Below are 60,038 nucleotides of genomic sequence, written 5' to 3'. Positions count from 1 at the left end.
GCCAAGTACTGGCCGCTTGTGGGTGGAATTCTGGTTTCCCTCCACCAACCAATCCTTAAATGGTCCTAGCTGTTTTTATGACGTAAAACAACACAAAGCTTAATTAAATTAAAGACTTTATTATAGAGTTGGTTTCAGATATAATCAAGGAAACGTCACGCGATTTCTCAGTTGACAAAAACATATATTCTTTATCAACTTAAAAATGTATTCTGTACAGTTAACGTGAAATACACATACGCAATAATATTGAAAGAAAGAAACAGTGTTATTTTTTTCAGCTGAATATTCCAAAAATGTCGGTTTTGTTTTTGTTTTAAAAAAATCGACAAAAATGGTAATGCAATGGAAAGGTAAGTAACAGTGGTTTTAATGGTGAAATACTCGGTACGGTAAATAGTATTATATATCATTTTGCGTCACATTTCATTACAAATTTAAAAAAACAACAACAACAAAACAAAACTGGAATGAAGTTGGAAGTCCTTTTCTCTTTTCCTTACCTTGCTATATCCCCCGCTCCTTATTTCGCTTTTATACTAACAAATAATTATCTTTTCCCTGTTTCATATAATTTTATTTTTCTCACATGACATTACTAAGATGCAAAACGTACGCATGACTTTATTTCTGTTTAGTCTGAGCACAGCTGATGATTGTTAATGCATTAAAGTATCATTTTTAGTACGATCAATTAAATGCTGACGTTATATTTACTGAATATGTGTATCTCTGTTATCTTGTGCAACCAATCTCTAGAAACCATTATTTGCTCTCACGTTTCCATGACTACAGTGTAGGTGCCTTACAACACCTCTCACCGCCATGTTTCTAGCCGGGTATTTCATGACGTCGAGTATAAAAACACTATGTTACACATTGGATTTATATCTTCTGTGCTTTAATTGGTTTTAGTCACGCATTATATTTTTGTGCATTAACCAACAAATGGAGGCTCGCAATATTGACACCAATTAATATCTTATTGGTTAAAACGACAGCGTGTTTTCTTTGATCACGTGCAACACGTATTTAATGAACTGATAAAATCCATTTCGTCTCGATCAGCACTTTTAATCCTTTATGTTCTATTTACACAAGCTCCTATCCTATCATTCGTAATGGATTTTTCCTGAAAAGCAGTCAGGAAACAACATCTGTTAATAACAATCGTTTCGCGGCCAGCGACGTCTCTTTTCTATTTACCTATGTATCATTGATTCATTTCCTACCCGACTGTTGTACAATTTAGACAATATTTAAGACATCAAATTATTGTTTCAAAATCAAAGGATAGTGTTGTTACCAAGCTCGTGCGTATACGTTATTATAAGATATATAGTTCTACACTTCATTCATGTTTATTTGATCAGTTTGTTTCCTACATTTGACGACTTCCAAATTATAAGAAAAAAGTTTCGTGTCATTTCAGCTGACTCTACAATGATAATCACAGCAAATCAGGGACAGCTAATATATCTCTGCGTTTCCATTCTCAGAACATCGAAATATCATTACTGACGTCATTTCCGTTTCTGTATGCCTGGTCCCTCGACATAAAATGGTCAATAGACAATCAGGTTGTTTAGAGTTCATGGAGCGTGTGCCAAACGGGGAAGTTGTCGATAAATCAGGGTTCTGAATGAAAACCAATTATTTACCAAAAACACAAAAAATGCTGTAATAAATAAAAGGGAAACACTATAGATCCAGCATGGTGTAACGTTTGATGAAATACATAGATACACTGTAGATATTGTCACCTTATCAAAGAAATACTAAAAAAGTATACCAAATTCTAAAATCATGGGATATTTCTTCACGTGCCATTGTAGTATTCTCGTTTTGAATATGATTCTTATTCGTAGAAACGAACCCACTGTATGCGGAACGTTTCGTCTGTTGTGACGGCTAAAGTTTGAAAAATATATCTAGCAAAACCTTATTGGTGGGAAAGGTTATAATTTACATAATCGTGTCAAATGAATGGCTGCATTTTTTAAGTTTATGCAAACCGGAAATGCAGGTAAAACTTAAAGTTTTATGTACATCAAATAGTAGGGCGTCCATTACTGTGTCTACAATTTTGAAAACAACGTTGAAAGTTTTTCGACTTCTCAGTTACAGCATATATCCAGTACAATAGAAGGTACAGGTTACACATGCAGATGATATATAGACAGTATATTTGTATATTTTAATAGCAGTTACAAGGACAGGAGTGATTTATCAGTAATGTTGCGGGAAAACTCGTTCAATCCTTGTGTTATATTCATGTTATGACAGAAAACCACATTTAACTTATCTACATTATGACGTAAAAGTGAACAGCGGGACTGACATGTACATTAAGAAATACTGATGATCTGCTTTCGTCAACCAGGGGTGGGGTATCTAAAGAAAAAGCCAGCACTCCCACATCAAAATCTGTGATCGTCATACGTCAAAGCTTAACAAATACTTACATATTGGCATCAACAAAATACCGCTATCGACAGTTCAGAAACATTATTTTTAAGTTTAAAAAATTAAATAAAGAAAAAAGAAAAGAAAAAAAGCACATGGGTGTTAGTGTTGCAATAAAGACTACGTATTTGTAACTTTTATATCACAAAGCAACGGGTATATATACTATATCTGTTTGTGTGTACCAACGTTGAACCAGGTATCGTGAAAGTATTGAAAAAAAGTATTTCAGAAACGGCATTTACTGCTACTTTTCAGTCTGTGCTATTTTCTTTTCAATTTCCCTTTTAATCAGCATTTAAATCCATTAAAATTAAGCTTGTACTCAGTAAAGTCCGGATTTAAAGGGTACTCGAAAATTCACAAACGAAAAAAAAGTAATTGGTTTTTTGCAACAGAAAATCTGATTGCCCAATCTCTGACTCCATAGGTTTGGTTTTCACGCTGTTTGGTATATCCAAGGTATCACAGTATTGCCGCAATATGTGCACATACGCCAACTACTTGGGACATTTACAATACCGTGCCTCAATATTGGATATTTTGTAACGAATCCAAAGAAGACGTGTCTTGGCTGCAACTTGCCGACTTAAGATCTTCACACGGAGAAGATTGCCCTCATCTTCGTGGAGGAGAATTTCACTATCACCATCTATGTGTTCTTGTATAAAACTCGTACTCAATTTCAAGTGATATGTACCGCATGTTAAGTTCCTCGTCGTGACGCAGTATTTTCCGTTGTCGTTTGCCATTTTGCAGGACTCTTGTACAACTTGTTGTCCTCGACATATTCTTTCAATTGATTCACTGCTTTGAAAAATATAACATCTTGGATCCCATACATATGTCCTCCTCGGCATTATTTGTTGAGTTTAAAGCTGACGAGAACCTGTTCGAGATGGCACACACAATCCCGACAAAGTCGCTAATGTGTGGTACTTGTTCGCAAAACATGGTTAAGATATATCAAGCGTTTTATGGGAGCGTTATCTGATTCCATGACCCAACGGACCTAGATAAAACAAATCATATTTTAAATGAAAAACAATGAACATTTATATCACGCTGTGTTGTATTGTTGTTAAGAGTATGTAGTGGCACAAGATGTGTATTTTATTGTTCAAACAACACAATTCGCCGAATCACAGTCCTCACCGGATGTGAAAACGTGTAATAGGTTAAGATGTAGGTTATAGTGACCTACTTTTGATACATGACCTCTCACCAAGGTGAACACATCTCCCAAGATTTAACATCTCGTGATTAGAAATGTATAAGGTAAGGCCTGCACAAGATAGCTGAAACATAAAACTATACTCTCCTCCTGTTCCTGGTGTGTGTTTGGGGGGTTGGGGGTTAATAAAGCAATTGCCTGCATATATCTTTCATTGAGGTTAATCGTTAAAAATTAATCATCTTTAACATTTAGTAAGGGCTACAACTCCGCCTTAAAATTTGACTATATAATAGAAGTATTGGTGTGACGCTACCAAATATATGTCACTACATACCTTGGTAACATGTCTGTCTGTGTTAGCAACATCTCTATCGAATTGCTTTTCTCCCTTGTGCAGAAACGACGGTATTTCGGCTTTTATTCCAAGATCCATAAGGGAACAGAATCTCTGAAACTTCGGTCAACAATAAAAATGTCGTCCTCGTGAACCCAGTTCTGGATGTCTTAAACATTTGATTTAACATATGGTTCAGAATAGAAGCATCGTTGTTCTTTTCATCTGTTAGGTATGAGCCAACAATTGTTATAAAGTAGCCACTTGTGGTGACAACAACCAATGGTTTAATCAACGGCCGCCGGTGTGCATACAATCTTGTATTCGCTGGAAATGGAGATTCCCTCTTTTCTATATATATATTAATCGCCGTCCTACATACATATTGGGATAGTTTTTTCTTTGTCCGCTATAAAGGGCCTTCGGTGTCCATCGGCCGAAGGGATTGTCGAGGCACCTAAATTTAAAATTTAAAACTTTGTATTTGTTTATGTTCCATGTATGTGATGTTATTTATGTACTATTTGTGTCTTGATAAAGGGACAGGTTGCCTCGAAAATTTGACAATTAGCTTGTCCGTACTGTTGCTATTACTTCATTGATCATATAAATAAATATACATGCGTACCATCCAAGACGAGGATAACCTGACTACCATATCACCAAATAAGGTCTGTGGTAACGGACACACGTGATTCTGTATGACATTTTCCCGCGTAATATGCTGCACTCACTCCTAAATTGGCAGGAACTTGGTATCGCACTTCGTAAAGACTTCGACAAGTTAAACAAAGTTGACATTATTTTGTTTGACATTCTGAATTTCATTTTAAGTAATGGAGCTGTGAAGTTTCGTACATAACATTTTACAGAATCGCATAGCACAGAAAAGCATTGCTTCGTTAGGCCAGTTAAGTTCGTACAATCCGAGTCTAACATGAATCTGAAATGATCAAAGTCGATTCTGGTATCTGTACACTTCCTGGCATAGTCCCTCAGTTGCTTTACAAGGTCTACAATAGTTGTCTGTAGACATAGGAACTGTCTGTGGGTAACCGATTACCCATTTCAGTGGGATTAATCTTTCCAGGTCATTTTTCAGGAATATGAAAAATCCATATTTTTGATTTCGTAAACCCTTTGTAACATATGGAAGTCTTTGTTATGTTTATTTCAAAGAAATATGCGATTAGTTAACTGCCACATACAGGGAATCAGTCAAATGTGAATGAATTTAGGAGGATTTATGTTTTTTTTTCTTTTTCTTATTTTCGTTTACCTCTGTTAACAGACCCGAATGTCAACGCATTTCTTACATTTTCTCCTTGCGGTTATCAGTGAAATAAAAAGCGACCATGGATAGCGGGCCGACGATGTAATTTTTATTTTTGAAGTGAATTAAATGTTTGTACAGGGATTAGTAAAATGTCAAAGTCAGCTTACATGAATTTATAAATAGACAGTAGAGTTGAAAAATCACAATATTTTACCCTTGATACTCTATTGACTCATTCAAAGAAAAACTATATAATTTATACAGTAGTGCATCACGTCGGAAACGAAAAAAAATTGTATATTACAAAAGTTCATAATTTGAAGTGGCCACGTGCTTTGATCAAAATAGTTTTAACGGCATTGAATTATGTCTGAACAATATTTGTCTTTTTATAAAATAGGGGCCGGTCGAAGCATGTGACCAGAAATGCCCCAAATTCACTATATGGGCCTATCTTCATGTGATTACTGGTCCAGCTGGGCACTTTCTATTGATTTTCTTTAATAAAATAAAATCGAAAAATAAAATTCAGCATGTTTTATAGTGATACATTTAAAATGTCTTGATTTTTAATTAGACCTATACAATAGGGCCAATTACCACCTCTCGTGAACCTACTCCAATTTATTTTGGTCGTTTACCTGTCTATAATTCAAATCTTTAAATTTACGAATGTTATAGATTAATAATGTTTATATTCAGCTTCTGTATCATAACATTGGCTTCGATTGATTTTGAATATCAATGTTATGTCTGGGTTATTTCGTTTTACGCTTTCGACCTCCAGCATTAGAAGAAACTCCTGAAGGAGAAAACATATTCTACTCTTTCCGGTCCATCGACAATTGATAGAATTTGCTTTCAAAGAACGCTACAAAGAAAAATAACAGTATGAAGCACTCACCATATACTTTCTTACGAGTGAATGAATAGTAATGTAAAAGATTGTACTAGTACCATTAAATGTCTATTTTACTATGTGGAGAAATGAGAATCCGCAATCGTACAAATCCTTACCGCTTTAACTGCGAAACCAGTCATACTCATAAAACCCCGCCCAGTGTGTTACATGTTTTCTCAATTGTTGATCTATATAGCAGGGGTCCTACATAAGTCTCATACACACGCAACAGAACATATTGTGAGGGAGCTGTTCATGGCCAACTACTTTCAAACTGGTTTTATTCGCATTCGTTCCGTTATTGACGTTTTTGTTTTCTGTAGGATGCTTCCATAAAAGGAAAATTTTAGGTTCAGATTTTAGATTTTTGACTGGTTTTATGAAAGTCCTTTTATTTTCTTGTCTTTTTATTGCTTTTTATTTCAATTAATATTAAGACCTTACCCAACATTTATAGAAAATAATACAATTTTTATTCAAATATTATTTATGAAAAACAACGAAATATGTACTGATATGTCAACAAAAGCTTAACTGAAACTCAATTCAATAAAATTGGGGCAAAATATGAACTAGAGAAATAGCTACACCGAAACTCCTGAAAAAGAACAAGTGCCAGGTATATTTAAAGGGTAAGTGTCGTCGGCTTATCCAACGAAAAAATCGGGTGGAATTTTTATGAATATGTTAGCTAATGGAACAAATATAACTTTGATTCTTTCGCAACATTTGTATAAATATTATCTTATTAGACTGACAAAAACCTAACTTGGTGATGTTGTCACTACATGTCTCTTCTTTGGTGACAACGGCATTTAGGACAACCACAGCTCCAGCGGGCGATATTGCACGCGTGTTACAACAAACATTAATGTGGTTATTACACCATTTACATGATTGTAGTTTGTTGATATTGGTTGATATTGAAATACCCGGAATCATAAAACAAAGTTTAAGACAGAAATTTGGATAGAAGACTTTTTTTTTCATGATCTCTTATACGAGACTGTTTTAAGACACAAACAAGAAAACTTGAAGCAAAGTCCATACCAGAGATGTGTTATATACGTCTCTGTCCATACTAAGACTTAAATCTGTTTCCTGATCCTGGGCCCTGGATATTCAAATGAAACTCATGAGTTTCCTTTTTATATATATATAACTAAATATTTCTCTTGTTAGCTATCAAAAACAGTTTCACCTCTATTGTTTTATCGGCAAGCACTGTCTACGATCCGAAGAAAGAGAGGTAGCCACTACTTGCATACATTATCTATTGCCAGAGCCTGATTCACTGATTGGACGAGTAAAGGTATAGGGTCTCCAAGTTGGTTTCCCTTAGATACCGTGGTGTTATTCCAGACAAGACCACGAGATGTTTACGCATGTTTTGCATGTTTCTGAAGTTGAAATATAATTGATGAATATTTTAAAGACGATGATTATGATTTGTAAAATAGATAAGAGACCAGTATCCAAAAGACTGTATAAGTAGCACAGAGCATAACTGATATACATGTCTACATACGGAAAGTTATCCCAGACTGATGGTGTCTCCCTCATCCACTTCGTCAGATGTACTGAAACACCTGTCAAGACTGTACACTATAACGTGCGCACGCAATAGAAGAAATATGTCACTACTTTATGACGTGCACATGCAATAGAAAACAACATTGAACTTCTTTTATTTCCTAAGTACATAGCAGACAAAGACATGTTATATTTGTGCGCTCTTTATTGAGGATACAAAAATAGAGGCAGAATTTTACATTGCATTGAGGCTTAGCCATTTCAGTTCATTTTCTATCTATTTATTTATTTCAAAACATTCCCCTTCTTTCATATTGATTTTTGGTCTGGTTTAAACATTCATTTGGACGATGAGATATGGTGCAATTATGTTATTGAACTTGGCAGATAAAAAATATATTGTTTAACTCTTCTCCTGCAAAATTGAATAGCTAAATTACTGATATCTGTGGTCAGTCAATCTTTTAACACCTGATCCAAGGGAGATAACAAGAATAATGCTCAGGCTGGAAAGCTACATATATTTGTCTGATTTGCTTTTGTCGTTTTGATTAAAAAGATTTGCATTTTACTTTGATCGGAGGTCATGGAATGTGCTATTTACGTTATTGGTTTGATTTACAAGTATGTTAGGGTGGTTCCTCCATTATCGACATGAATGCCAGATACCCCCCCGCCCCCCTCGGAATACCTTTACAGTAGGGGATACAACATTACCCTTTACAGTAGGAGGTAAGACATTGCCTTTTACAGTAGGGTGTAAGACATTACCATTTACAGTAGGAGATAAGCCATAACCCTTTACAGTAGGGAGGTAAGACATTACCCTTTACAGTAGGGAGATAAGACATTACCCTTTACAGTAGGGGGTACAACATTACCCTTTACAGTAGGGAGGTAAGACATTACCCTTTACAGTAGGGAGGTAAGACATTACCCTTTACAGTAGGGAGGTAAGATATTACCCTTTACAGTAGGGTGGTAAGACATTACCCTTTACAGTAGGGAGGTACGACATTACCCTTTACAGTAGGGAGGTAAGACATTGCCCTTTACAGTAGGGAGATAAGACATTACCCTTTACAGTAGGGGGTACAACATTACCCTTTACAGTAGGGAGGTAAGACATTACCTTTTACAGTAGGAGGTACAACATTACCCTTCACAGTAGGATGTACGACATTAACATTTACAGTAGGGAGGTAATACATTACCCTTTACAGTAGGGAGGTAAGACATTGCCCTTTACAGTAGGGAGATAAGACATTACCCTATACAGTAGGGAGGTAAGACATTGCCCTTAACAGTACGGAGATAAGACATTACCCTTTACAGTAGGGGGTACAACATTACCCTTTACAGTAGGGAGGTAAGACATTACCCTTTACAGTAGGGAAATAAGACACTACCCTTTACAGTATTGAGGTAAGACATTACCCTTTACAGTAGGGAGGTAAGACATTACCTTTAAAGTAGGGAGGTACGACATTGCCTTTTACAGTAGGGAGTACAGCATTACCCTTTACAGTAAGGAGGTAAGACATTACCCTTTACAGTAGGGAGATAAGACATTACCCTTTACAGTGGGGAGATAAGACATTACCCTTTACAGTAGGAGGTACGACACTAACCTTTACAGTAGGAAGGTAAGACATTACCCTTTACAGTAGGAGATAAGACATTACCCTTTACAGTAGGAGATAAGACATTACCCTTTACAGTAGGAGATAAGACATTACCCTTTACAATAGGAGGTAAGACATTACCCTTTACAGTAGGGTGGTAAGACATTACCCTTTACAGTAGGGAGGGAAGACAATACCCTTTACAGTAGTGAGGTAAGACATTACCCTTAAAAGTAGGGAGGTAAGACATTACCCTTTACAGTAGGAGGTACGACACTAACCTTTACAGTAGGAAGGTAAGACATTACCCTTTACAGTAGGAGATAAGACATTACCCTTTACAATAGGAGGTAAGACATTACCCTTTACAGTAGGAGGTACGACACTAACCTTTACAGTAGGAAGGTAAGACATTACCCTTTACAGTAGGAGATAAGACATTACCCTTTACAATAGGAGGTAAGACATTACCCTTTACAGTAGGGTGGTAAGACAATACCCTTTGCAGTAGGGAGGGAAGACAATACCCTTTACAGTAGTGAGGTAAGACATTACCCTTAAAAGTAGGGAGGTAAGACATTACCCTTTACAGTAGGGAGGTAAGACATTACTCTTTACAGAAGGGAGGTAAGACATTACCCTTTACAGTAGGGTGGTAGGACATTACCCTTTACAGTAGGATGTACGACATTACCATTTACAGTAGTGAGGTAAAACAATACCCTTTACAGTAGGGTGGTAAGACATTACCCTTTACAGTAGGATGTACGACATTACCATTTACAGTAGGGAGGTAATACATTACCCTTTACAGTAGGGAGGTAAGACATTGCCCTTTACAGTAGGGAGATAAGACATTACCCTTTACAGTAGGGAGGTAAGACATTGCCCTTAACAGTAGGGAGATAAGACATTACCCTTTACAGTAGGGGGTACAGCATTACCCTTTACAGTAGGGAGGTAAGACATTACCCTTTACAGTAGGGAAATAAGACACTACCCTTTACAGTATTGAGGTAAGACATTACCCTTTACAGTAGGGAGATAAGACATTACCATTTACAGTAGGATGTACGACATTACCATTTACAGTAGGGAGGTAATACATTACCCTTTACAGTAGGGAGGTAAGACATTGCCCTTTACAGTAGGGAGATAAGACATTACCCTTTACAGTAGGGAGGTAAGACATTGCCCTTAACAGTAGGGAGATAAGACATTACCCTTTACAGTAGGGGGTACAACATTACCCTTTACAGTAGGGAGGTAAGACATTACCCTTTACAGTAGGGAAATAAGACACTACCCTTTACAGTATTGAGGTAAGACATTACCCTTTACAGTAGGGAGATAAGACATTACCCTTTACAGTAGGGAGGTAAGACATTACCTTTAAAGTAGGGAGGTACGACATTGCCTTTTACAGTAGGAGGTACGACACTAACCTTTACAGTAGGAAGGTAAGACATTACCCTTTACAGTAGGAGATAAGACATTACCCTTTACAATAGGAGGTAAGACATTGCCCTTTACAGTAGGGTGGTAAGACATTACCCTTTACAGTAGGGAGGGAAGACAATACCCTTTACAGTAGTGAGGTAAGACATTACCCTTAAAAGTAGGGAGGTAAGACATTACCCTTTACAGTAGGGAGGTAAGACATTACTCTTTACAGAAGGGAGGTAAGACATTACCATTTACAGTAGGGGGTACGACATTGCCCTTTACAGTAGGGAGGTAAGACATTACTCTTTAAAGAAGGGAGGTAAGACATTACCCTTTACAGTAGGGGGTACGACATTGCCCTTTACAGTAGGGAGGTAAGACATTACCATTTACAGTAGGGTGGTAAGACATTACCCTTTACAGTAGGGAGGTAAGACATTACCCTATACAGTAGGGAAATAAGACATTACCCTTTACAGTAGGATGGTAAGACATTACCCTTTACAGTAGGGAGGTTCGGCACTACCCTTTACAGTAGGGAGGTAAGACATTACCCTTTACAGTAAGGAGATAAGACACTACCCTTTAAAGAAGAGAGGTAAGATATTACCCTTTACAGTAGGGAGGTACGCCATTACCCTTTACAGTAGGGAGGTAAGACATTATCCTTTATAGTAGGGTGTAAGACAATACCCTTTACAGTAGGGAGGTACGACATTACCCTTTACAATAGGGAGGTACGACATTACCCTTTACAGTAGGGTGTAAGACAATACCCTTTACAGTAGGGTGTAAGACAATACCCTTTACAGTAGGAAGGTACGACATTACCCTTTACAGTAGGGAGGTAAGACAATACCCTTTACAGTAGGGAGGTAAGACATTACTCTTTACAGAAGGGAGGTAAGACATTACCCTTTACAGTAGTGAGGTAAGACATTACTCTTTACAGAAGGGAGGTAAGACATTACCCTTTACAGTAGGAAGGTACGACATTACCCTTTACAGTAGGGAGGTAAGACAATACCCTTTACAGTAGGGAGGTAAGACATTACTCTTGACAGAAGGGAGGTAAGACATTACCCTTTACAGTAGGGAGGTAAGACATTACCCTTTATAGTAGGGTGTAAGACAATACCCTTTACTGTAGGAAGGTACGACATTACCCTTTACAATAGGGAGGTACGACATTACCCTTTACAGTAGGGTGTAAGACAATACCCTTTACAGTAGGGAGATAAGATATTGCCCTTTACAGTAGGGAGGTAAGACATTACCCTTTACAGTAGGGAGGTAAGACATTACCCTTTACAGTAGGGAGTACGACATTACCCTTTACAGTAGGGAGGTAAGACATTACCCTTTACAGTAGGGAGTACGACATTACCCTTTACAGTAGGGAGGTAAGACATTACCCTTTACAGTAGGGAGTAAGACATTACCCTTTACAGTAGGGAGGTAAGACATTACCCTTTACAGTAGGGAGTAGGACATTACCCTTTACAGTAGGGAGGTAAGACATTACCCTTTACAGTAGGGAGTACGACATTACCCTTTACAGTAGGGTGTAAGACATTACCCTTGACAGTAGGGAGTACGTCATTACCCTTTACAATAGGGCGCTTGGCATTAGAATGTGGAACGGAATATCATAGAGAAATTCGAGAAATTCAATAATTCCCTACAGGAGCAATGTTTTTAGCAGTCCTCTATATAAAGGAATGGATCCTGATGAAAACCTTGCATTCTTATCAACCTTTTTTGCAAACTCACTTTATGGTAATATATGAGTACTATGTTAAATATTTAATGCCCCTAACAATATAGTACACATGTGGCGCCTCGGTAGATCGCTAGATATATCTTTTTCAATGTAAATCAAAGCAATTTGCATTACTTTTGACGTTTGAAACTAATATATAGCTGTGGTTGATTCATAGCTAGAAAGATCCCAATCCCTTGTTCCTTTATTAATTATAGAGATGTGATTTCACATCAATGGACGTAATATCAGTAATGTATCCATGTATTCACCTGGACTTGTATCTAGCCTTCTGAATTGTTTGTGTTTCTGAGGTATCTACTACCTCTATCGTTTTTTACTAATAATTATAATTATTACTTCACATTTCTAAAACCTTACCAAAACCAACGATATTTGCTGACGGTTTATAAAAGACCGTTTTAAAGTGCTATCAAACAGAAATGAAATACTCAAAAGCCAAGGACGCGGTAGAAAGACATTTTATCCGTCACATTATACTGATAACGGAAAAATTAGTTGAAATCAAAAACCTTCTATGTTAGGAAGACTAAGGAAACTGTCGATGAGGACAACAGATACATTCTCTTTGCATTGATAGATAATTTCATTTTTTTTCTTGTTTTATAACCCTTATTGTCGAAGAACACTAAACTGTGTTAGAAGGAATGCATTCATCCAATATTCCAAATTAGACAAAAACACTACCCCGAGGGCTATTACCTGCGTTTATGTTCGCATTAATGAATTTACAAGTGATAGACAAACATGTTTAAACATTCAACCTTAGCCATAGTTATGTTGTTTTGATTCCCCAATGACAAGTTTTATCTGATTCATCGAGTTTGTAATGTACGTTAGCAGAAGTTAATCAAAATAACGAAGCCGTGATGGTATAAGCCCTCAGCCATGACCATCATTTCGTCATTTGTTTTGTCAAAGAGTTGATGTAGATATCGCATTGCGGGGTTTCATGTACGTACATATTGTAACCGGCCCTGGAACGATGAATGAATCGATATATCACTCTCGCTAAAATACAATAAGAAATGATACCATCATTTGAGTGAATTATTGAACTAACACGACATGTCTCTTACATTCACAACTTATCAGACGAATAGGGAAATTAAGTACTGTGTTTCTGTGTAGAAAATAATACTGATATGTGTTGTGTTCGTGCTTGTTGATTAAAACCACTGCACTGCCAACGAGTTCCTCGATAGAATAAATCGAAATCAATAATGAATGATTACATATTGAGACCTGTCAGTACTCACTAACGAGCTTGAAATTCCGAAGCAATTTAAATTACATAACGTCGGAACAAAATCCGTTAGTAAGAGTTCGTTGGTGTTAATGGTGTTGATATTTCAACACCATCCGATTTCTTATAAGCAATTTGATTTGCTTACGAACATTTGGGCGGTGTTTTCTTTAAAACAGGGTGTCATGCCGAGATTACCTTAATTTGGCTATATGCAGCACACTTTCCTTATCAGAATGATGAATCTTATTGGATTTAGCTTTAATGAGACATTCATTACGGATACGAGGATTCAAAATGGCTCAAAAGTACAAAACCTACTTTGTGACAAGGACTGGAAACCATGTCGACAGTATTGGATTATAATGGCACCATGGAATGGTTAATTGTAGACCTACTGTTGTAGAACATACGATAGATAACTTCAGTAAAAACAAGTAATATAACACGTCTCCACCACGACGCACTATTTATTTATGGATTTTCAAGTCAACGACTTTGATTGCACGTTGTCAGTGTTTTAAAATCATGTTTTTCAGTGATTCTTTGATAGTGTTGTGTTGATGCTATCGCGAATTCAGAGTACGTCACAGATCCTGAATGTTTAAAAGGCAATCACAGACTGATGTGTGTATGTATGCCTAGTGGTAAAATAAAATTATTTATTTAACACTGTGAATGTGTTGAATTCTACACGGCGGCGCACACGAACTACTGTTTAACATCATTCTGGAATTTAATCCTTTCTTAACTGGCTGTTAGCAAAGGATGATCACCTTTATAACGTTTTCGATATTGTGCTTTAGTGTGAGGTTCTCCATACCGGAAGTTACAGTTTTAGATATAGGTAAGTATTTTTTGTATTGCCATTTCATAATGAACTTTTTGTACAGCTGTTATTTTGTGATGGTAAATATTTAAATATCTTAATGATCTACAGATACAGGAAAAGTAATTGATTTCAGTGAATAGTCAAAATATCTTTGAAAAGAAAGATGAATTTTCAAAATATTTATCAATGGAACTTCATTGTTTTGAAATAGGCTTACAACGTTCAATAGTGTCGAGAAATATGGAGATGTTTAATGTTTGAGGTAAACATTAATAATGCATGATGTCTTGTGGCATAAGTGATTTGGAGTTCGTGTTGTGTGTACTATACGTTGAAGCTGGTCTTAACATTTCAATAGATATTTGTGTAGGGTTTATGTATTAAAATCTCATGATGGAACGGGTATATTGGAGAAAAACAACAAAGTGGCGATGCAAATTGATTCCTGTAGGGTTTCGGTATTAAAAGCCCATGATGGAACCGGTATGTTGGAGGAAAAAAACAACAAAATGGCGATGCAATTTGATTCCTGTTTTTGTTTTTTTGTGTTTCCAAAATGGCAGCCATATCATTTTACACTGATCTACAAAGACGTTGAAAAAATTCTAGTTTATCTGCATTTGTGATAATCCCTTCAAGAAAACGAATAGAATACCAGTGTGTAAGGTATCGAGGTTCGCCTGATTTTGACAAGCAACACCTTGGGATAGCATTCGAATACTCGAGAAAGCCCACTATAGTTGATAGGAATAAAATAACTCTCACACATTGATAACGTCATCGATTTGGAGACATATTTCATGGAAAATTTATAATGGCAGGATGAACAGAGTTCACAACAACTTTACAATTTTTAATTTATTTAAAGTATGTAAGGAAACATCGGCCAAGGATTCTATTAATCTATCGCTAAATTCGTGGTTTTGTGATTTACATATATACGTGTTATCAGCAGCAGTACTATTGTATTGTTATTTTGTACAGTAAGAAAAAACAAAGGTATTGAAATCGATTCATATTTATTGTAAAATATTATTTCTATGTGAAACATCACATCAATACCTAACGTATTGATGGTGCCAAGTAATAGTGATTCCGCACAAAATATCTCATTACGGTAACATGCCACATGATCATATACTTAAAAAATGTTGACTAATCTTTATCACCTCCCATTAAATTCACGGTCAGTAGAAATTTCAAATTTTCTCATCGGACCAGGATTCATTCATAGCTCCACAGAGAAAATAGGTAGAACATATCTGCATGTTAAAGCAAATCTTTACCCGATGTAACTGGGGCAAAATATGAACTATATTAACATGGAGACACTTGAAATAAAAATATAAAGAAAACAAGACAAGGCATTTTGGAAGAATAAGAGTCTTGTGCTTCATAACGAAGAAGCCATCATGTAAGTCTTGATCAATTCAAGTGAGATCACGTTGTAAAATGAGAACAAGGTAAACAACGGCGGAAACACCGTGCAAACACACCAGCATCAAACGCGTCCGACTTCGTACATAAAGTTCGAAAGTGAGATATCATTGAATTAAAACAATCATTAAGACAGGAAATTAAAGAAAACCAATAATGATAAAGGTTACTTTGATAACTTAGATCGGTATGATATTTTGTTGAAGAAGATATATAAGTATTAAAATAAAATTACATCTCTTCAAGAATGTCTCACATGACTTTCCTAAACAGTAGGGAAAGAAGCAACTTATTTCATGCTTATTCGCCTCAATACTGCAAACAATTTTGTCATACACAAGTCAAAATATTGGCGAATGATTATATTTATAAAATCCTATTAAGAGACTAATGCAGGGACTTTTAACATCAAAGCAACAGCTTGGTTAAATTGTTTAATGTTTTATCAACACGATCCAAACAGTCTATTCTGGCTGTACTTACTTTAATGAACGATTTCAATTATCTGAAATATCATCTCTTATGTCAACGCAAAAGGTAGGACTTATCATTTCTCGTTACTTCAGTGTGTTATGGCCCATCTGACCCTGATAGCCTTTTTCACATGGGTAAATGTCTAAACTGAGCAGCCGTCAAAAGAGACATCAGCAAAGGAGAAACTGCGTTTACAAGACAAGGGAAATAAATAGATGTACAGGAATACTACCCAAACAAGTAAACTAAAAATGTCAGTATTTGTTAAAAAACAAAACAAAAAACAAAAAACCAAAAAAAAAAAACAAAAAACAAAAAAAACCCATGTATTTTACTTAAGTAAATCAGTCCATCAATTGAAAATTCGTAGCTTTATTGAAATTCGTCCTAACCACCATAGTTGTGTCCTTAATGAACTCAATAGCAATTAATTATTTACCAGCTTTGTTATGATATGGCAGAAAATTCCCGATTCTGGAAGGGCCAATTTGCCTTTGACTAAAGCTACGGTTAGATTGGAGAATCCTGAGAAAGAAGTTTAAATATTTTATGTGCTAGTATCAAAATTCAAATTCAAAATGTGAATTGCGAAAAAGAAATCCCTTATTCTAAAAGAGACTTGCAAGTTTGTTATCTTGATTATATTCATTATCAAAATCAGTAATATGCATTACATAAAAAACATACATTGTATTTATATTTTAATGAAATGAATTATTGATATCTTTTTTCATATGATTTTTACTTATAAAATTGGACATTTTAAAATTTGGTACACCACAGGTATTTTTCTATATGGATCGTTTGGGGAAAAAACAAAAAACCAAAACAAAAAACAAAAAAAAAACTTAACTCACGAAGAGAGAACAAAAAAGCCGATGGAAGCCTCATAACTGATTCATGTTATTCCCATAGAGTATATCTAGTAAATCAACAAACCGACATATTTAAAAAACATTAGGTAAAGCGGCGCTGAATAATTAATATCGGTGTCATCAAGGGAAATATCAAAGGGATTAAAACAGAAGAACACATCTATAATTGATGAAGCATCAAACAGTAGAGAGTAAAGACAGGTACACATCAATAGTGTTCTGTAATTAACGGCTTGGTTCGACAATGAATCTCAGTACTCTGTTATCAGCAAATTCCCAATCGACGCAGATTAGGCTTTGTAATTTCCTCGGGCAGGATTGAACCATATTTTTGGGTACAATTCTCTTCCATAATAATTGACGACACACACTGCATCGCTATTATACCTGCTTAGCGGGGATTGAGAAACGGAAGTATTTCTCGTTTCTCGTTTCATGTACTTAAAACAACACTATACAGAATATTTGGACAGTGATTGAGCCTCTTAGTAATGTGATACAACAGTGAAAGTGTTGACTGTCAGTTTTCTGACATACAATCCTGATATCAATTTTTACTGCACGCTTATCGATGTAGAGCATAAATAAGAGGTGTTCAAAGATTCACAGGGTAGTAGGTCACGTTACCATTCCAAATCGCAACCTTTCAGAACACAACAAATGCGTCAATGATTTGCCCTGTCATCCGTGAATATTTTAAAACTTCAAAAAACAACCATTTAATCAACCGTATCGATCTCATATATTGATTCGAATAAAAAATTAATGATGCAAAAATGCTAAGTTAATGAAAAAGTTAACGAGCTCCTTGTAATTACCTTTGTCTCTGACGTGTTTATGCAGGGATGTAATTATTGGTTGTGTTCAATATATCACCATACGAGACACAGGGGTGGTTTTCGTTCAGTACTTCATTCCCCGTCATGACTTACATGTCTTAACTACGGAGGTTTGGGGAAAGAATACAATATGTATTAGCTCCACCTTTACGGAAAATGAAAAGTTGTATCGTTGTCTTTAGAGTATTTTGATAATTGCACATTGAGAAAAAGTTGGCTATCCCATTGCTAATCTTTACTTTCTTGCTCATCTGATAGTTTGTCTCTTACAAGAGTCTTAGTCAATAAAGCTCTCAAATTTTGATTTTTTTTAGGGAATAAAAAGTAAAGAGAAGGCAAACGTACGCAGGAAAAATTTGGGCATCCGAAGTCACTTTTTTTTTTTTAAATTGTTATGTTTTTCTGATTTTTTTTTATTTTTAAGAGCTTTTTTCGGTATAAATACTGAAACATATCACAATATTATTTATCTTCTTTTCTCATATGTCCACTTTTGTTTTTCCCAAGGTACCCGCCATCATATGATCCTAAAATTGCGATTTCCTTTCACAACCAAAGACTAATTAGTAGTATAAAGAAGCAGATTTTTATTAGGTTAAATTTAATAAAATACTTATTTGTATGTAGGGGTGATCACATATTCCTGTTCCTACAAAGAAGCAGTGAATCAGACATTGAACTCAACTAATGCCTGGAATGAGGAGATGAGCCTTCAGTTACACTGGTCATGCGTTGATGGCGGTGAGAACTACCAAGTACTTCGCTCAGGTAATGTTACCTAGCAACAACTATAGAGAGAGATTATTTTTGTTCAATAAAGCAGTTTAGTTCAGTCAGAAATTGTATAATTGGAAGATAAACAGATTTAATCGCAAGGTGTTGTGTTTCGAGCTGTTAAGATAAATTCCATTAATATAGACAACATAATTTCAAACATGTATTTTCATATCGCTACTCCGATACAATCTCATGCTTTATCATTGATGTTTGATCACTTGTAGTGAAGGAACTCGGATATAGGGGCATGGATGTCATTTTGCTTTCCGTTGACCTGACAAATAGAGATGTTTTATCCGAACAGCTGTTGAGTAATATCCCAGTGATTTTCATTGGGGAAGTAAAACCATCACCATTGGATAATAGAAACAATTCCTCCCAGTCAGTACCCACGTCAAGTTTATCAACCCATCAAAAACGTGGTTGTTCTCCTCCTCATGGAACTGAAGAATTCCTCCTCCCGCTTCAGACAAATAATTCCCTAACCTTGTTCGGCTTAAACTTCTTTGCTGTTGTACACCATCTACACTGGACATCAGTCATTATTCTTTACGAAAAAGCAGTGGGTAAGTTTCAGTTAAGTTCAACACCTTAATTTTGTTTCCGTTTATCTTTATATATACGAATTTCTACCATTATAGGTGGGTGTTGTTTAACTGTCAAGGTATGAATCTATCATTTAAACTATTGCTTAACAAAACCGTTTTAAACATATGCGGTATAAACTCGCAAAGCTTTTTGATGGCTGAACTTTGACTACAACTACTTCATGTTTATTGGCGTTTTCATGCTGAATACATTTTTCGACAGCGAAGTTATTACTGATGTATGATAAGTGAAACAAGACGTAAATATTATGATAGATGTTTAATCTGTAGACAATAATTACTTACAAGATGATAGACAGTAGATAGTTATCAAACATTCAGCAGCATACAGTTGCAATCACTCAGTAGCTGGAAAGTTCCTCCCCGGGAACCGGGAGCTGTTGAATAAGTCTCTCTCCTCTATTCTTGCCTTTCTCATTTTATGTCTGACTGTCTCAGATTTATACTTATGATAAAAAATAACAGGGTGAATATCAATCGTCATGGCTTTAAAGTATATGTATACATGATATTACACAACGGCCAGAAGATGTACATGATCAACTGTAACATCATAATAACAACATTCTGTCCGGACAGATACTCATACTGCAGTATGTTGGAAGCTGAGCACAGGCTACAAATAAAGCCACGGATACATTAATTTAAGTAGTGTTTCAAGGTAGATCATCTTACGATAAACCCTTCAAAAGGTAATCCGCGATTGTATTTAAAATTATTTAATTTGCAGTGAAATACCTTGATAATAATCAACTCATCAATTACTTATGAGTTTTAGTAAATCATAACGTTTTCACCTATTTCTGATATATTTTGTTTTGATATTTACATGTTCACATGCCATATAACGCTCCAAATGGTGATGACAGCAAAATATAAGAGGATGTAGAATAGGTCAATTAATCGTCATAATAATTCTTTCTTTGTGGTAGAGGCAGGTCGCATTACTCGTGGCTGTTGTATATGACATTTTTCTCACTGGAGAAGGTAATTTGAAAAAAAAAATGCGGGAGTTGTGTAATATATATTTATCTTCCTACATGCTATTGTATGCTGTTCACTTACGGACACAATTGTTTCCTTTCTAAAAGATTCAAGAAATAACAAAGTTTGTTCTAAATTTCATGAATTCTTTTGTAGTCTTTTACCTAGATCAGATGATACGAACCCTGTCGGAAAGTGGGCATTTCATTCGTTCACATGAGGTTGATGGGATGAGTAAAGAAAAGGTATTTCATTTACTTCAAAATATAGATGACAAAAACAAGGATTCCCATGTGAATATAACCATCATCGCCTACAAAACGTGTGCTGATCATCTGTTATCAATAGTAAGTCTTCATCGCCATTTTGTTGAATTTCGAATGTATCATTGTTATCATAAATATATATTGATCCTATGTCGACCCTAAACATGACAAGCCGACATTACGAATATGACTGATCTGAAAAAAGCCCTTTTAAAATAAATAAACCTGATTTGTATACTATCAAAGAAAACAAGCCGGGTCATATTTTCGAGATTTTAGGGTAACAGTAGAAACATGGTCACTAGGAAAAAGAATTTTAGTTTTAACGAATTGAAAAAAAAACAGCAATTGCATTAAGAGTTAATCAATTCCTGGCTGTTAATGACGAATACTACTTTAAAACTTGTAATTTCTAGTATACATATATACTTATCAATAACCCTGAAAGAGCAAATCTTTCGTATCTGTAATTATGACATTAATTGTTTTAATAATTTATATGTTTGTATTTGGGAAAAACGAAAATCACTTTATCAATATAAAGTGGTTAAATCAATATTTATATCTAAGGGTAGATAACTATGACAAAAGCCTGTAGTAAAATGATTTTGATGTTGTTTTAGACTTAACCTCATGTTGTTGCATCTGTTAACCATAAGATCCATATAGAGGATACATAATGTACCTACAACATTTAGGCAGACAGAAGCTCCAATACGCAAACAACAATTACTAGACAATAAACATTTTCAATAAAAGATATTTCTTGTCTCTGATTAACTGTTTTGTGTTATTTAAATTACTGCACATACATTATCGAGATACGTATCTGTAGCAATAAATATGACAAAAATCGTCATCATAGGCCGGCCAGTATGCCCATCAGAACAACAGAAGATCGTCTTTGAGCTTACGGTCCCTGTGGTTGGTGTTCCGATTGGATGACAACGACAATCTGGACGGGATGCAGAATTATACAGCAGATATTGACAACGTTGCAGTCGTTACCCTTCCAACATTTTTAACAGATACCGTGGTTAGTGATGAGGTATGTTATATGTTTTCAATTATACAATTTCCGATATTCTTATATAACTTGTGTTTAGTTATGCTTGTCTTGAAGCTGAATTTGCAGTACTACCGATATCAGTGACGCAAGACATAAGCCGAGACGGAACTTCAACCATATAACAAAGCCTTGATGAATCATAATGTTCTTCAAGGCACCGTCATAGAGGTGGTGCCATCAGAGTTATAATGATGAAAGAGACATTTAATAAAACAAGTATAAAATTTATCATAATTTTCGATTCGCACCCTCCCTCATCAATGCACAAACAGTTACAATGTAAATTAAGCTATATCTCAAAGAAGTTGACATATAAAAGGAATTTGGGCCTTTGAGATACACATGATTGCTTGGTAGGTAGACCGGAAGGAGGTATTTGTGTATAGTAGCTTCATACCTGCTTTGTACAGCCGTGGGATCGCATATGTTATTGAAAATTGTCCTTCGCATTATTCGTCTGTATACAACCAAACATTAATGCACAACACTTCAACGATTGATATATTGCTCATATACTAGATATTAGATAATGAATTTTAGTCTTTAATTTGAGACGAAGGCTAAAGGCAGAAAGAACAAAGCACAATTAAGCGCGTATTAATCTCAGTATTCTACTTTTGACAGAAGGAAAGCATACACTAAACATGTAAGGTTTGGTTTTTCGTTAACTTCATACCTTATGCAACACTGTTTCATGTAACCTTGCCTTATAAACACAGAACTCGCTCAAGGTGTGCAAATATCAGACCGCTTGACAGAGTAAACTGACAGTTACCCGATGTTTTTAATCACCGGTCAACACCGATATTATTTTGATAGCCTTGCAATCAACATTGCCTTTCGGTTCATTGTTATGTTCTTAAAATTGACCGTCAAGTCATAACCGAACGTTCCCAATATGCGAAACTATTGTGCAAAAGACGAAACAATCGTGTATCATACGCGCATGCAAGCGATTCACACACGAAGTGCCCATGGTGTTTATGGTCCGTTAAGGAATTCCAGTTATCTAATTACTCCAATCTTTTGTCTATTTTTTCTAGAAAACGTTAACAGATTAAATTACATCAACTTTGCTTAGAGTAGAATTCCACAGTTCTAAACAAATGCATATACTTGTATGAAATTCCATAATTATTACATTGTTTCCATCACAGAAGGCAGACATACTTCAATTAATGCGAAGAACCCTTTACACTATTGGTTCAAATGCCACCTTGATGTCGACAGGTTTACAAAAAAATGTAACTTACGAATTCATGGAACATTTGCGTTTGGTGAGTATATTTTGTCCACATTTCAAATGATTTAAGGAGACCGTGGACCAGCCTATTTATAATTTTCTGTTCTAAAGAAGCACAATGAAGAACAAGACCAGAAAAACTCACATTTAAAAGATAAGTCAACGGTGAATCGTCTATGCTAGTTGAAAAATATACTCTAGGGATGAAGAAACGCAGAGTAAACTTTGAAGATGATTCTAGGCAAGACGTCGAGCATTATGTTCAATATTTTAAAGTAAGAATGAAGATTAATCCATACAGAACTAACTGCAAATTACACGATTTGTATCTGGTAAGCGATTTAGGAGTAATTGGAGGGATTTAAAAGAGAAAAGATAACTGTGTTGTGTAATCTAAAATACGAAATGGACTGATTGCAAGAGCTGGCTAGTCAATACCGGGTATGTCCCCCATTCGTTCTCTACACAGCCCTGATTCTCCTAGGCATTGAGTTCATGAGTGAGTTTATCCTCCTCATTGGGATGTTGGCCCATTCTTCCGAAAGGGATGCTATCAGCTAGGGCAGAGTAACGGGGAGGTTGGCGTCGTCGAACCTGTCTATCCAGCTGGTCCCACAAGTGCTCAATAGGGGATATGTCGGGTCTGTATGGCGGCCTGTCAAGTGGGTGGATATTAGTCGTAACATCGGGCCGAGCATTATCCTGCCGGAATGTGAGGTTGTTTTGCTGCAATAATGGGACAGCATGGGGTCGGATGATCTTATCTCTCTATCTAGCGGCAGTCAAATTACCCGCTACCCAAACCAGTTGTGATTTAACTCCCACATCATAACCGATCCACCCCCAAACCGATCCGTCCCTACTACGCAGCAGTCAGCAAAACGTTTTCCACGATTTCGGTATACGAGACGTCAACCGTCTGCTCGAATCAGGGTGAACCGGGACTCATCATTAAAAAAAGACCCATGTCCACTGCCTCAAGGGGGAGACCTACAAATGGTTGACTTGCCCGCAGACCGACTTCCTGCAATCGTTTTCTTACAGTTTTTGCATGGATGGGCCGGTTGAGTTCCTATGGTATGGCAGATTCAGTAGCAGGTGTTGATTGCGCAAATTCGCGAGACAAAAACAACCTGCCCTGACGTTCTGAGGTCACGAGCGGACGCCAAGGTGTGACAGCAACCCTCCCAGTTTCCCTTAGACGTCTAACTTCTTTAGTGAAAATATGGACACCGAAATGTCTGGCGACCTGTATTTGCCCTTGACCTTGCATAATCATTGAAATGGCCCGACCCCTCTGAACTTCCGTCAGTCGTGACATTGTTTAAAGCTATCAGAAATTAATCAAATTATTGGAAAATGATATATGTCTCTATAAAGATTACCTAACGGTATGACGAGCAGGGTAACTCAATGTCACAACACTGTTGTGCAGGAGATTTTCCCATCTCGTGCTTACCCCGGAAGAGCAATACAAAATGCAACATTCGATACAGGACCAGGTGCGCTGTTTTCGAATAATGCGTTCGCAAAATATTGAAAATAATGCCACCCTGCGTTTCTTTATCCCTTGAGTATATATAAACCGAATACACAGACGGAATAATCCTGGCATAATGGCTTCATCTCACTACTTGTCGTAAGAGGCAACCATGTGGGTCAGTCCGTGCAGATCGTCTGAGTTGATTATCGAGATGTCTTCTGTTTAGTTTAGATCATGAGGTGACTAAGCTTTGGCTTTCTACCAAAACACCCTCTCCCATATGAGTCTGTTGGTTGCGAGATTATTTAGGGTAGTACATAAATAAAATAAATAGTGAACAAAACTGTTAAATACCGTTTCAACGAGAATTCATTTGACACACAAATGAATGGATTTTATATTAAATCCAGTTAATGTGCTTTTACAGCAGCTCCAGCGCTGTCACTGGTCATCGGTTCAAACCCTCATGCTTACAGCTGAGGGGCGTGGATGGAGCCACGTTGGATACGTTGCCATCGGTGGACAAACAGCTTTCTTCGCCGAAGTCTTCCCAAATATCGCTTTTGGGTTCAACGGCCGTAAATTTTCAGTAGCTACATTGGAGGTAAGTTCATACAAAGACGGACAACATTTACTCGTTTAGTTTAAAACAAAATATAATAAATCTTAACATCGATGATTGAAAAAAAACAAGTAAGAGGGCAGCATATCCTGCTTTATCAACGACATCTACAATGTTAGTCTTGATTAATACAAGTTACGTGAAACTCTCAAGTAAGAACAAGATTAATGACAACGTTACTACTAAGGTCATACCAACGAGAATTGAGAACATTTAATTAAATGGAATAGTTTCCGATGAGAAGAGTGTAGAACCATTAAATTTTCATCATGTTCTTAATCGATATACACACCTTCCCCTTGAATCGCTCAGCTGTTAATATTTCTGATAGATATCGATGTATTGGTAACAAGTTCCTGGGTATTGATTCAACTTCGACATGTAAACAACATAGGCAGGAGACATAAAATGTACAACAGGAAAATCGAAAATACGCTGATCATACAGCATAATGGGAAACTATTCATGTTGATTTCAATGTAGGCAAAGATGAAAGCAAACTACTCGTGTAGACGTGGCCGTCTTTGATTTCCAATTCCGGACATGTATACGATGGACATGGTCAGTTATTTCTTGTTGTACAAACGTTAAACGGAGGAACTTCACCAGGTCTATGAGTCATGTTTTGATAAGCTCTTCTGTAAATTCATCATTGATGTCATTATTAAACTTATCAGCAATCCTTCTTGTTATTTCCTAGACTATTTATTTCAGATATAACTAGTGTAACGTTATGAATAAAAATAAGTAAATCTCTTATCAATTACACGTAAAACCTTATCATCTCCCTTCAATACAAAATTTGACATACCTGAATTGTCCTTACATGTTTCCCTCTATTGTCTGGGTATGCAATTGTACAGAAATTCATCTTCTTCTCCTGATCTGCTCCTTCCAATACCTGTATTGTCTGTATATGTCTTTCTTGACTCTATTGCCCCTCATTCTAACTATTGGCCCGCTAGGCAGTTATACAGAAAACTAAAAATAGATACACGGTGACATACATATAATTTTAAATCCTTTTTTTTCACTATTTCAGCCCTTGGTTTGACTTAATTAATATGTTACAATGTTACATGGCAGATGAAATTAAAAACGAGTCCTCTTCTGAAACACCTGGTTTCAACATTTACCCAATATAATCTAACAACTATCCATTACGATTATCCATAATAACAAGAATATTCGTTGTCTTATTTTAAGGCTATCTCCTAAGTGTATGTACAAGAAATGCTTCTGACAAAAAGAACATTTTATAATCGATCATGAGGCATTCATGTGTCTTCTAAAGATTTCTGGAGAAATAAAAACTCATAGTACAATCTTCCATCGATTTTTCATACTGAGATTCTAATGAGTCGAGAAGAATTCTCACCAAAGCATCTATTACCTTTCCCAATACGGTAACTAATTAAATAGAAGTTGTTTTGTACTTTTCTAAGTAGCCCTATTCACATCACTACGAATGTTGTCTAAACAAGATCAATACCCCTGACAAATATTTTTCTCGGGTACTACTAACATCCAAAACTGTTTTCTTGATACAAAGAACGAAGGATAAGCACTACGCTTCGTCAATATTGAAGCTAGCTTCTGTGAACATTGATGAAGGGTCACTGACTTGTGTTCTTCAAAGATGTGATCCCTTTATTTGTTGACATCGTCTTTATTTTTGTATGACCTTAAATATGTCCAAGGATTAAACAACTATATAAACCAACCTAGGCTTTACAAAAAAATCTTTCTTGGCAGGAAAACTGAGTTTTTCTAAAACATCTAAATTTCGAATTATTTCTACAGATTACTCTTATGTGTCTAGAATGATCTGTCTTTGATATACAGTGTTTGTCGTTTAACTTCATATTAGTCATGTTATACCAATGTATTGATCTGATAATTATAAAATGACAGTAGATTAACAGAAAACCAAGGTAGCAAAATAGTTCTCTGATCATTTCCTGATACACTGAGCAACCTAATCGATAATATTTTCCACTAAGAACTAAGCTAAGGAAGATAGAAAGCATACTTATGATTTTTAATTATCTTCTGTTCTTTTATGAAAACCATTGAACAATGATGTAATTAAAAAAATGTACTTACCTCCCATACAATGTCTCTCTCTACATTTTTTAATATTCTGAATATATATTGCAGTGGTCACCTTTTGTAACTGCTTTACCAAACAACACATACACTGGTCTGTGTTTTGACCTTCTCGATCATATGGCGGCCAGCCTCAACTTTACGTAAGTTTTTGATATTCAGTGAAATCAGTTTTGTTAAAATATATATGAAACATAAATATATTCCAAATAGCAAAAATTTCTTTTCTTTGTTTTGGTCCGTTCGGTTTCCATTTTGTCGCATTTGTTCCTGATGCACTCAAAGCATTTACAATAGTAAAAAAGTAATTTTGGAAAATGAAGTTAATGTATGGCGTTAACCATACAAGATTATTTGTGTTTGATGGGAATGGGGATGTTACATCCTGGGATCAAATGTCACATACCTGTCCACTGATGACAATGTTTTGGATGCAATTACTAGATTTGATGTTTAGATGCCAATACATCACAAAATTGGATCCGGATATCAAAACGTTTAATTACAAACGATATTATACACACTGGAGACTTGACACTCGAATGGCCTACCCGAGAGAAAACTTTCTTAGAAGCAAAGCAATCACCAGATATCATTCTTAAGTAGACGGTAATCGAGGGCGGTGACAGTACCGGATGGTGATAGGTCGGATGAGTACAGTTTTGTTTTCTAGTGATTTGAAATGTCCTTTTCTTAACCTTTTGAAGAATGTACAAGACACACAAGTAAATACTACCTTTTTACACATTTTGAATTTGACACAGTAGTGCCAAATAATGAATGGAACAGCATCGTGTATTTTTCTCTTAAAAAAGGATGTTACTGGTTCAGACCTGTGAGTAAAGTCCTGAGCTTAAAGAGTATGAGGAGTGCCATACCGTGACCACGTTATGATATTTCGATGTACTGGCAATATAGAAAGAGACGTTGTGTAACTTCAACATGTGTTAACTCCATCTTTATCGCGGATAGGTATAAAACATAAAACTAGGCGAGTCGCATATGTGAGTTGTCATTACTATTCTTTGTTGTTGTGACTTTTGGTACAATTTACAGCATCTTAGAATCATAATATTGTATCTTCTCACTTTTGTCAATCAACTTCATTTCAGGCTTCCCGTTTGACTTAACGTAGTATGTACATACAAGAAATCACAAGTATGACATATCTGATATATGTAATACCATAAACTGTGCCATAATTATGTTTTATTTTAGGTATGACGTCACTGAACCCGCGGACCAACAATGGGGAGTGCTGAATGCTAATGGCACATGGACTGGTTTAGTTGGCCTACTCGAAAGATCGGTTCGTAGCACCTGAGATTTTCTTCAATGTAACAATCCATTTTTATACCTTTTTTCATTTATTCAATTAGTTTACTAAAGATACTATGCCAAATCATGTAAGATATATAGAATTTTGAATTACAGAAGCAAAGGAAATTAAATTTCACTATCGTCCACAAGAACAGTAGTGATGCACGCTGTCCGTTATCACTTCCAATCAAACACCAGTACATTTTTTTCCAATCGTCATTCCGGCAGAAAGCCATCCGTAATACTAAAGCGGTTATAGTCACTTTCGTTCTCTGAATCCTGGAAACATTTCATGGCAAAATTGGAGGTTTTATGTGCGCCACGTTGTAGATAAGATGAGAAGACAATTTTGATCTTATGATGTACCTCAAACGAATCTCGAGGTTGCATAACGGTATGTTGTACTGGCTTTGAAGCCTGTAATTGGTAAGTTTTTTTTCTCATTAACCCAGTTCTTAACCAATTATATATTTTGCGTCCAAAGTTAGTTCAACGTTTTATATTTACATGCTCATGTTTCTTAAATGAATTATGTTTTTTTCCAGTAATAAACAGAATATAGGAAATTAACGATAACATTTCCTGCATATCAATAGAATTAATAGAATAGAATTCACAGATAGTGATGTGTATTTTATTTTTCAAACATGGCCCCAATTATAGGGCGAAAGATCGAGAATATTCCCTAAAAAGACGGGCATCATGGTATGAAATGAACCCTATTTGGTTATTTCAACAAAGTATTATACGATAAATTCATCAATTTTCGAGTGATGATTGCTTTTGATAACTTCGACCGTATTCTAAAAGCACAAACTGTTAAAATTAATACTTGAACATTTATTGAACTAAGTTTATCCACGAAATTAAATGTTCACATATAGCGATTTGAACAAAATAACGAAAAATAAGCCTGCCGAAAAAAAATCCCGTACCAATATAAGGAAACGGTTCAAAGGAATTTTTTTTAAAATGTACCTCTGTTCTTATCGTGTGGTAACAGGAAGTAGACATAGTTGCAGCACCTCTGTCAACTCAAGCTAACAGAGAGAAGGTTATGGACTTCACCTATTCATACTTCATCGATTATACTACCATTATCATGAAGAAGCCAGATCCATACGAGAAAAAATGGCGCACTCTGATTGACCCCTTCAGCGAGCAACTTCTACTTTGCGTTCTTCTATCGCTTCCGGTAATGTCACTCCTGCTTTTCCTTTTCGAGCGGTTTAGTCCTTACTACACTGGGGATGAGGAACGTGAGGGGATGAGTGGTCTCCATACGTACCAGGACGCCTTCTGGTATATGTACGGTGCTCTGCTCACGCAAGGTAGGTATAACGTGACGCTACCCAAACTGATACAAATTTTCAAGGGCTTACCCTAATACTTCTTTGACACCGGTTCCAAGATGTTTGTTTTATTCTTACAAAGAATGACCAAGAACTTCTTTTCCGTGGGCTGGTTAGACTAATAGATCTCTTACAGTTTTTGATAGAATGGTAAATATGAGATGTCGTCACTTCTCAGAGGGTATCAATTTGGGCTCGTGACCCAAATTGATACCCTCTGAGGAAAGGGTTCCAGTGTGTTGTTAACATTAAAACGGCATGTGAAGCTGGTGATTACACATTCATCTTGCGATATAGCGTAGGAGATAGAAATAAAGGTCTAAGTATTGCAATGAGATAAAATCCAAACAAATAAAACAAAAACCACACAAAATCTAAATCTATAAAATGTGGACATTTGCAGTTGTACAACAGCAGACCTAGATTTACCTGCACTATGAACCGAGAACTGCAATTAGACAAGATACAAAGCATCCAGGTTGCTGTTCTAGAATAGCATAAGAAACATTCAAATGAGCTCAGGCCGAAAGCAGCATAATTTATAAACACGGTGTGGAAATCTGTCACTTAATCTATAGATAGATATCTCCTGATAAAATATAATTATCACAATCGTTTTCTGTCTAATTTTTGAAGTCTCGCTTTGTCTCTGCCATCAGACGGTAACTTTTCTTCAAAGCTAACTAAAACCATAATTACGTTTATATATACTGAACACATATATATTTGTCTAGCCTTGTCATCTTAAGTTTGATACTGTTTTTATAGGGGGTGAACATCTTCCGCAGTCACAAACTGGGCGTACACTGCTGAGCTCCTGGTGGCTCTTCTGCATCATAATGATGGCTACATATAGTGGTAATCTGATTGCCTTTCTTACTGTGACAAAGGACAAAGCACCATTTACTACCGTGGCGGGCATGGTACAGATGGACAATTACCGCTGGGGCACCATCGGGGGAAGTTCGTGGATCGACGCTTTTAACGTAGGCATACACGTAGCCAATAACAACTTCTTTCATTTGTTTTAATTGAAAAATAATCCATAATATGCAAAGAAAAACTTAATGAAACACAAGCAAGTCAGGAGATTTGGAACAACCAATATATGCATCTGCATTTTGTCTTTGCTTTCAGGAGACACGAGTGCCCGACTTCATGAAGGTTTGGGACGGAATGTTAAGGTTCAACGCAAGCGATCCAAGTGTTCTTAGTCCGAAATCAAGTGTACACTTTGACAAAGTGCTAAAGGGAGATTACGCTTACATAGGAGACAAAACTCAAATGGAAATTAAGATGGCTGAAGAATGCTCCCTGTTAATGGCTGACGAAGTCTTTATGCCATTACAATACGCTTTCGGATTTCCCAATTTTTCTCCTTACACAAAAATTTTTTCAGATGAGTAAGTATATTTTTCATAAATTCATCCAATCAATTCCGCAGAGGTAGGTCATGTAAAACCTTCTCTTTCATCTGCGGCAATTTTTCATTGCCTGTAACGAATATATTTTTCACAAAAACTCTTGCTTTAGGAAATAGGATACGTGTCTCGGGGTCAGTTGTGTTCATCAATGATTTTTGAAATGCATTATACGACCTGTGACAATTTAAGCTTTAGATGCTTCTTAGTCGGTAACAAATACATGAATAAAGAGTGTAAAACTGATGCCGATGTTTCAATCTATTTTAAGGTTACTGTACGTGCACGAGAGTGGATTATTGCATATATGGAAAACTCGTCGCTGGCCACAACGCAGTTTCTGTGCAAGTGAATTAGTGACAGTTGCCAAGACAATCACACTAGTGGATGTCCAGAGCGCGTTCTATCTTATTGGAATCGGTGTATGTCTCGCTATGTTGGTATTTGGCTTAGAGAAGTTTGCCTATTGGTACAAAACAACGATCAAAGGTCAACATGACACTTCAAAATCACACGTAGAAATCATAAACACCACAGACACGTTTGTGACAGATAGTAAGTAAAAACTGACACAAGCTTATCATCAGAAGTGTACATCGAACAATTCAAATTTCTTCTACATTGAAAACTAAATGATATTTCAACGCAACGGTCATGGATAACAATGTACCTTTAAAGAAATTTAAAATTTCATCATATGACTACCTTTATTATACACGTGTGATTTAACATAGCTATGTTGTGTGATTGGTTGATGCCATGTGTCTTATTCCAACGCTTGGGAACGACAAAATTTTGTTTAACTATCATCACAACAAAATAAAATGCTTCTACTCAATGAATAAAACAGTAATATACAATAGAACTTATTTGACAACATTTGCGAAACAAGCTATCTGTTTGGAAGCGCGGGGGTTGGGGTGTCTTACTGTTGGAGGAAACCGGTACCCGGGGAAAAACCCACGTAGTCGGGCAGGTGACCACATGACTTTTTACGTCTATCCCAGATATTTTTCTATGAGAGCCATATTTTGAGGAATGTGTTTTAGCACTATGTGTCTGTTATATCACATTGTAATTAATTTTCTTTTTTTTTCGCGCTAAAGTTGACTGTTTCTTAGTTACAATCGATTCGCATATATTTTGTCAAAATATGATAATGAAAATGCTCAATGTTTTCAATTGTAAATTGTATACTTGACCTACTTTTGGATTTTAGTGACAGCGCTGATGAGCTGATTGATCAGCCGGTTGTACAAACAAAATGGGAAGAAATGAAAGTAGATATGAGTCATATAGTAGATAGAATAGAAAAAAAACTCAAAACAGATCTTCTGTATTTTTATTGCAACAATTTCAATCTTTCACTTACCACTGCTGAACTTTAACCAAATCAATTAAAGTGTAATCTGGGTGTAATTTTTTATTTAAATATAATGTTAAGAATGCCGTAAAGATAATAATAACGAAAACCCCGTCAAAATCCGTCGCCCCAGTGTCGAGTTATTAAAGCTCAAAGTTGTCGATTTTCACCTGTCCGCTCAGACCTAATCAGCGTAATCGTCATTTCCGCGGAATCGAGGCGCTTCTAATAGTGACGTCATAAGTTCAACAGAAAAGGCAGCCAACATGACTGACAGCGACAACGACACCGCACCTGATAGCGAATTGAACATGAGTTTTGAGGAGTCTGATTATGGTGTGGATGATATTTCTGAAGACGGAATCCAGCCCTACCTATTTGAACCGGAATTACAAGACGATGTATCCAGTGAGGAGGAAAATAGCATCGTCATTTAGACGAACTCTTTTCGGCGGAGTCCGATCCATTGCTTTCATTACACTATACCGGATTGGAAATGAAGTTCCGTCGAAGTGTTTTGAACATAAATATGAATATTTCGTTGGACCTTTCCACATGTTTGCCTTCTTCCTGACAAACTGAATCCATTGTTTGCATAAATCTGGCCTATTTAATGGGAAGGCATGCATCGACACCCCATCCGTGTTAGTGTCCAAGGGGAATTTTCGTTGTTATTATTATTATTATTATTATTATTATTATTATTAAGAGATTAGCGTCCTCTATTGTGGCCTTTCGGCCTTTCAGAGGACGAGAAAAGATAGGAGTGAGTAGAAAGGGTACAGTATGTAGAAGACAGGAAGGGAAAGGGAGGTAGAGAGGGGGGAGTCGCCTGTACCTAACTCCTAACTTAGCGTCGCGTAGCTATAAATTTGAAAGGCGACTTGGGGGGCCTAAAAAGTCATTAACCGATGGTGCGACCTATGGTCTGCTTCCGGTGATCCGGTTATCTTCGCTGCGCGTTCCGTCTGGACTTGGAGAGGAGGTGGGGATGATAAGGGAATTATTTGGGGGATCCTTTTATGGCCTATGTTATTAATCCAAATGTTGTGTCACCTCTAGATAAGGGTGATTGACTTAATGAGCCAATCATGAGGGTCTTACGGCTGCCCGGAGGCGCTGGCCCTGGGGATTTATTTAGATATAAAAGGTTTGAGGAACCTGTTTAATTGAGGTGCACTTATAATTTTTAATTCTGATGCTATCCTATTTAGTTTTATGCTCTTAATTAAATCATCAAGGTTATATAGTAGTTTCTAGCCTATACTGGTACCTGTGCTAGCCTTGATGATATGTTACTGAAAAAGTTGTGCATAGCGCACTTAATCTGGTGAATTCCTATTCTACACGCGTTGATTCCGCGGGAATCAAAATAAAAATATAATTTGGAAGGTCTGTCCAAAAATTACATTATCCCTAACTTAATCTTACCTACTAGTCTAGCTAGAGCCCCTGGACCGGCTTGCAATAAGCCTTCTCTTTTACGAAAAGTTCAGGGGGATCTTTAGCGTGCAAAGGTGGCCCCTCCTTCACACGGGACCCGACATTTTAAAGTCCCATCCGACGGACTGTATATTAGTGTTAGTAATTAGTGCAGGTACAATTTATTTTTGTTGTCCAATCATATCTCTTGATTTGTGCTTCCTCCTTCCGATGCTCTTTCAATTCTACACAAATTTCCTCGTTCACAATATACCACTCCAAGCCATCAACTATTGTTCCACTCGACATTTTTATAGTGAAAGTGCTTGTTAATGGTTATGATAGGGGCGGTAAGGGGGTCCTAGAGTAAATGTGCTGGGGTTTACCTATATTGGGCGAGTTGTCTTCCATTCGTTCTATACTACGTTCCTTATGTATCTAGAGGGAAGATGGGTGGGATGGGAGCGAGGCTAGTCTTTTGTTTTTATGCTGAATTTTGTTCTTAATTCATAAAATATCCAATCCCTTATTATAGCTTGCCTAATTTGTATAATAGGGTCCTTATTATTCCTAATCCTGGTCCTCCGGGGTGTGTGTGTGTGTGGGGGGGGGATTTGTGGGGTTATAAATTAACCTGAGTAGTATGTGTTTTGTTAATTTAGTTAGATTTAATTCAATAGCATCGCCGGAACCGGAAGTACTACAGGAGCCACGTCGGGTGGCCGGACTCCCCGCCTGAGACCAGAACAAATCTCGATGTGTTCTAATTTGTGTTCTTTTAATAAATCATGAATGTTATAGTTAAATGGTGGTTTGGAGTGTTGAGTAATTTTATCTCGATAAATTTTATCTGTACTTTCCTCTATCATAAGGTTGAATGGTGATTCTGGACCTAAACATTTAGTGCGAGCCCAATATTTTAGGATCAAATTGTCTCGTCTCAATTGTAGGGGGAGCTCTCCGCTTTCTGCCAGTAGGCTTATTGAGGGAATATGTTTAAGAGCACTTCGTGCTATTTTGAGTGCTTTTAATTGTATTCTATCTAGTGCCTTAAGTGCATTATGTGAGGCCGAATTGTATACTTGACAACCATAATCAATCTTCGATCTTATCAGCGCTTTATACATGGTGATTAATGTGATTTTATTGGCTCCAATTTTATTACCTTTTACGATGGACATGGCGTTAATTACTTTTTTTACATCTTTTTATAATATACTTTATATGAGGTATCCATGAGAGCATTCTGTCAAATATCATACCTAAGTATTTGCTTTGGTTAACGAAATTTATATCAGAACCACCTAGAGTTAACTTGGGAAACCTGTTTCTTCTAGAAAATAACATTGCTACTGTTTTCTCTTTTGAAATTTTAAACCCGTACTGATTGGCCCAATCATGGATGGCGTCTAATGTTCTCTGGATAATGTTTTTACAGTTCGTTATGTTGTTACCTGATGCCCAAATGCTGGTGTCGTCTGCAAATTGAGCCTTAGCTGCCTCCTTATATTTTTTGGTTTTAAGGCGGACATGTTCATGTAATTTGTTAATGTATATATTAAAAAGTGTCGGGGAAATTACGCTCCCTTGGGGGACCCCGTTATCTAATGTACGCTCTTCTGATAGTGTTTCATTTATTCTAACTTTGATTTTTCTATCTTTTAAGAAATTATATATAAATTTATAGATATTGCCTGTTAGCCCTGTATCTTTAATGGTTTCTAGTAACCCTTCGTGCCAAATTAAATCATATGCTTTTTCTAAATCTAAGAATACCGCTAGTGTATGTTGTCTTTTACTTAGTGAGGTTTTAATTTCCGAGGATATTCTAATTAAAGGGTCTAGGGTAGAGCGATGATTCCGGAATCCGCTCTGGGTGTCGTCTATTATATTATTCTGTTCTAAGAAATGTTTTAATCTATTGTTCACCATAGTTTCCATAGTTTTACAAAGATGGGATGTGAGAGATATTGGTCTATAGGAAACTGGTTCTTCTTTATCTTTGCCTAATTTTAAAATGGGAATAATTACAGCCGTATTCCATTCTTTAGGGTAAATGCCTTTTGACCAAATCATGTTTATCAAATCTAAAATTATATTGTTAATTTTATCTGGGCATTGTTTAAGGATTGAATATGAAAGATTATCTATACCTTGTGATGTGTTTTTCTTCATTTTTAAAGCTTTGAGATAATCGTTTACCGTAAATGGGACATTTATAGGTAAATCGTTATTACCTGGATCCTTGATTTTGCTATCTAGTTGTTGGATCTTAACTTCTTTATTTTCAAGGAATTCCTTAGTGCAGTTGTTGTTACTACTAACACTTTGAAATTGATTTACGAGAATTTCTGCTTTTTCTTTATTTGTTTTTCCTTCTCCATTTTTCCCTAGGATCGTGATTTCTTTAGTCGGTATGCCCTGAATTGCTTTAATTTTATTCCAGACTTCCTTAGCATTAGATCTATCATTAAGCGAGTCACAGAATTTAGTCCAATGTGCTTCTTTATGTTTTTGGCAGGTTTTTTTTAATTTGTTTTTAACTGTATTAAAAATTCTGAGATTAATTTCAGATGGATCTTTTTTGCATATGCGTTCCCATTTTCTTCTGATTCTTTTGGCCGTATCACATTCCGAATTCCACCAGGGATTATGTTTTCTCTCCTTAACTTTGCCCGAAGTTCGAGGTATTGTTTTATGCGCTATTTTAACTAAACTAGATGTCAATTTTTCATTGTATTTATCGATGTCTAGGTCGAATATTTCATCTTTATTTAATTGGTTACATGAAGATTTGAACTCTGTCCAGTTTGCCTTTTCAAATATCCATCTAGGGGGAAATTGAATTTTGTTTTTAATCGGTTGAAAGTTAAATTTAGATAAAATAGGGTAATGATCTGAACCTAATGTACTATTACCCACAACCCATGAATCTAATTTGGTTGCTAGCTCTGGAGATGATAGGGTTAAATCTAGCACTGAGGTTTTCCCGTTCTTTTCATTGATCCGGGTACCTTGATCTGGGTCGTTTAATACTATGAGATCTTGGTCATTTATCCAATCCTCTAATAATTGCCCCCTTTCACAGTCATGGTTACTTCCCCATAGAGAGTTATGGGCATTAAAATCGCCTGAAATGATGTGATGTCTATAATTTTGAAGGATGGACGTAACATAATCTAGATCTGATTGATTTAACTTTAAGGATGGACTAATGTATATATTGAAAATGGCATATATATCTTTATCAGAGTGAATCTCCACCCCTATAATCTGTATGTTTTCGGGGGCTTGAATTTTGATATTTCTATATGCTATATCGTTTTTGATGTATATAGCTTGGCCGAAAACTCTGTCGTGTGTTTTGATTGGTTCATAATAACCTGTTAATTTAGGATATTTATGCTTAAGGCTAATTTTAGTTTCTTGAATCAGTAAAATATCAATGTTTTTGTCGACATCTAGTAGGTGTCTTAAGTTGTTTAGGTTAGGTTTAAGACCACGGGCGTTCCAGCTGAGAACAGATAGCCCTCCCGTGGTCTTTTTATCAGCTATCTGTGTATTAGTCATGATTATTTAATTGTTTGTTTTAAGAGTGAGGGGGTGGGGTGGGGTGGGGGGGGGTTGTTAATGTGTTTGGGTTAGGGGGTTTATTGTTTACGTGTTTTCTTTTGAGACCTGGTGTTGGGCCTGTAGAGACTTTCGGGGGTTTGAGGGGTAAAAGGGATTCTGCGTTTGGATTTTTTCTTTTTAACAATTGTAGAAGGGGGGGGGGATGATTGATTGTAGGATGTAGTGTGATTGGGGGGTGTCAATTGTTTATCAAAGTTGGGGTGTTAGGGGTCGAGGGTTCACCCTCGGAGTCTGTGTCAGTGGGGGAGGCGGACATGTGTTCAAGTTTTGAGGTATCGGCTGATCTTAGTGTAGTAGGGATAGACTCTAGTTCCTTAAGTGCTGTATCTATGGTGTTGTTAGGGGGGGGGGGGGAGTTTGCTGGAGTTGATGTGTGTCGTTGACTTTCATTTTGGTTGATTAGATAAGACTGTTCAAATAAACTAAAATTTTGCTTGTCGCTCATAGACAGGTTGCCGAAACTTGGGTTTATATCTATATCCATTTCCAATTCGTCCTTAACTACTTTCTTTATAGTATTGTATGTTTCCGTTGTGTCTAGGACGGACGAAAAGGTGACAAACATGGTACTGATTATATTTATTAGTTGTTTTTTGGTCACGTTTTGGTTTAAGTTCTCGGATGGTGTCTGTTTGATATCGAATTGAAGTTTGAGGCATGATTCTGTATGGAATGTTTGGGTGTATGATTTTCCTTTAACGGTTTCAGCATATGTAACAGGTGTTTGAGGTGTGGGGTTGGAGACCTTAACTTTTCTAGGGATGTCTGTATGCGTGGTTTGGGGAGGGTTGTATGGGGCGACCTGGAAGGTGCGTTGTCCGTATCTGATGTTAGTGGGGGGTGAGGGGGCCACGAAATGTAGGAGAACGGTTGTGGTGGCTTTGCCTTTCCTGTTCATGAACCTAGTAGCTCTCTCTACGTAAGGGCTTAAGAAGAATTTCATATGCACAAAAGTCGGGATCGAATATATTACTCCTAGGCTCCCGGAGGGTGAGTTTGGGTAGTATCTGGGCCTGACTGTTTTTTTGTTGTTTTTCTTCTGACTAGGTTTCTGGGGCGGTTTGTTATGGCCTAGCGGACGATTTGACTTCATGGATACTAAGGGCCCCTCTTAGAGTTATCAATTAAGTGCACATCAGGAGAATGACTCCTGAGGGCAGGAATTGGGGGAGGGGGGGGGGGGGGGTTGAGCCCCGCCCCGGCCTGTTGGATATCCCCTGTTGCCTTTTTCCTGTCAATATTTTTGTAGGGTCTTAAGTCCCCGTTTTTAGGGGCTGGTTTTAAAACTACTACTGTCATGATGTTATTCAGATTACTGACGAAAATATGGGAGGATATATAATAAAAGGGAACTTACTTTCCTAATGGTATGGTTTATACCTGGGAGGGGTGTTCTAAGAATATGGGGAGTATAGTCTAATTTACAGTATTGTGAGTATACAGTATTATGAGGGGAGGAATTTGTTAATAATTTGGTTAGTGGCCTACTTGTTCATTGTTTTGTGCTGTACTTGACGTAGGACCAGTAGAGGTCGGGTACACAGAATACACAGAATACACCGGAAAGTTCACTATTCAAGATGTGTCGCTAACAAAATACTTCAGGGGTACACAGAAAAATCCACAACACAATACACTACACAATGGATAAACACAACTTTTACACAACACAATCCGTAAGTCCTGGGTCTTCCTTCCCGTCTTTCCCATCTTCCTTTGGATTTATCCTAAAAATATCCTATACTAATTTGTCTAATATCTTCCTGTCTGAAAAAGATGCTATGCCCTAATATCACTTTTGTGATATGTCTATACTAAGCTACGCTAAGTAATATATATAATGTACTGAGTACTATATATATATTGTGACTAACTAGCAACTATTATCACTTAGTGATATGTAAAGCTTAAAGCTTATCTAACCTAGTTGTCCTAATTTACTCTAAACCTAGCTAATTACCTGTCCTAGTCCGGGAATCTTGATCTTCTGCTGGGCTGGCGGCGAACACGTCTGACGACTGCGCTAGTCAGTGAGGTGTGTGTGAGGGAATTTTCGTAGCACTCTGGATATATATAGATAGGGTGTCAACAACCAATAACACCCTCCGCATTTGACTGGTTTTTACCCTCGAACTGGTACGCGTCTGTTGTTAGCCGACAGGCGTGTCGTCTCATCATTGTTTTTTCAAGCCACAGAGGCGCTAAGTACCTAGCCTGGCACAGGTGTGATTATGAGTTTAGATGACATCTCTACACATAACCTATTCCATAGGTGAGAATTTATCGCCATTTTTGTTTTCATTAAACTTAAATGATCTAGAACGATTTTTTTTATCGAAAATAATGTTAATCCTCTACAAGAAATAGAGACAACATGACTGAGACATATTCGTTTGTATCTGAAATTGTTCATTATATTGTATGCTGATGACACTTTCAAAAATACTGTGAAACATGGAAACTGACTGTCAATACTCAAAAGACTAAAGTCGTCATATTTGAGAAAAGAAAAAGTAGAGGTACTTATTCATTTACTTATAATAATGAGCCCCTAATGGTTGTAAATTCTTATTCATATCTTGGTGTACTGTTTAACTATAATGGTACGTTTGTAAAGGCTAGGACCCAATTGATAGAACAGGCTAGAAAGGCATTATATGGTCTATATAAGAAAATAAGAAATATTCCATTACCTGTTGATATCCAACTTATACTATTTGATTCACTTGTGTCACCTAATCTATTATATGCATGTGAAATATGGGGATTCGAGAATGTAACTAGTGTTGAAAAAATACATCTACAATTTTGTAAAAGAATTCTTAAACTGAGAAGTAATACCCCAAATTATATGATATATGGGGAACTTGGTCGTTATCCACTAGAAATTGATATTAAGACTCGAATGGTGACTTTTTGGTATAGAATTATTACAGATGAAAATAAATTATCATGTATACTCTATAATTTAATGAACAAACTTCAGTCACAAGATCAAATCGATTTCAAATGGTTGAAGTCCATAAAGTCAATACTAGATAACACTGGATATAGCAGTGTATGGAATAACCAACATATATGTACTGTTGATAGAATCTTTTTGAAGTCTAAAGTTAAACAAAGATTAATTGATCAGTTTATTCAAAAGTGGTACCACGACACTGATATTTCTTCACGTGGAGAAACTTACTCAATCTTTAAAAGCAAATGGGAATTAGAGACTTATTTAATTAAACTAAACCCAGAAGATAGAAAAACATTGTGTAGATTTAGAACATCTAATTGTAAGTTACCAATCGAAACTGGTAGATGGACAGGTGTACCTCGCCAGGAAAGAATTTGTTTATTATGTGATATAAATATTGGCGATGAGTATCATTACCTTTATCAATGTGAAAACGACTATATTAAAGAAATACGTCAAAAATACTTACCTAAATACTATTACCAACAACCAAGTGTTTTGAAAATGAAAGGAATGTTCACTATTTGTAATGCCCCTTTACTTCGGAAAGCAACAAAATTTATACAAAAACTAGAAAAAAGACTTAGTAAACTCTGAATTAATTGTATGTATCTAAAATTATATGTAAGTATGTATGGGCATGTATGTACACGTATGTATGTATGTGCGTGTGTATGTATGTATGCACGCAGCATTACATGTATGCTGGTGTGTATGCACATTTCACTATGTATAAATATATCTGATTATTTGCAGACAATAGGTAACAATGTATCTGATTGTATCTGATGATTGACCTCCTGTTACACACTTATGGTGTGTCTGGAGTGATTAATAAAACTTGAAACTTATAGTACTACTGTATAATAGTAGTACGAAAATTCTCAGGACGAAAATACCCGGGACGGATTTTCTTCGGTACGAAAATTCCCGGGACCGTTAGGACAACCGTACGCTGCCCACCGCTTCCCTCCTCGATAGGAAGCCATTTTAGCGGATTTAAGAGCTAATTCACCGACCCCTCGTTCACTACCTTAAATATTGCGACGATGTGAAGTGCTTTCACGTAAATAAACAAAGAAATTACGCCGGAAAATCCCAAAATAGATCACAATCACATGTAGCACAGTAATGCCAATATGGTTGCATCAGCAAAATCGTTGAACTTATGACGTCACAGGTTTGGATGCCCGAAAACGAGGTCAACGCCTCTCAGCCAAAGGTGTGTTTTTCAGAAAAGTCGCAATTTCTCAGTAACGGAACATTCCACGGCATTCGCGTTTTCGGCAATGTGTATTTCATGTGCAGAACTATTTTTTAAGCTCAACATAGCTGACCTCTTATGGTACACTTTAAGACCAGGTAACAAATACCCTGTCAAGTTTATATTCATATATTTCAATATTTTGAACTTGTTTTTTTCAACGTCGCCAGTAGTGTGATAAGAAGCAAATGATTATATATGACGTATAAACGTAGTCTATGGAATGCCGTGAACGCGAAGCGTGGTCTACTGTCAAACTGTAAGAGCGTAGAACGCGTCTTATCATAGCAGCTGACATGGAACATCATACTGGCGGACATTCAGCTCGTCATCTAACAATCACAACATTACCACACTTGGCCATAACGCTTCCTCTGCCGAACTGACGTCACTGAATTACAAAAACAGCACTGTAAGGTTATCCAAGTCAACTTTACACCATAACATGACCGTCACTGATATCAAGGTGAACTCTGGACTCGTCTGTTTCTACTTCTTTGGAAAGTCATTATTGGTGAATCATATACTCAACAAAAAAAGAAAGGTTAACATGTTTCCTTGGCGAATACCTGTAAATGAGTGAAAACAAAATGACGTTTGTGCAATATTAGAAAATGGTAATGTTTTACATTAAAAAATCCAAGGGGGTTACCAAAATCATTCAAGCGTGAAAGTCTGTATTAGCGAAAGAACTGTACGAGGTTTTCTGCGACTAAGTTGTGTCTTCGCTTGGATTTCATAAACATTCAAACTGACAACTGTTCCTTAGATCCTTAGGACTTAGAAAACACCGAATCTTGCTATCTATCAACTTTATCATTATGCCCCGGCTGTCACAAGTACAGAGAGAAAGGACTGTAGGCATGATCCAGGCTGGGGAGTCTCGCCGTCGAGTTGCACGGCATTTTAGTTGCAGTGTTAAGACAATTTTCCACTTGGTAAGTCGTTTAAACCAAACTGGGTCAACATCCAATCGTCCCCGAAGCGGCCGACGCCGTAAAACGACCGCCAGGGATGACCGTCGTATACGATTGATACACTTGCGCAATCGATTCGTAACCGCAGTAGAGACTACAAGGACATTGTTTGGGCGTCGTGTGTCTCCCCAAACAGTCCGCAACAGGTTGAGTGCCTACCAATTGAAAGCGCGGCTTCCCTACACTGGACCCAATTTGTTGCGACGTCACCGTAATAATCGGCGTAACTGGACCCGTGTTCACCGTCGCTGGGCCTTACGACAATGGAACAATGTTCTGTTTTCAGATGAGTCCAGGTTTTGTCTGCAACACGGTGACGGAAGGCGCAGAGTGTGGAGGCGACGAGTGGAGCGTTTTGCGAACTGCTGCGTCGCAGAACGGGACCGCTTTGGCGGCGGAAGTGTAATGGTTTGGGTGGTATTTGTGGGGGGACTCGTACCAGGCTTGTTGTGTTAAATGGCAATTTAACCGGCATTCGATATCGGGACGAAATTTTAAGACCAGTGGTTCTGCCATTCTTAAGACGCCATGGCGTTGGCGCCATTTTTCAACAGGATAACGCACCAGCGCACACCAGTCGCGTCAGCAGAACTTTCTTGCAGCAGAATAACGTACAGGTGTTAGATTGGCCATCTAAATCACCCGATTTGTCACCGATTGAGCATGTCTGGGACGTTCTTGGGCGACGCGTGAGGCAACGTCAAAATCAGCCGTCAAACTTGAAGGAGCTGGCCCAAGCCTTGATCGCTGAATGGAACAACATATCTCCTCGAATTATCCGCCGGTTTACGAGTTCCATGCGACGACGCTGCAATGCTGTTTACTTCGCAAACAGTGGCCATACCCATTACTAATGGTGTTACCTTTGAAATTGACTCCAACGTCCTTTACAGTCGAATAAAATCGACTGAACGCAAAGATTTATAATGAACCATGACTGCAGTTTTATCAGAATTGATCAATTACTTTATTCGTACATGATTGGTAAGGATTTATAAAGGGGTTAATTAATTAATCACAGAATAAGGTAGTGTTACCTTTCTTTTTTGTTTAGTATATATACATCTCCTACACCATACTAAGAGCACAACTCTGTGATGATGACAAAAACCAGGTGGACGCATAGCGGGACGTATTTAGTGCAAATGTCATAGCTAAGTACGAATTTATTGATTTTTACTTATAGCCAAAGTATAAGCTGTTGTTTTTAATTTTTACAAAAAAGCGAGACAACTGAATTATCAAAAACAAACCACAATGTTGCATTGATTATTGGGTCAATTTAATTGCAAATGATAAAAAGAACGTGTATTATGAGTCTCTTATATTAAAACTGCCCTGCAATTCATTACAAAGTTGATGATGCAGGACTGGTAAGGGCGGAACAGAAAGAGTATTGATTGGTCTATATAATTAAGGGACGTGGATTATCGTGGCGGAGAACATAACAATATTATCAACATGCTAAATGAAATATATAATAATTGTCCGTAGAACAGAAGTAGTAGTAAACTGGGATCGTCACTGCCCTACTTGCCGCACCATTAAACCGCGATAAACCATTTCTCGCCACCCCAAACCCACATGCCCCTTCCAGCATTTCTCCGTCATATCTATAAAAGCAAGAAAAACCCAGTCCCGCCATATCTATATATCTATAAATTTTCGGGAAACCCGGTCCCGCCATATCTATAAAAGCAAGAAAAACCCAGTCCCGCCATATCTATATATCTATAAATGTTCGGGAAACCCGATCCCGCCATATCTATAAAGGTTCGGGAAACTCGGTCCCGCCATATCTATAAAAGCAAGAAAAACCCAGTCCCGCCATATCTATATATCTATAAATGTTCGGGAAACCCGGTCCCGCCATATCTATAAAGGTTCGGGAAACCCGGTCCAGCCATATCTATATATATATAAAAGCAAGAAAAACCCAGTCCCGCCATATCTATACATCTATAAATGTTCGGAAAAACCGGTCCCGCCATATCTATAAAGGTTCGGGAAACCCGGTCCCGCTATATCTATAAAAGCAAGAAAAACCCAGTCCCGCCATATCTATACATCTATAAATGTTCGGGAAAACCGGTCCCGCCATATCTATAAAGGTTCGGGAAACCCGGTCCCGCCATATCTATAAAAGCAGGAAAAACCCAGTCCCGCCATATCTATATATTTATAAATGTTCGGGAAACCCGGTCCCGCCATATCTATAAAGGTTCGGGAAACCCGGTCCCGCCATATCTATACAGGTGCGGGAAACCCAGTCCCGCCATATCTATATATTTATAAATGTTCGGGAAATCCGGTCCCGCCATATCTATAAAGGTTCGGAAAACCCAGTCCCGCCATATCTATAGAAGTTCGGGAAACCCAGTCCCGCCATATCTATAGAGGTTCGGAAAACCCAGTCCCGCCATATCTATAGAAGTTCGGGAAACCCAGTCCCGCCATATCTATAGAGGTTCGGAAAACCCAGTCCCGCCATATCTATAAAAGTACTGGAAACCCAGTCCCGCCATATCTATAAACGTACGGGAAAACTTTCGCGGCAAAACAACATACAGTAAAAAGTACGGCAAGCCCCGCTCGATTTAAATGTCAAGGGGGTTAAAATTCTGTTCAAATATCCTTATTAGGTATTTATGTACAAGGGAAGAAGTCCGTTTACTAGCATCACTTCTACTTTAGCACCTGAAATTTAAACAAAACAAAACCAGCATAACCATAAAACCCCAGAAAGTATTATGTATCACATATTTATAAATAAACCTTGATACGATAATAAAAAATCTTATTCCAAATAAACTAAAATACAAAAATTTACCTTCCATTAAATATAACAAGCCTAAGAAATCATACATCCAATCCTATAAAATAATTTTCAACGATCTAAAACCAAAACCAGAAACAATATTGAAAAAATCACTATTACTATCAAATCTAAAACCAAAATCACAAGATCAACACCTAGATAGAATAACCACAAATCTACGCCCAAATTAAACCAACATGACCATCAAAACCTATAAAACAGTTTCAACATTCTAAAACATAACCAAGATACTGATGCACTATTCATTAAAATAGATTGCCTTTACAACAAAATAGCCATCAAACCAACCTAACACTGGTATTCATACACACCAATTATCTATTACACAGAAGTCATCTAAAACTAACCAAATCATTCACACCGACCATCAAACACAAAAAAAACGTGCGCTCCATTCTTAGCAGTTCATTCATTACAATCATAGAGGATGTACAAAGACAAATATTAAGAAAGAGTATTGCTGGTAGAAAAGATGTCGACTTTAGAAGTCACAGATCATTAAATATTATCAAGATTTTATCTAAACGGTGGAAGATATCATCGCAGTTCCCTTGCGGATAGGGTTTAGAATATATCCGCTGTGTCCTACTGCATGTGGTAAAAGTCCACTAAAAGGGACAACCTATCTGCCGTAGGTTGCGTCCCGTTAGTACTGGGAGAAAGGATCCTGGTGGTTGAGGGGCGGTTATGTGGTTTGCGCTTTATTCTCAAGCAATCTCGCATGGCCTTCTCCCAATACATTACTTTGGCTCTATCTCAGTAAGACGGGTGATTGCGGCCCTCTATGATCAATCGGCTGGTCATTCCAAGCCCTTGGTCAAGTGTAAATGTTCATTTTTTTCTTTTTTATTTCACTCGACCGTATACACATCTATTTTGGAAGTTTCATTTTACAGTTGAATTCCAGAAGGCGGTGGCTTACGAGTCAATACTACCAGTGTATCCTTGGCACTAGGGTAGAGGAGATCCGTACCGTTAGTAGTGCACCCTTTTTGGGCTCCGAGATGAGCGACGAGCATTGGTAATGGGAACCTAAACACCTAATTATGGGCACAAAAAACAAAATAAACAACCTTGTCCTTCATCATCCGACTCCGAAGATGACCATGATTTCAACCAGTTCATCGTCATACGATCGTTGGAAAAGGATAAACCAATGTCATCCGTTTCACCATTTGTTATAGAGAAAACAATCCTATTAACATGCGGTACTCCAAAGAGCTTCAAAACACTGCGATCTGGCGAACTCCTTTTGGAACTAGTCCGCCAGCAACAGGCCAAGAACCTCTTAGGAATGATAAAGTGTTTTGACAGATTTGTGCACATCAAAGGGCGTTATACGTTGTCCATCTCTTCAGGGAGAGAGTGAGGAGAAAATACTCAGTTACTTCAAATAAAAACAACCGAAGGTCAACCATGTTAAACGGATAAGAGTGAAGAGAGAAACAATTTTTAACAGTTTAGTGGCAGGAGGAATGGAATCAATATACCGGTAATAAATTGCACTCAGGAAAACCTATCATCGGTGAATGGTCGCCATGCTATAAAGATAATCACCGAGACGACGTTGTCCTTGCCGTCTTCTGATGGGCATACACGCCTTACGCATTCAAATATGTTGAAAGGCGAAGATAACCCTCAGTGCATAGGATGTTATGAGCCATTCACCGTTAAGCATTGACCTGTCTACTCGAGAAATGTTTATCATAATGTTATAAGTCTTAAGACCGTTTTTGAAACTGTTGTAAAATTATAGGTTATCTGAAAGTTGTTGATCTTTATTACAGAATATGACTTAATCTTTTGTGATAATATAACTATTTCAGATTTTTAGCATTTGTCTTTTACCTTTTAGTTTGTTTGACGTTATTTCGTTTTTGGATGGCTGTGTGTTTCACTGGTTTATGGGCCTGATGATGTTTGTTGACGGGCCGTTAAGATAGTAACAAACAAATAAATTTCACCACAGAACAAAGCTGATTCGACAGAGCCAGAAAGTGGTCAGACATATTATCGAGTAGAGGACCACAAGCATTAAAACATTTTGTAACAGTTTAGAACTTTTACAACATACCGATCTATTATTTATTCAGTCTACAAGTGCCACTGCTATCGACGATATGGATCAGCAGGATTGCGGAAGTGGCATGATCACGACAGAAAGTTACCGTGTTGCTATCACTCCCCACAACCAGACTGTGTTTACCAACACACATCATGACATTACATCTGATTGCATGAAGCACCACTGCCTCTACAGTTTAGTTCGACACTCTGTACCTATTTAAATAGTACCCTTACCATACGGATCCCATTTCAGCATTACGTCGTTATCAACATTAGGTGAGATTTGATATCAGAAGATTCTTAAATGGAAAACCAACCGTCAAGGTTTTGATCGTTTCTCAATGTAACTACTTGCAGAGATTATGGGAGCACGTGAGCAGAGCAATATAGGTGACTTCACAACATTAATACCATTTTGCGGAAACATTTTCCATCCACTCCACCAGTTTACGACATGGGATGGAACTATACACACTACATCGACAGCGAATGGAAGAATGGTAGATAATCTACAGAGAAACCTTAAGAGAACAGATCCAAGAAGTCGCCACCACCAAGTATTACGGCTGCGAGATTGATCACCCTAGCCGCCAGAGACAACACTCCTGTTTGATGCATAACGAAAAAGATAGTCTTTTCTGCTACTTCACCAACGCATTAGAATCATTGGACGAAGAAAAAAAAAGTTTTAGCAGTATTTGAAGAACGGCTGTCGAAATCTAACATACCATCAGAATTTATCAACATCTACAAACAAAAATTTTATTGCAAAGAGTGGCGTGCTACTAGTTGGAAGTCAGATGACAATCAATATGACCTTTTTTTCGACACCATTCACCGTCTGATCAGTATAATTTCAGAAAAAACAACAAAAAGACCAAATAAACAACATAATCCATCGACTTGGCATCAGCAGGATTTCTTTTTTGCTCTGGAATCTGTGACAGTTTGGTATTTCTTTCATAATATTGAAAATAAAGTTTTATTAAAATTGAACCAGGTTTCGATTAAAATAAACTTTCATATAAAAATCACAGATTTTTCCTATGAAATATACTCTACCTACTTAAACGAACAACTGCAATCAAGTTATTTGTGAACATGTTATTGTATATAATTGTATTATTATGTTGTATATATTTTGTTTTTTATCTTGTAAATAATTTCTTTGAATTACATTTTCTCCTTCTTGATTTTCTTGTCTTAGATGATGTTTGTATCTTATCTTGTATATGACTTTAGACACGATGACGAGACAGTTGACAAATGACGATACATAATATCTGAGACAATTTAAGTACGATTTAGACAATCCAGCAGTTTACGATTGGTCCGCGTAAGTTGTTGTCTTAAAGAATCACATAGTTACGGTCATATCAAACAGTTCCTTCAGAACGAGGATGCGTATTCACTACAGAAACCAGTCCTACACAAATACAGGAGGTAGCATGTCATTGTCACTCACATTGGCAAAGAATTTTACGATAATCTCCTGGATGTCAGGAACATGGCTAAAGACATTGATAAAATTCAGTATTTGTTAGCGGTTATCGATATTTTTTCTCAATTTCTTTGGATACGATCTGTATCGGATAAGAAATCAAAGAGTATCGTAGAAGCATTAAAGACAATATATGTCGATGGGCGCACTCATGAAAAGTTTTATACGGATAAAGGGGTCGAATTTGAAAATAGGCGGTTTCATACGTCTTTCCACTTCACAAAATATGGTGACGAAAGCGTCAATAGTGGAAAGAGTAAATCACATGTTCCGTGACAAAATAGTCCGTTTTTTCACCAAGAACTATACCTACAGTATATTGATCATTTACAAGACCTAGTTGATAGCTACAAGTCCAACACACGTCTCTCATCAAAACGAGGCTGACTAATGGGCTTTCCAATATTTATGAACCAATCAAGACGAGATACATCCGACACAAATTCAAAGTGAGGGATACGGTTAGACTGAATCACTTAAACAAACTAAGAATCACACCTACAGGAATATCGATCGTTTACAAAACCTAGTCGATCACTACAATATTACACACCACACAACTCAATAGTTTAATCCAACACTAGTCTCTCATGAAAATCTTTCTAATATTTTTTTTACAATACATTAGATACAAATTCAAAGAAGGGATACAGTTGGACTGAATCACATAAAAACCCGATCCCATAGACGGCACTTTCTACCAATCAGAAAGTGCGAAAGAACGAGGATGAATTATGGAAGATCTTTAAAGTTTTGAAGAAGCGTACAAAAAAGGGAAAACCAAGTGCAATTCGAAGGTTAGTTAAAACAATTCACCATTGTAAGAATGAGTTGAGCTCTCACATGGGAGTTATACTTTGGGGAAATCGTGTTGTGGTCCCCAGGCCAGGTCTAGAGACACTGTTAGAGAACTTGCATGAGGGACAACCCGGCTTTTCAAAATGAAGAGTATAGCGATGTGCTTTATTTGGTGGCAGGGTATTGACTCGGATATAGAGGATCTGGTTAAGTCCTGTTCATCGTGTCAGCTACAAGCTGCCGCTCCGGCCGCCGCGCCATTGCATTCTTGGGATTTCGTTCTACACCACAACCTACGACAGGCATATCGCCTGCGAACTCTTGTTTAATCGACGTTTTCGAAAGAAACTGAATTTGGTGAAGTTGCAGGTTCGCGAACAAGTTCAGCGACAAGTCGAGCGTCAAAAACATCAGCATTATCAATATTTGAAAGAGCGACATTTCTCTGTTGGCGATAACGTTTTCGCCAATAACTTTTACCAAGGGCCAAAGTTGAAATTTGATGAAACTGTGTTGCGCAATAGCCCGGTATCATATACTGTGCGCTGACAATGGTGTCGTCGACAGGTCGATCATTTACTACAAAACATTGACTGCCTGTCAGTAACCAAAGAAACCAGAAAGAGATTTTGTGGATGTCGACGTTAACGCAGATGTATCGGTGCCCGGTTCGGGTAATACACAGGTCATTATAGCAGAAACTGAACAATCTTCCAGTCCACCCATTTCACCTGTGACAAATCCAAAGGGAAAGAGGTCAGGACTTCGTTCAAACTTTGTCTTGAACACATTTTACATAAACTGTGCTCAAAGACTGTGTGAGAAGTTATGCAGTATTCAAGACTGAGACAGTCTTAATTATAAACCGTTTAAGAGTTTGTGTTTTTCTTGAAAAATTCGCTAATTCTTTTTCAGTTAAAATTCAAGTTCTGAATAAAACCTGAGAACAGAGTGATTACTTACCATTCTGATAGATTGATCACCAACGGAGTTAACAATTCAAATAAGTGTTTTCATCAAGGGGGGGGGGGAGGAATGTAACGTATTAATGATAATCAGTCCTTGATGTTTGTTATCAGTATTTAGTAATCTTATCTTCACATATGTTGTCGTTCTGTTTTAGTTTTAGTATTACTATTACCAATGTTGTGTATTACGTAATGCATTGTGGGTAGAATAAAACCATGTGCTTGATGGATTGACTGTGCTGTGTCTGGCTGAGGCCTAAGATATGTTGTTGAGTACTATAACACTAACTTAAACCAAATCTATATAGACACCTACTCCCTCCATTCCACTTCTGCACGTGTTTCAGACCACTAGAGTTAGGATAAGGTATTATTAGGCCTTGGAGTCGTCCACAAAAACCAGCGCTGAGACGATATCTGGCAGAGATAGGAGTCGCAGAGAAGGAACACTTATCGATAAATCAATCAATTTCAATCCGGGTTGGTTAATCGGGGTCAGGGAGTTCAAAAGTCGCCAGAATTCTGACGTTCGTCGCTGAGACAACGTCTAGAAATAGGTAGAGCCAAGGCGACGAAAAAACTGTTACCAACCAAACATCCAGTGAGTCCGTGCTTTTCCTGTCGGAAATTTAGTGAGTTCCAATGGGTTTTCCGCAACAACAACGGACGCTTTGAAACCACAGTGATTATAAATGGGAGTGATGATTTGGGCACTTGCATTTCGAAAACGACGAATTAGCTACATGTAAGCCTATCTAATCCACTGACACTCTGAAAACAGACTTCTCTGTTGTTTTACAGTCATGTCGTAAGCTTTCTCTTAGGCCAGGAATATTGTACGATATTTACTTATCATTAGATTAGTGACCAGTTACACCATGCAGTGTCTATCAAGAAAATTCACAAGGGCTTTATAATGTTTAACGTTTAGATTTTCCGAGGAAGGGGTTGCACATTTCGCCCGTCTCGAAGGAGCCAGTTATAGCCAATTATAGTGAGTGATTTGTGAGGGGAGTGCACAGAAACTTCAAAACTATTTAATTTCTTTTACATCATCATATATATATTTTTTTCATTTCTCTACTCTAAGACTTGTTATAAAATTTCGTTTTATTATTCTCCAGGCTTTACACCTACGTTTACTGTCTTTGTTAATTTATCGGTATTCTTAAACTTGCTGATAGTTTATTGAGAAACACACTTGACATTGATAATTAAACATGTGGAACTTAAACTTTAGTGCTGTTGTGGATCTTTACTAACACTTCAACTAATCAGAAGATTAGAACCAGCATTTAAATATCAGTCTCCTGTGGTCAGTTTGGACAGGCGAGTTTGGCCGGAATACTCCCAGCCATATAATATAGTGCATCGGGAAATCCGAAACTGAAAGGTCACTTGATCATAGATTTTATGCAGAGCATATGCAGAGAGTAATACACAAGTGTGTATGCTATTTACTAAAAATTCTTCTTGGATGACAATTTTGATACTCCATTACGATTATTTTCTGTTGATGTTATGTTTTACACAAATATTTCAATCTGTTACAACGCAATCATGACCGTACGAATATTTATAAATCCTTCTAGCTAGATTTACAATGAATTACATATCATGTATTTGTTTAAATATCAAATTGAGGTTTACATTTTCCATAAGAACATAAGTAGATGTACAGATTTCTTCACAAACATTCTATGAAATCCTAACTTCTGCGGAATAACTCCTTAAGTCATAAGTGTACGGGTTAACATAGTGTACAATTGATATAACTTTTTTGTTTTTGTTTCATACAATTGATGTTACAATATCTGAATTAGTTGTGAGACATTCCATGCTACAAAGACACTTTTGAGGAAGTAAATTGAAACATACATATTATGGGTATACAATGTTTACGGTTTTTAATAAATGTAACCAAAATGTGGGTATGAAACACATTTTATACAGAGAGATACAAGACGAAATAAAGGTAAAAAAATTGCGTTTATAGAAGTAAAACCGTAATGTTACTGATGATTTCTCGGCTAGTTCACATATTTTTTACCGTTTTTTTCAATTTCGGTGGAGATTATACAGGAAGTACTAGTTCTGCCCTTGTATGTTGTCATCAGTATGATAGAGCGAGATTAATTTATAAGGGAAGTAACTCTGGGAGATCACAGTTCAATATAGCAGGTGATCGACTTATTTTTTGTTAAGTTACAAGCAGAAATACATATGTATCTATTCATTATCGTTATTTTTATTAACACTGTTGTAATTTATTAAGTTCAAATCCCTGTTATGTAATTATTGTTCCGTTTATAAATATATATATAAATGCATTTGTGGTATGGAAACGCCATAAATAACTGCCATATCTTCTACGTGTCTATTAATCTTATGTGTTGAAGGAGAAGGAGAAGATCTATGATAACATTTAAACTTGTCCAATCCAATTACAATTCTCCTTCACGTCTTACAAAGCCCCACTCTGTCCTTATATAAATAAAAGTATTCGCCCTAGATGTAGTGTGATAGTGAAATATGCATTATAACTGTGACCCATCGTCCATGGACACTATCTTTGTAAATTCAAACCAATGAAAAACACGTTGGGGAGGGGAAGGGGAGGAAGGGCTAATACAACTTTTTTTGAGAATCTCAGCATTCTGCCCTCTAGTGATAACACTTACTCGCACTGCTTAAAAGTCTGCTTATAATGCGTTTTGTTTTCTCAAGATTTTCTCAAGATGTATTTTTTTAAATGCCGCTCATTTTGAGAAAATGTTCTCCTCTGGCTATTGGTGTAAGTAAAGATTTTCAGAAAGCGCGGCCCACGCGACATTCGTCTGTTCAGTGATATTTACCTATATCGTTATGTAGACATGGACGGCGGTTAAATAAACATTTCACATACTTGTCTTCAGCACGACCTGTATTCGGTACACAGGTTTGTTGGTACTACACAATTTTCGATAAAATCTTCATTAGATACATTAAACCTGGCATAAAATATATTCAACAAAAACTACCAGAAACACACTATTCGAGAAACAGTTCATACAAATCACACTGTATCTGATGTTATATGTTTCAGAAAAACCGCATCAATCCTATCGATTTTTAATAAAACATTACATCCGGTACACATTCATTACACTATAAATAGACTCCTTCACTGCTATATCTGGTGTTCATTATTTCCGAATATCCGGTACAGATTATTTTGTCGGTTAAAACTGAAGTATATAATATATCCGGAAATAATTTTTATCAGAAATAGATATCTGTTACCATTATACGTGGTGCAAAACATAACCGGTACAAAATTTCGTCTCTCCTTATTATTGTCTGGTATATATGGTATCTATATCCATTACAGATTGTGTCTGTTATTATTATACATGTATATTGTTTATGTTACATTCAGATATCCGGAACAGATTGTGTCTGTTACTATCATCTGCGGTGTAGATAATATCCGGACATCCTGTACAGTTTGTACTTTTATTACTATCTCCAATGTATATTACATCCGGAACACGCTATATCTCCTTACAGGTTTCATCCTTTACAATTTTTGCCAGAAAACGTAAAACATGTTGCATGCGTTTTCTATCTCTAATGAATGTTATACCAAGTACACACTACTTTCGGTACAGATATTGTTTGTAACTGGTCTATCTGATGTACATTATATACACTTGACTAGAACATCTTATATTATTTTGAAAACTGATACATTCAAATTATCTCCTTTTGGAGGAAATAAATATTGATAATGGTACACTATATTTTGTGTATATTTTATATCTGGTACCCAATAGCTAATGTACATTTTATATCAGGTACCCTATATCTGGTGTACATTTTATATCCGGAACCCTATATCTGATTAACATTTTATATCCGGTACCCTATATCTAATGTACATTTTATATCCGGTACCATATATCTGGTGTACATTTTATATCCGGTACCCTATATCAGGTATACATTATATATCCTGTACTCTATATCCGGTGTACATTTTATATCCGGTACTCTATATCTGATGTACATTTTTTATCCGGTACCTTATATCAGGTATACATTATATATCCTGTACTCTATATCTGGGGTACATTTTATATCTGATACCCTATATCCGATGTACATTTTATATCCGGAACCCTATATCTGGTGTACATTTTATATCCGGTACCCTATATCTGGTGTACATTTCATATCCGGTACTCTATATCTAATGTACATTTTTTATCCGGTACCCTATATCTTGTGTACATTATATATCCTGTACTCTATATCTGGGGTACATTTTATATCCGGTACCCTATATCAGGTATATATCATATATCCGGTACTCTATATCTGATGTACATTTTTTATCCGGTACCCTATATCTTGTGTACATTTTATATCCGGTACCCTATATCTGGTGTACATTTTATATCCGGAACCCTATATCTGGTGTACATTTTATATCCGGTACCCTATATCTGGTGTACATTTTATATCCGGAACCCTATATCTGATGAAAATTTTATATCCGGTACCCTATATCTGGTTGACATTTTATATCCGGAACCATATATCTGATGAACATTTTATATCCGGTACCTTATATCTGATGTACATTTTATATGTGGTACCCTATATCTGGTGTACATTTTATATCCTGTACCCTATATCTTATGTTGATTTTATATCCGGTTCCCTATATCTGATATAGATTTTATATCCGGTACCCTATATCTGGTATTCTATATATCTGATGTACATTTTATATCCGTTACTCTATATCTGATGTACATTTTATATCCGGTACCCTATATCTGATGTACATTTTATATCCGGTACCCTATATCTGATGTACATTTATCAGGAATACAGGTACCCTATATCTGATGTACATTTTATAACCGGTATTCTATATCTGGTGTACATTTTATATCCGGTTCCCTGTATCCGATGTACAATTCATATTCGATTCTCTGTATCCGATGTACATTTTATATCCGGTACCCTGTATCTGACGTATGTTTTACATCCGGTACTCTATATCTGATGTACATTTCATATCCGGTAATTTATATCTGATGTACATTTTTTATCCGGTACCCTATATCAGGTATACATTATATATTCTGTACTCTATATCTGGTGTACATTTTATATCCGGTACCCTATATCCTGATGTACATTTTATATCCGGTACCCTATATCCTGTGTACATTTTATATCCGGTACCCTGTATCTGATGTACATTTTATATCCGGAACCCTATATCTGGTGTACATTTTATATCCGGTACCCTATATCTGGTGTACATTATATATCCCGACTCTATATCTGAAATACATTTGATATCTTGTACTCTTTATCTGATGTACATTTTATATCCGGTACCCTATATCTGATGTACATTTTATATCCGGTACCCTGTATCTGATGTACATTTTATACCTGCTATCCTATATCTGATGTACATTTTATATCCGGTACCCTATATCTGATGTATATTTTACATCCGGTACCCTATATCTGATGTATATTTGATATCCGGTACCCTATATCTGATGTACATTATATACCTGGTACTCTATATCTGATGTACATTTTATATCCGGTATATATCTGATGTACATTATATATTTATATCCGGTACCCTATATCTATATATAATTTACATTTTATATCCGGTACCCTATATCTGATGTACATTTTATATCCGGTACCCTATATCTGATGTACATTTTATATCCGGTATTTTATATCCCTGGTGTACATTTTATCTGGTATATATCCTGTACATTTTATATCCGGTACTCTATATCTGATTTACATTTTATATCCGGTACCCTTTCCGGTTTATCTGGTGTATTTTAATATCCGGTATTATATATCTGATGTACATTTTATATCCGTATACTTTTGTATCCGTATATATCTGATGTACATTTTATATCCGGTACCCTATATCTGATGTACATTTTATATCCTTCGTATACATTTTATATCATATATCTGTACTCTATATCTGGTGTACATTTTATATCCGGTACCCTATATCTAATGTACGTTTTATATCCGGTACCCTACATCTGATGTACATTCTATATCAGGTACCCTATATCTGATGTACATTTTATAACCGGTATCCTATATCTGGTGTACATTTCATATCCGGTTCCCTGTATATATTCTCTGTATCCGATGTACATTTTATATCCGGTACCCTGTATCTGACGTATGTTTTACATCCGGTACTCTATATCTGATGTACATTTCATATCCGGTAATTTATATCTGATGTACATTTTTTATCCGGTACCCTATATCAGGTATACATTATATATTCTGTACTCTATATCTGGTGTACATTGTATATCCCGACTCTATATCTGGTGTACATTTTATATCCGGTACCCTATATCCTGTGTACATTTTATATCCGGTACCCTTTATCTTGTGTACATTTTCTATCCGGTACCCTATATCTGGTATACATTTTATATCCGGTACCCTATATCTGGTGTACATTATATATCCATTTGATATCTTGTACTCTTTATCTGATGTACATTTTATATCCGGTACCCTATATCTGATGTACATTTTATATCCGGTACCCTGTATCTGATGTACATTTAATACCTGCTATCCTATATCTGATGTACATTTTAGATCCGGTACCCTATATCTGATGTACATTATATATCCGTTACTCTATATCTGATGTACATTTGATATCCGGTACCCTATATCTGATGTACATTATATATCTGGTACTCTATATATAATTTACATTTTATATCCGGTACACTATATCTGATCTACATTGTATATCCGGTACCCTATATCTAATGTACGTTTTATATTCGGTATCCTATATCTGATGTACATTTTATATCCGGTACCCTGTATCTGATGTACATTTTATATCCGTTACTCTATATCTGATTTACATTTGATATCCGGTACCCTATATCTGATGTACATTTTATATCCGTTACTCTATATCTGATGTACATTTGATATCCGGTACCCTATATCTGATGTACATTATATATCTGGTACTCTATATATGATTTACATTTTATATTCGGTACGCTATATCTGATGTACATTGTATATCCGGTACCCTATATCTAATGTACGTTTTATATTCGGTATCCTATATCTGATGTACATTTTATATCCGGTACCCTGTATCTGATGTACATTTTATACCTGCTATCCTATATCTGATGTACATTTTAGATCCGGTACCCTACATCTGATGTACATTCTATATCAGGTACCCTATATCTGATGTACATTTTATAACCGGTATCCTATATCTGGTGTACATTTTATATCCGGTTCCCTGTATCCGATGTACAATTCATATTCGATTCTCTGTATCCGATGTACATTTATATCCGGTACCCTGTATCTGACGTATGTTTTACATCCGGTACTCTATATCTGATGTGCATTTCATATCCGGTAATTTATATCTGATGTACATTTTTTATCCGGTACCCTATATCAGGTATACATTATATATTCTGTACTCTATATCTGGTGTACATTGTATATCCCGACTCTATATCTGGTGTACATTTTATATCCGGTACCCTATATCCTGTGTACATTTTGTATCCGGTACCCTTTATCTTGTGTACATTTTCTATCCGGTACCCTATATCAGGAATACATTTTATATCCTGTACTCTATATCTGGTATACATTTTATATCCGGTACCCTATATCTGGTGTACATTATATATCCCGACTCTATATCTGAAATACATTTGATATCTTGTACTCTTTATCTGATGTACATTTTATATCCGGTACCCTATATCTGATGTACATTTTGTATACTGCACCCTGCATCTGATGTAGATTTTATATCAGGTACCCTATATCTGGTTTACATTTCATATCTGGTACTCCCTATCTGGTATACGTTTTATATCTGGTGCCCTATATCTGATGTACATTTTATATCCGGTACCCTATATCGGGTTTAAATTTTAATATCCGGTACTCTATATCTGATGTACATTTGATATCCGGTACCCTATATCTGATGTACATTATATATCTGGTACTCTATATATGATTTACATTTTATATCCGGTACCCTATATCTGATGTACATTTTATATTCGGTATCCTATATCTGATGTACATTTTATATCCGGTACCCTATATCTGATGAACATTATATATCCGGTACTCTATATCTGATGTACATTTTATATCCGGTACCCTATATCTGATGTACATTATATATCCGGTACCCTATATCTGATGTACATTTGATATCCGGTACTCTATATCTGGTGTACATTTTATATCCGGTACCCTATATCTAATGTACGTTTTATATCCGGTACCCTATATCTGATGTACATTTTATATCCGGTACCCTATATCTGATGTACATTTTATATCCGGTACACAAAAAGCGATAACGTTTTAGTTTGTTTTATATAAACATTAACTAAAACAATGATACGATAGTAGTAATACAAATGGTAATTACCTATCTTAAATGGTGACAGCATTTATATGAATTATTCTGCAAGACAATTACACATATTCACACGAAAAACTAAGATTCGATATGTTACATCCGATACATGCTATATCTATGATATATCCGCTACATTGTATCAAGTTCACAAACTATATCGGAAGTCAGATGTTAACAATCACGAGTTGAACGAGTGGGAGGGGTGGTAGAATCGTTTTCAAGAAA

The 60,038-nt window shown here is 36.5% G+C and overlaps 1 protein-coding gene across 1 annotated transcript; it reads left to right on the top strand.

Annotated features, from left to right (window-relative positions):
- The first annotated feature begins 334 nt into the window (after nt 1-334).
- LOC132544318 (uncharacterized) lies at nt 335-33,298 on the top strand. The gene is made up of 14 exons (XM_060207894.1): nt 335-353; nt 18,872-19,012; nt 19,246-19,587; nt 20,770-20,960; nt 21,745-21,927; nt 23,106-23,225; nt 25,102-25,278; nt 27,457-27,548; nt 28,624-28,714; nt 29,729-30,056; nt 30,846-31,063; nt 31,215-31,480; nt 31,770-32,053; nt 33,219-33,298. Exons 1-14 carry the CDS (start codon nt 335-337, stop codon nt 33,296-33,298), a joined length of 2,532 nt encoding a protein of 843 aa, XP_060063877.1.
- Nucleotides 33,299-60,038: the final 26,740 nt, after the last annotated feature.

The sequence above is a fragment of the Ylistrum balloti genome, unplaced genomic scaffold (genome assembly GCF_031769215.1).
Source record: "Ylistrum balloti isolate Yb309-2 unplaced genomic scaffold, AGI_CSIRO_Ybal_v1 Utg369790, whole genome shotgun sequence".
In the NCBI taxonomy this organism is placed as follows: domain Eukaryota; kingdom Metazoa; phylum Mollusca; class Bivalvia; order Pectinida; family Pectinidae; genus Ylistrum; species Ylistrum balloti.
This window is presented reverse-complemented; position numbering and strand designations above follow the sequence as displayed.

Excerpts from the sequence above, each read along its gene's own strand:
- LOC132544318 (XM_060207894.1), top strand. Across the intron at positions 23,226-25,101 it reads TCATGGAACATTTGCGTTTG|CAGCTCCAGCGCTGTCACTG; the intron begins GTGAGTATATTT and ends GTGCTTTTACAG. Across the intron at positions 31,481-31,769 it reads ACAAAAATTTTTTCAGATGA|GTTACTGTACGTGCACGAGA; the intron begins GTAAGTATATTT and ends ATCTATTTTAAG.